The sequence below is a fragment of the Quercus suber genome, unplaced genomic scaffold (genome assembly GCF_002906115.3).
Source record: "Quercus suber isolate HL8 unplaced genomic scaffold, Cork oak 2.0 scaffold_554, whole genome shotgun sequence".
Classification (NCBI taxonomy): domain Eukaryota; kingdom Viridiplantae; phylum Streptophyta; class Magnoliopsida; order Fagales; family Fagaceae; genus Quercus; species Quercus suber.
The window spans coordinates 237,712-309,169 of record NW_027070002.1 but is presented as its reverse complement, the minus strand read 5'-3'; the positions used below and the strand labels follow the sequence as shown (position 1 = coordinate 309,169).

Here is a 71,458-nt window from a genome sequence, read left to right as displayed (position 1 = left end):
TCATGTCAATTCATGACACAATTGAGTTGAAGCATGAAAAGATAGTTATTTGTTGAGAAAAATGGCTGATTACATGAAGAATAAATTTGAAAAATATTGGGGAACTTTGATAATATGAATCACTTGTTGTATGTAGGGTTAGTTCTTGATCCTCGATACAAGTNTTATTACATAAATATTTAAGTAGAGAAGAAGAAGAAGAAGAAGAAAAAAAAAAAAAGGGCTTTGGATCTCCAGATTTTGGGTAATTAGAAATAATATGTTGATTTTATCACATTGACCAACAGATAATACCATACTTTTGGATGCAACTTGGATCACACTAACAAAGTCTTTCAAAACTTTGTTTGAGGATTTTCAAAAATTAGGATATTAATATTAAGAGTTGGCAATGCTATATTATCAATATTGACTACTAAAATAAATTGTATTTTATCTTTTGAAAAAAAGTCAAATATTGTAATTGACTTTCCCATAAATTTATAAATCTATTTAAAAAGGCATATAAATTGTTTAATCATATGTGCATTATTTATTCACAAACTAAAAAATTAGAATAATTCTATATTCACAACATTTTAATTTTTCACAACAATTTCAAAACAAATCCTAGATAGTAACTTGCCACTGATTCTAATATAAATCCATAACTAATATTACTTTTCTCTTCACCGATAACAATTTGTCAACTATAATTTTTTATAAAAATGTTGTGCATGTCACATTACTAAAAAATTAAGGGTAAATTGTAAATTACACCCTTAAAATTTAGGGATATTTGAATTTTACACTTTAAAATTTTAGAATTTTGATTTTACCTCTTGAAGTTTGAAGTGTTTAGGTTTTACACCTTGACGCTTTATAATTTGGATTTTACCTCCTAAATTTTAAGGGTGTTTAGATTTTATTTCCTAAAATTTGGAAGTGTTTGGATTTTACAGCCTAAAATTTCAGAATTTTGAGTGTAAAATCCAAACACTTTCAAACTTTACGGGGTAAAATCCAAATTCTGAAACGTCAGAATAAAAAATCCAAATACCCAAAACTTCAGGGGGTAAAACCCAAAGGATTTAGCTTACTTCCAGTACTTTTTTAATTGGACATCTCTTGCTATTTTAAATATACAATGACAAGTGGTAGTAGATTTTAATCTTCACATTTTATTTTGTTAATGGGTGATGTAGTAATTTCTCATTAAAACAAAAAGGAAATTCTAGTTTAAAAAATACTGAAAGTAAGCCAAACTTAAAATTTAAATTCTGAAATTTCAGAGTGTAAAATTTAAACACTCCCAAACTTTAGGGATGAAATTTGTAATTGACCTAAAATTAATTATCATGGAGTCTATTGACAGTTTGACACCCAAAGTTCAAACGAACTGGTTACATACGGTAAGATAGTTCTTCAATTTGTCACTTCAAAAAAAAAGAAAAAAAAAAGAAAAGGGAAGATAGTTCTTCAATTTGTCTTTCTCAATAATAGCTGCTCAATAAAATGTTGGGCAGTGGCTGTAAATGCCGCAAGTCTGTAACCCCTTTAAGGGAATTTCCTGGTTATGATAATAGTGATTTGGGGAGTTTTTGTTGCGTTGTATTTGGATTGTAGAGGGGGCCCAAGAAAAATAGTTAGCTGATTAGTTTTTTTGGGCTATTTGGACTAATCAAAAAATGTGAGGGGCCCAACTATTTAACGGATCCTTTCCAGATTTTTTTGTCTTTGTCTTTTGTTTTTGGTCATGTCAGTTAAAATAGGAGACTTCGCTTTGAAAAGGTTTTTGTAGGGTTTTCGAGAGCGCGTGTCTGGTGAATTAAAAAGCTGAGCTAAAGAAAGCGACCATAGACTGCACAGTACATTGAAAAAGCATGCATGTATGATATATGCTACTCTTTAATTGAGAAATAAAGATAATTCCAGTCCTTGTCTCCTTTCCCCCCACTGGGTTCTTCTTACAGTTATATAACTGAAATTGCATCTTAATTTCCAACCAAAAAAAAAAAAAATCTAAGGATTAGCGAAAGAAATGCAACCCCGCATCACAGTAAGCAAAGATAAGAGCAAACTATGAATATGGTCCGTTTGGATACCGGTTATTTTGTTAAAAACTAAAAATATTGTAATAAAATAATTTTTAAATATGTTAATAGTACCGTGAAACCCATTTTTAATAAAAGTTTTATTGAAACAAAAAAGTTTGTGAATTCTATGAACAGTACACGAGACTCATTAACAGACAACATTCCATATGGTGGAGCGCTTCTCAATTTTAAAAAAAAAAAGAAAAAAAAAAAAAAAGGAAGAAGAGAAAAACGTATATGCACAACCGCCAGCCTCATTCCAAACACATATTACATATCTTTTGTATTATTTTTTTTAATGTTTCATTAATGATGATTCATAACTTGTCACGTATTTAATTTTTTTTCATTTTTAAACATAAAAAGTGGTACAGTGAGGGAATTTTTATTCGTGAAGTATACTATAGTCTGTAGTCTATTATTGGGAGAAACTTTAAATTTATTAAAATCCAAAATATTACAAGAAATAATAAAGGGACTCACTTTTTGTAAAGAAAGGGGCTGACCTAAAAAAAAAAAAAAAAAAAAAAAAAAAGGAAGAAGAGAAAAACGTATATGCACAACCGCCAGCCTCATTCCAAACACATATTACATATCTTTTGTATTATTTTTTTTAATGTTTCATTAATGATGATTCATAACTTGTCACGTATTTAATTTTTTTTCATTTTTAAACATAAAAAGTGGTACAGTGAGGGAATTTTTATTCGTGAAGTATACTATAGTCTGTAGTCTATTATTGGGAGAAACTTTAAATTTATTAAAATCCAAAATATTACAAGAAATAATAAAGGGACTCACTTTTTGTAAAGAAAGGGGCTGACCCGACTCTAGACCCCAGAGGTCGAGGTGACAGATTGATTGAAGGCAGCCGGGGGCTCGTGGCTAAAGAAAATAGAATACGAGGACCTGCGAGGTAGGTGGGGGAACTAGAAGCATTCATTCCACCATGGACTGTAGGAAGAATATATGCTGAAGAATTATAATTTTTTGAGGGTTGGTGAGGAAAATAAATATATTTATTTTTTTTATTAAAATGATTGGATTTATCTTTATAACATCTGTTTTATGATAATTATTATTTTTTATTAAATTTAAATTCAAAACAATAATTAGATTTGATTTCTTTTTAGTGTAGGCAGTATTGTATTTGAACATATATTTCTTATTTTACAATAAAATTTTTGATCAATTATGCTAAATAAAACCTACGAAAAAATGAAATTAAATTAGGGTGGAATGTAGTTTTCTAAAGCAACATCATTAATTTTAGGTAAGAGTAATAATATAAATTTATACGTAAGCAAATTAGATGAGATTCCAACCATTTCAAAACATAAATTATTTTATGAGACCACCTTCTCACAACATGTAAGACTCACACATATTTTGAGAGAAATCTCATAAAATCGTTTCATAAAATAATTTTCTCCTCAGAAATAGAAATCTAAGCACTTCCTCCACTAAGCCACAAGCACAAGCATTACTGTGCATATGTTTTGCACTTAAATAAAATAAATCCAAGAATTTATTTGTAATTACATTTTCATAATGCGCGCCTTGTACAAATATATGAACTAAACATGGCAATATTTCACATTTTCGTAATAATATAACGGGTAATAATTTTAAAATAATAATTTCAACCAAAAAAAATAAACTTATTGCAAATAATATTATTTTAGAAAAAAAAATTCCTCCTATATGATTCCAACATCTCTATAGTTTTAATAATTCTTACAATTTATTACTTCTAATTAGTTTATAAAAGTTTGTCAAACAGTTTTTTTTATAAAAGAGAATCGTGATAAATAAAAATGAGAATTATGATTTAAATTCTCTTATTTAGAATTATTTAAAAATAATAATTACAAAAGTTTGGATTAAGATAAACTAAATTATTCATTATTGATGAAAATTTTAGCACCTTGAAGAAGATTGACATGACATCAACGTGATAAAATAACACGCCGCCGATTCCTGGATCAGAAAGGACTAAGGAGTGTAAACACTAAATTAAAGTTGTACTATTAACAGGTTAAGCATGTGTTAGCAAAGTCATATTATTAAAATAATAAAATGTAACGAGACCGTTCTAACTTCTAAGTCTATCCATCCAGCTTATAGTCTATAGAGACCGTTCTTACGCGGTCACATAACGAGTAACAAAATGAGTAAAGTAGCTTTCGTGTGTTTAAATCAAAAAGTAAATATATATTCCTATTCTTTTCCTACTTCCAAATTTCCAACTAGGCAACTCTCCAATCGCCATCTTATATTATTTGACCCCACTAATATTCAAATATGACTCGTCTTTTACAATCTTTTTGATTTTTGTTTTTGTCGGTCTTTACAATCTACTTTATAATATTAAATTGATATAAGTTTATTATAGATAATTCTGTGACAATGTATTTATCTTAAAAAGCAATAAAACATCCTATCAATCAAAAAAAAAAAAAACAATAAAACATGCTCAATTGGGTAATCTCTCTCGTTTTCAAGTTTTCCTTCTTCTATCAAAAAATTCCAAACACAAAAAGAATAATTATAGCATTGTTATTACACACTTTCACACACATTGCCGCAACTACCTTAAATAACTTGACTGTTAATAATGAAAAATAAATAAGTCCATGTGAAAGTACTAAACAATCCATTCCAGTCTATTATATAAAACAACGGTAACAAAATATGTATAAAAAATGTGTGACCCTACAATTATTCAACACATAAAAAAAAAACGTTGTCAAGTTGTCACAATTTCAATCTACTTTATAATATTAAATTGATAAATTTATTATAGACAATTATAAATAATTCAGTTTCATTGTATTTATTCTAAAAAGCAATAAAACATGCTCAATTGGGTAATTTCTCTTACTTTCAAGTTTCTTTATGTTTTTTTTTTTGAGAAATAATTACAACATCCTGCTAATCTCGCAGCTCGAACTCCTTTCCCCCTAGACCCCCAAACACTTTGTGCATAGGGAAGTGTAACTTCAGCTGCAAGGTCTTTGACAAGTTTCCTTATGTTTAAACATATAATAATAATTGGTTTGATTAATGTATGCTTTGTTTCTTAACGTATTCATTAATCATTAATTTAAAGCAATTATGAAAATTTTAAAATTATATCAAAAAAGCTAGCACAACACACTTTTACACAAGTATTGTTATAACTGTCCTAACTAACTAACAATTAATTACAATTTGTTAAATAACTATAGTAAAGTGTGGGTAAGAATATGTGTTTCTAACTTGCTATAAATTTTTAGTTTCCCAAAAAAAAAAAATTGCTATAATTTTTCAACACAAAATTAAAAATAATAATAAAAAACTTTGTCAAAGTAACTCAAGTAGTGACCATTTCTTTCTATTATTTTTTTTCTCCCAAATCCGCACGTAATATTTATAAGGCACATGCTAAACATGTTAGTAAAGAAAAACCCACATGTTGGATTAGACATGTCTAATATTAGACATGGCAAAGACTCAAAATATATTTGGTAAACGTGACGTGGGACACTCTGGTGGCCAACACACGGTCCTACCCTTTTGACTGGGACCCTGATTTTTCCAGAAGCGCCTAGTGTTTCTTTTTCATCAGGTGAGACGTGAGAGAGCGAGAGAGTGAAAGTGAGATACATCATTGGATAATAGATATCGTTTCGTTTACTAAACGAGTGTTCTTTTGGTAGTTGTAATACGTTAGACTGTGGCCGTGTGCCCGTGTGGGTCCCATCTCACTCTTATTCTTACTCGCCCCTCACCTTCTTCCTAGGTTCCTTTACGTCAAACATAATCTTGTTCGTTTTGAACAACGTCGAACATAGTTTTTTGATTTCATTCCACCAAAACAAGAACAACAAAACAAATTTTAAGAAACTCTACTAAATTTAACACAAACTTTTTTTTTTGGAGATAATATTCCCAAAAAAAAGACACATAATGTAACATAATTGTTGTTTGGCCAAAATTAATCGAAATGTAAAAAAAAAAAAAAAAAAAAAAAAAAAAAAGCTCACAACTTGTACACTTGGCTATTAGACTTGCTATAGACTTAATAACTAAGAGCGTTGCTAGTATTACCAGCTGAATCTGACGAATCACCACCATTCATGAGCGTCATCATCCATTCATCCCATTGCCCATCGACGAAATTATTGTCCTGATTGCCATTCCCAATTAAATTTGTGACTTCAATTTCGGCAGAATTCTCAGCAGTTGTCATGAAATCGGAGGAATTTGATGGAATTGCTGCAGTGTAATCGGAGAAGGGGAAATTGAGTTTGGCTCGTGGTCCGCGGAACTCGATGGCGGCTCTGTCGTAGGCTCGGGCTGCTTCCTCTGCAGTAGTGAACGTGCCGAGCCAGACTCGGGTCGCTTTTCTCGGGTCTCGGATCTCAGCGGCCCATTTGCCCCATGGCCTTTGTCTCACTCCCCTGAAGTTCTTCTTCACCCTTTGCTGCTTTTGCTGTGTTTTCTTTGAAGACCCAGACGCAGACCCAGATGATACTTCAATTTTCTTTTCTTGCTGATGCTGACCATGATGATCGGTATTAGTATTTTGTTGGGTCGGTGGTGGCGGGAAAAAATTGCAGCCAAGACAGCCGTTGATGTTGCACACGTGGCAGGTGTCCAATTCAGACGATGGAGGCAAAAACGTATCCGTACAGTCAGTCCCGGTGCTTGTTGTGGAAGAGGCGCTGGCCGCGGCAGCTCCGTCGAATGTGGGGTGTGGTGGTGGTGGCGGCGGCGAAGGCTGCCATGGGTAGTCGTAGAATTGTTGATTGTCGGTGACAGTGGCGGTGGCGGAGGAAGAGCCGGATACGACGTTGGTGAGGGCGGCGACCATGACGGAGAGTTCATCCTCGGTCGAAAGACGGTGCTGTTGATGCGGAGGCATAGGTGGCGGTGTGAAAGAGTGTTGAGTTATGGGAGTTTGAGTGACCTTTGCTCTCTTGAAAGAAGGGTTGTACATGTTTCAGTTAGCAGCGAGCTTCTTGTACTTCTTGTTCTTCTTGCACTTGCCAAATATGTTTTTGTTGGTCAAATTGATTTTTGGTGTTGGGTGTGAAAGAAAGAGTGAGGGGGGTATATATATGTTGGTGAGTTGACGTGGCAAGCCCAGCAAGCACACAGATCACACACGGGTTTGAAAGGGTTTGAGGGTGTCACGTGGAAAATTGATGAGTGGGATCTGGATTGGCCTTTGGATCAGTTTAGGGGTGGTCCCTTGGAAATTGGGATGGTTTAAACATTGATTTTTTTTTTGGGTACAATTTCTGTGGTGGGGCCCATAAATACAGAGAAGTGACGTTACGAGAATATAGACAACAAGGGTGACGTAAGATAGTGAGTAGCATTGGTGTTGACATGGCGGTTATATAATTGTGAGGGTGTGTAATTTGTGGGGTACACGCGGACTTTTTGAAATTGCGTTTTTGGCTTTTGATGAGATTGGAGAGTTAGGACTTAGGACTTTTACTGTTGACTGTGGAAGTTTCCTTCCTCATCGCAAAAGCAGCAGCTTCTACAGACTTGAGACTACTACACGACAGAAATAGTAACGGTATTGGGGAGCAAAAGTACATAAAAGCTTTTGACGGCAATACGATTTTCTATAATTCTCTGTCTTTAGCTTTAAGTAGCAGTCAAAAGGAGACAAAAACAGAAAAACTCCTAGTGGAGTATAATCATGCGATGTATACAGGAAATAAAATAACATAAATAATAAAATAAAAGGAAATTTTAAATAAAAAATTATTTGTTTCGTAATAAAATATAATTTAAATATATACATGAGATTTTTATTTTCTTTTTCCCCAGGCCTAGTGTCAATTAAAAGATTCATCATGACATGTATCCATTAATTAACAAAACAAATGCCAAAATCTAAAAAACAGAAAAAAAAATTGTACTAGTTCCATTTCCGGCGATCTAGGTGGCAGACATATATATATATATATATTGTGGGGAAAAAAAGCCCAACCTTACGTAGTGGGCCTAGAGCCCAATGTGAAAGTTACTGTATGTCTGAAGAGGCTAAAATTGTTGAGGAGTACTTCGCATGAAAGAAAGATACTTGGGAATGAAGAAGATCTGTCCGAAGAGAGCACCAGCGTTCCAAAGAGATAATTCTCCTCGGATGTAAAGATTATTGGTCATATAAATATCTAGGGGGTTCGAATAAGCTTACCAATGATTTCAGCAATCTGGATAAGTTTTGGACACGCCTGGAGATAAGAAGAATGGAGGAATATCTAAAAGGAAAAGCTGCTACCACCCTATTAAATGCATTGCAGCAACTTTTCTGACCGCATTTATGTGGAGAAGACTCCTGAACAGTATAACCTCAGCTACCACCACTCACAAAAAGCTAAAGAAGATACATGACATGACATACACTCAAGTAGGTACCCAGATGAAGAACAAGTGGACGATGGGGATGATGGGGAAGGATGTTATATAAAGAAGAAGGACTCCTGATAAAAGAGGGGGAAGAGAAAAAGGAGGAGAAAGAAAGAAAGAGAGACTTCATTGGAACCCTAAGAACTGTAATCACTACTGAATTTATCATAAACCTCTTCGGACTTCAATTCATTTCGTCTTTGCGTGTATTTTTCTGCTGGTTTATACTTAGAAGTTGTAACCAATCGTTGTTAATTCCATAATCAACCTAGCTCTATCACCCACGCTCTACAAATTTATTGTTTTGGGCTTAGACCACAAATCCGAACCCTACATATATATTGTAAAATTTATATTTATTTGATACATACACATCATAATAATAAAAAGTGGAAAAAGAAAATTTGAACTTGTATTTTTTGCATATCCTCGGCCCAAAACATAACAAATTTTATTAAACAAAAAATTAAAAAATTAACAAAATAAAAACCAATGGCATTTTGTGTCTTTTGTCTTTGTTGGTAGATAAATGCATCTTAATATATTTAAAAATAATAATTTTTTGTGTTGATCTTGGTTGAAAGTTTGTTAATACTATAAATGTCTATTTAGAGTTTTTTGTTTTACTCTGTCCCTGACTAAACCAACCACAAAATACTTGGTTTAGATAATTATATTCTAGTATAAAATATAACATAACAAATAAAATGATTGTAAAGATTGTTAATGTCATATATTCTATATTCAAGTACGTCATGTGGGGTTTTTTTTTTTTTTTTTTTTAAATATAAAAAAAAATGCAAGTATACATCATGAATTCATGATTCATGTGATTGAATCGATTAAATTTTAATAAAAGAGTATTGCCAAATATTTAATTTGTCAAAAACTTTACATGTAGAATGTTAAATTGATAATAAAAAAGGGCAAGACGTCCTACTGCTTCCAATACTCTAGTTAAAGCAAAAAAACCTTTTAATAAAATATAGTATATTCATTTTGCACTTTAATAGATTTGTCAGTAATAAACAATCTTCGTATTCACACATAATATACGACTCCAATAAAACCTTGGAATTATTTATACACTTAGTTTTTATGAATGAATTATTATACACTTATGTGGTTTTGGAAACAATGGTGGGAAATTAATATAATAAAATCTTTGAATTCTTTTTTGGAATCAATTTGGACAATTCCAGAAACAATAAAATTTAATAATAAAAATCAATATAAAAACAAATAAACAAAGCTGCAATACGATCATATTATACACGTTGTGTGCAGTGTCGCATTCGTAGTAATTAATGAGTCCAAATCTTCTGTCTTATCAATTGTACTCAACTTCATGCTCTACTAATAAAACTTGGACAACTAGCCTATCTCATTAAATGAGATAACTTTGACTTTAATAAGAGAGGCTAGTTGTCTCATTTAATAAGATATCTCATTTAATAAAAAAAATTAGTTGTCTAAATTTTATTGGTGGAGTATGAAGTAAAGTACAATTGATAAAACAGAGAATTTGGACACGTAATTAATTAGCTGTAGTTGTGTAAACTACACTACACAATACATCGGACCCGGAGAGTCAGCCAGCAAAGCACACAAAGACAAAGCATTAATAAGAAAATATAAGAGTTGACCAATGTATTAGAATTAACACACCTTACCAAACAAAAAAAAAATTAATTTATAGAAAGCAGTGTGAACATATAAGACTCAGAGAGTTGATCTAGAAAGAAAAAAAAAAAATACACCGAGAGAGTTGAGAAATGGTCAAAGGTCAGAAAAATGGACGGTAGCTTTGAATGGGTTGGGCCGGATGGACTCAGGTCCGCCTGACCCATGGCCCAACTCAGTAAAGAACTTCTTTGCTTGCTTGTAAAATTAGAATTAAATTTAGAGAAAGGCTGGTAAACAATATTTTCATAACACTTTCATAATAAATCTTAGGTAGAATGTTGTTACAGTTTGTTATTGGATGAGCAAGAAAGTAAAATAAATAACAACTTGTTACCTAAGATTTGTTATGAAAGTGTTATGAAAATATTGTTTTCACTATAAATCTTAGGTAGTATGTTGTTATAGTTTGTTATTGGGTGAGCAAGAAAGTAAAATAAGTAACAACTTGTCACTTAAAATTTGTTGTGAAAATGTTGTGAACGTAACATTTTTCTTAAATTTAAGTATAATACACTAAGTTCTTCAATTAAATTAAAAACCATGATTGCATTAATCAATATAGCATAAATATTATATAGTGTTTTTTTTTTTTTAAAGATTCAAGAACAGTTAAGATGTTCATCTAAAAAAAGAAAGAGTAGTTAAGTTTATGTACTTATGTGTTTAAATTTAAATAGGAAACTATCTAAGAAATTATACCCAAGTTTTACTAATGAAATTAATAGAAATTATTGTATGTTAAAGATTTAACTTTTATCTATTCTAAAAGTCTTGTAGTTCAACTAGTTGACATTTCTTGATGTTTCTAATGGAGATATCTAGAGTTCAAATCACCATACTTCCAACTATCAATTGAATTATCAAAAACAAATATATAAATCTTAAAATAAATTATTATTTTTATTAAGTATAATAATATTTTATTATATAACATGAAATAATAAACATTTTTATATTTATCAAAATGATATCTTAATCGTGGAATGATTTTTGTCCAATTCAAAATAAAATGAAGAGGACCCTAATTTTATATTTAAGCAAAAAAATAAAAATTAAAAGGGTAAAAATCATTTTATGTTAAAGGTTTGGTTAATGTATGCTCTTAGGACATATTTTGAAAACATTTTATGAAAAATTGAGAATATTGTAAAAAAAATTAATCATTTTTTCATAAATTTTTTTAAAAAATGCTTTACTATTTTGTGCACTTAGAGGACCGTTAGTAAAATGCTTATGTTAAAGTACACTAAACTTTCTTATAAATTACACATTACTTTATTTTATTATTATATATATATATATATATTTATATATAATGCTGCTTTTTTAAAAAAATATATATAATCAAGCAGTGAAACTAATTCAGACATATCGCTTGACTAGCTTGGAGAACGTCCCATCATGGATGAATTGTGACGTTAAAAAAGAAGATTAAACATGTTCATGTCCAAGTTGCCCCTCAACTAGTGCTTCAAGAAGTTGAGGAATTGGTCGACATGACGACAATATGTTTTACAAGGCTTGCTTGGATGTGATTTTATTTAGCGGTAACAAATATATATATATATATATAATGCTGCCAGGTTGGGTTGGGTTAAGTATTCCACTTCACAGGAAATATATAATGGTGGCCTAGTTGGTCAGTCGCTGTCCACTTTGCCACTGGGGGTCACTCGTAATTCCATACAAAAGCAAGCAAGTGCGGAACAGAGTTTGTACATAGATTCTCCGACATTTAAGCCGCGAGTGACCATTGTTTTTGTATCATACACGTTTTCCACAGAAACTTCGTTTCTGACTGTGATACGTACGCTGACGATGCTAGTCACAAGAAATAATATTTTTTCAAAAACCTACACTTTAATTAGTGATTCAAAATTAATTAACTGTCTCTTTGTAAGTTTTACTAGATCCTAATGGGCAAGAATCGCTGATGCCATTGCCAGAGTAAAGAATAATTTTAGTTTCTAGCTGTAAATTAAATAATGATTCCAGAATCGGATTGACACCTTTTGTATTAAAATGACCTCTAAAAGAATTTTTATTTTTATTTTTTTGATAACCGGTCAGAAAGACCTCCAAAAGATTATAGCTTGTAAAAGAAGTACTTTTTGTACGAATACAATGATGTAGTGGAAACTAGAAAGATGATCAAAGTCCATGCAGAGCAGTATCATGATTCATGAGCTGCCAAAGAAATACGTGTTTAAAGTTTGGTAAGAGATTTTCAATAATGATATTTTAAGTTTTGTGAAAATATGTATAGATGAAAAAATGTGTAGAAATATGTGCTGTGGTGTTTAAATAATAATTTTTGTTGTTTAAACGCTGTTACCAAACATGGCCTTAACCTTTAAAAACTTTATACATGGTTAGATTTAAGAAATAAAATCTTAACCATAAACCATTTCATGGTTAAAGATAGTTTTAAACTTGAGCAATGTGACATCTGGTTGGGCTACTGAAGCTAGATTTCCTTGTATAGAGGTTACACATATGCAAGCCTGTCAGTATGACTCAGTAACAAAATGGGCATGGCATATCAAACCTTAATTTTCTCAAATTTATCATATACTTCATTGTTGTTACAACCATGGTTTGCAGGACCCAATTCTAATTTATAGAAAAATCTTTATCACAAAGATTTTATAAGAAACATATCCAGTGTGTGGTATATGGATCAAATTGAATCTTAGAAACTTTCAAGTGGGGACTGAGCCGATGTCCTCGAGTCCCTAACCGGCCTACGCAAACCTTATACTTTAGAAGCAAACTGGATAGAATGAAGGTTCTCTTTATGCTTAACTTTCATCAGTAATGACATAGCATATATAATTACAAAGGTTCCTAATTGAATTAAACAAAGCAGAGGATAATTCATCATAATGACCTTTGGTCATTCCTTTTCATTTTTATTAATGATCATTATTCTCCTAAGCTTTTTTCTGCCAAACAGCATAGTCATTTCCGGAAGTAGCAAGTTGAAAGCTTGGAGGGAGATTCCCAACCTCATATCTTGGACCAATCTTGGCGATGATCTTCTCATCTATAGTAGCTACATAGAGTGTTGGGGAGATAAACACCTTGGAAGGGAGCTTCCTTCAATAATTAATATAACATATAGAGATACTTTAACTCAAAAAGCCTAAGCCCAATGAGTATGTGCTTAATTATTTTATGTTAACTACTCATTCTTCTTATTTTTATTCAATATGGGACTTCAATCACACGTGTAACCCAACAATCTCCCCCTTACGTGTGAGTTTCTGCCTCTTTGTAGGCTTCAAGACTTCTCCGTAGGCCATGAAAAAGTCCTACGAACTTCCCCTTGCCTAATGGGCCATTCCCTTCACTAGTGCATCATCCATGGGCCTCCACGTATCAACCTTGCACTTCTTTTATCCTCTATGAGAACCTTGCACCTCATCGTTGTTTAGCACCACTAGCAATAATTCTCATTTGTTGAGCTTTTTCCAAGATCGTTTGTGTGGGGTTATGAGCTTGTTTGGGACAATATACCAACCTTGCTCCAACTGCAAAAGGGACCCACCCTGCTCCATTTGCGAAAGGGCTTCAAGTACACACATCTCATTCCCGCTCCAACTGTGAAAGGAACCTTGATAACCTTGCCACCTTTGCCCCACACCACTATTGGCTTTGATACCATTTATTGGGTCCTGAATAATATTACCACAAATATTAGTAATCCAAAATAACAATTACACAAAAGAACACAAATATTTATGTGGAAAACTCTTTCTCCTTGAAAGGAAAATTACGGGACAAACTCCGAATAATTTCACTATTATCAAATCAATTACAATAATTCGTGTATGTCTCACAGTTAAAGAAAAATCTCTCTTATTTTTTCTTTGCTTTCACACACACAAATTATCTCTCTCAAAGGCTGCAACACTTTGCACTCTTCTTTTTATTTTCTTCTCCACACATAACTCTGTCTTGACTGTCCTTTTTTTCTAAACAGCTCCATCTTGGCTGCTCTCTCTTTTCTCTTTTTGCGGCTTCCTCTTTCTTTTATTTCTCTTCAATATGTGGTACACCCACATGCTTTTTACACAAAAAAAGCTTCAGTCGCCTTAGACTTCTTTTCCTAGCATAATACGAATTCCTAACATGACTTGAGTTGGGATTCTAAAGAGTATTAATTATAAAACACAACTCCTACTTACATTTGGAGTAGGATTCTAGGACTTGTCAACCACGATCACGTATTTCTAATTGAAATAGAATTCCATCAATGCTTGCATGGCAAGCTCATTATCTTGGGCACAAATCCTACATGGGTTGGACTTCTATTAGGTGCCATGCTCCTCCCAAAAATCTCCCCTTCCAGGCCATTAAGGAAAGAGATCTTCAATTCCAACTCTTTAGTTAGAATTCATGTTGGTCAAGCCAACTCCAAGCTTGACCTTCTTCATTATCTTCACCAGCACTGAGAACACCTCATCAACGTCAATACTTTTCATTCTCAAAGAATTAATCTCATCTTGGATTTCCTTAATCCAATCCTTTGGCTCCCCCTCATCAAAAACCCAATTATTCTTGAAGCTAACAATTCAATGTTCTCCTGTAGTCCTTTTCTCATGAGGTTCATCAATTTTTAGTGGAAGATATCACTTCCCTTGCTTAAGACCTCCAATGTCTTTCAGTTCATCATCATCCCATGTAGCCTAAACATCTTCATATTTTTCATCACCTACCACTTCCTCTTTTGCAGCACTATTAGGCAATGAGAATTTCATCCTTTTGGTATCAACACCATTAATCCAAATTCTCATCTGTGGAGTCTTCTCAAAATCTTAATCTTATTGAATTTCTTCTTACAGGTCTTCACATAAGTCTTGTACATACCGCATCATGCATATCCTCTTGCAACAACCAATGAACCCATTACCAAGGTAGTTATAATAACTTGCTTGATCCATAGCCAATGTCGAAAACACATTCATCCTTAAATTTGGAACATGTCGCACATTCTTCAACATCATATTGCTACCAACATTGGTTTCAATGCACACATCACCAATTCCGACAATTTTTGAGTAACTGGAATTACTAATCTTCATTGTACCAAAGTCTCCTACTTTGTACATGGTAAACAACCCTTTCTTAGGGATAACATGGTGAGAGGCTATTGAATCAATAGCCCACTCAACGTCATTATTAACAACATGCTCACACTTTTACTTTTCACAACAGCTGTAGCATTTTTCTCACTATCATTTTTTTTTTAAAATCTTTGCCTTCAGTTTGTTCTTTATTCCAATGCCAACAATCTCTTCTTATGTGAACATTTTTCTCACAATAGAAGCATTCTCTAGTTTCCTTAAACTGAGATATATTTCTTGATTGTGATCTACCCTTGAATTTTCGATTATTAGGTCATTTACTTCCACCTTTGCTTCTACCTCTGCTTTTGTTCTTCGTGACAAAAGCTTGATCTTGTGCATTGTCTATATTCGCATCTCTCTTGCAAATCTCTTCACTTAAAATCAAATCTCGAATATCATCATATTTGAGTTTATTTTTCCCTGTAGAATTACTCATTGCCATTTTGATGGCTTTCTAACTATTTAGTAAATAAGCTAAAAGGATCAATGCACGATTGCTCGAACCTCATCATCAAATTCAATTTCCACTGAGGATAATTGATTTGTGATTGTATTGAACTCATTTAGATGCTGCACTACACGAGTGCCTTCTACCTTCTTCAAATGAAACAACTTCTTCATCAAAAGCACCTTGTTGTTAGCTGATGACTTTTCATATATACCAAACAAAGCCTTCATTAGATCCACTATCTATCAAGAAGGTTTCAGTCTTCATCCTTCATAGTTTCAGGTTTCTTCCTCAAAAGAGGGGGATGTAATTTCTTCCCATAGAGATAATTTTCAATCTATATCCTCCAATATTCGAAGTCTATTCTATCAAACTTCTCAATTCCTGAAGCCTTGTCTTCTTCTCTGGCCATCGCTTCGACTCTAACTTTAACTTTGATACCACTTGCTAGGGAGATAAACACCTTGACTAGTTGAATAATTGATATAACATATAGAGACACACTTTAATCCAAGAAGCTTAAACCCAATGGGTATGTGCTTAATTATGTTATATTAACTATTTATTCTTCTCATCTTTAGTCAATGTGGGACTTCACTCACACATATAATCCAACAAAGAGATCTATATCAGAGGCTAGAATTTGCACAAAACTTGTGGGCTTGATCCCATTTCTAGGTCGAATTGCAATGAGTATAAAGTTCCCCTCTTTGAGACCCTAGTCAAAGAAGTGATGATAAAATTGTCACGAAATACAAGATCACATTAATTCAAACAAAGAGAGAAGAACATTTATTTGTTAATAATCAGTAGTATCAATAGCATTTTGTCAATTTGGATTAAATTATCTTGATGTCAATAATTAGGCATCAATGGAAATTGGATCTGCTAATGGTAATTACCAATTTAGCATGCTCCAAAATCCATCAGAACCTTTTTAGTAGTAAAGAGCAGTTTCTGCAAATATCTTTTGTTTGCAGAAATAGTTTTCAAAACAATGTGCAGCTATGTAACAAGATCCTATACTACAACTGATAATTTTTTTCATTTGCATCCTTTAATGAATTAACACATAGGAGTTTAGTGTATGTCAATATAACAACTGAATTTCAGCAAATAAGTAAATACAGTATGCTTTTTCAAGTGATGTTTTAATCAAATTTTGGAAACTTGAAGATATTGTTATCAATTAAGTACTGACAGATTTCTGCACTAAAGGCTATTTTTTGAATTCCAGACAATTTCGTGGATCTACTTTTTGTTCATCTAGGAGCAGTAGCACCATATAAAAATAACATGAAAAAAACAAAACATCTGATGAGAGAAAAAGTAAAAAGAGTAAAAAAGAACTTACAATTGATGGGATCTCTGGATAAGTAAGAATGTAGACATCCCTGGATGACTTTATCTGGTGGGAATGGCCAAAGGTTCTGTGTGAAACCTGCATCATGACTATCTATGAACGGTACAGCATTTCCTAGCCTCAAGCCAATCATTCCTGGAATTGCAGTTTGAAGTCTCCCTTTAGTTGTAAAATCAAAAGCTGTAACACATCACATCCAGCAGCTTGTATCCATTTCACAAGATGACCATCCTGGTTGTACACTGGTTTTCCATCACTTCCATAAGCAAGAGTGTTCCCTATTTCACCTTCTGCAAAATTTTGCTTAGCATTAGCCATACACTACTTAGTATTAAACCCGATTTCAGTCTTTAGCCAATTCATCCAATCTAATAGCTCTCTTTGGACCCGTAGGTTTGTGTGGTCAATATCTGGAGCACCACCCACCACTATCAGGATTCCATTAAACTTTTTTATTTATTTTTTATATTTTTTTATAATAGGAATATTACTGATTATTTTATAATATTTTTATAAATTATTGATGTGATAAATTTTTACTGATTTTAATTTTGGCTCACCACCAGGGGTAGCCAGAAATTTTTATTTGAAGGGGCTAACTTATGATACTAATTTATTAACTTATACAAACTTCCATAAACATGCACAAACACAAATATTTATACACACATATCTTAGTATTCTCCATAATGAATCCTTAAATTTTTATTTTTAATATAAGTTACCAAATTATCAACCAAAGTGAGTAAAAAATGTTCAATTGAACTAATGAAGTATTTAAAGATATGAATGATTTAAAATTTTAATAGATATAAGAACATATTTTACAATAAAAAATGAATGTGAAAAAGAAAAAAAAATTCTTTATTACACTACACCAATTGGACAATTTTTTTAAGAGAATCATTGGATTAGCTCAAATATTTGGGGTGGGGGGGGGGGAGTCTCATTTTTGTAGGCTAATAATTAAAACATTAAATATGTATATGTAGTATTAAAATAATTTTAAAATGGGGGGGTGGGGGGGAGGCATGGCCCTTACTCATACATGTAGCCCTATCTTTGCTCACCACTAACATCATATTTTTTTTTATCAATAATTATTTGAAAAATAATAAAACAATATTGATGCCTAATGGTTAGGAAAAATATTATAAAATAGATTGTGAATGTAACATTACTTTTTTTTTTGTACATTTTCTATGGTGGGACTGATTAAGTATAGACAAGTTAGCTTAACCGGTAATTTATAAAAAGTTTGATAGTTGAATAAGAGATTTGAAATTCAATTTTTACTAATATAAAAAATTAATAAGTATTTTAATCTGATGATAAAAATCTATTTTTTTAAGTGAATATCATATAATGCAGCTCTCTTTAAAAAAAAAAATAAAAAATTGACCGACAAAAAGGGTGACGTAACAATTAAAAGAGTAGTATTGTGGTTGACATGGCGGTTATATAATTTAGGGATGTGTATTTGTGGGGTACACGCGGACTAGTAGATATTGCCATATTGGGTTTTTGGCTTTTGATGAGATTTGAGAGTTGGGACTGTGGACTTCGTCAGTCTCTGGACCGTGTGGAAGTTTCTTTCCTCTTCGCGAAAAGGCAGCAGCTTCTTACAGACTTGAGGCTACTAGACAGATATAGTAACAATTTTGGGAAGCAAAAGTACACGCAGCTTTAACGGCTATACTGTTTCCATAACTCTCTTGTCTTTACTCTTTATAGTCGTACTATTATGTAATAAAATGGAGACAAAGTCTCCTACACATTTTATTGGAGTATAATTATTTTGAAATATTTTAATGACATAAATAATAAAATAAAGGAAAATGTAAATAAAAATTATTTTTTATATGATAAAATATAATTTTAATATACACATGTGAATTTTTTTTTTCTGACTTTTAGTGTTAATTAAAGGATATATGTGTTCATTGATTAACAAATTTACGAGTGTGTCTAGGAAGTGATGAAAGTTGAAACTTATTAGAGTTTTTAGCTTATTTTTACTATTATTTATGGGTTACATTATACTTTTTAGTACTATTTATAGGTTCTATTATACTATTCAGTTAGCTTTTAACTTTTTCTATATTACTTTCAACAAAAAGAATTTCAATTTTAGCTAAATAAGTTGACGAGTATGACGAGCTCGTGTACTCTTGGACGATCCCACCTATACTGACGAAATAAAAGCTCTGGCTAGAAGAGTCAATTATCTGCTTTACTGACGAAGATATCCGAGCCACTCAATGCAAGCAATCAAGCCCGAGACGGTTACTGGGACAACTGTACACACCGTTGAGAGGCAGTGATGGCACAGTAAAGGGCCCAGACGTTACCAAAAGGAGCATTAAGACCTCCATAACTACACCAACGACTAGAAGCCAGGAGAGCCTATAAAAGTCTCCCACATTGCCAAGAACCAGGTACTGACAAAAAAAATATACTACTAAGATCTTTTTTCTTTCCAACTACATTCACCCATTTTTAGAAAACTTCTTGCACTGACTTTGGCATCGGAGGCTCTGTGGCAGGCACCACACCGGTGATCATTCAAAAAGGGTTATTCCATCATTTCAATATTATCAAGGACGAGGGTTTGCTTCTGGACACATTTACTTCGACTTCGACTGACGAGTTTGCACTCTATCAGTTTGGCGCCGTCTGTGGGAATCACTTGTGTTAAGACTCGAAACAGTAGTTTCGTATTCTTGATCATTTCAGGATGGAGTCCAACCAAGATTCTGTAGCCCTCGCTCAACAAGTCCAGGCCCTTGCAGCCACAGTTGAAGAACTGACTAAGCAAAACCAGGAAATGAGGCAACGACTTCAGCAGGAGGAAAATCGGTCGAGAGGATGGGGGGGGGAGGCATGGCCCTTACTCATACATGTAGCCCTATCCTTGCTCACCACTAACATCATATTTTTTTTATCAATAATTATTTGAAAAATAATAAAACAATATTGATGCCTAATGGTTAGGAAAAATATTATAAAATAGATTGTGAATATAACATTACTTTTTTTTTTTGTACATTTTCTATGGTAGGACTGATTAAGTATAGACAAGTTAACTTAACCAGTAATTTATAAAAAGTTTGATAATTGAATAAGAGATTTAAAATTTAATTTTTACTAATATCAAAAATTAATAAGTATTTTAATCTGATGATATCTTTCTAAGTGAATATCATATAAAGCAGCTCTCTTTAAAAAAATAAAAAATTGAACACGTTACATTAATATAGACAAAAAGGGTGACGTAACAATTAAAAGAGTAGTATTGTGGTTGACATGGCGGTTATATAATTTGGGGATGTGTATTTGTGGGGTACACGCGGACTAGTAGATATTGCCATATTGGGTTTTTGGCTTTTGATGAGATTTGAGAGTTGGGACTGTGGACTTCGTCAGTCTCTGGACCGTGTGGAAGTTTTAGTTTCTTTCCTCTTCGCGAAAAGGCAGCAGCTTCTTACAGACTTGAGGCTACTAGACAGAAATAGTAACAATTTTGGGAAGCAAAAGTACATCGCAGCTTTAACCGCTATACTGTTTCCATAACTCTCTTGTCTTTACTATTTATAGTCGTATTATTAGAGCATCTTCAGCAGCTTCTCTAAATTTTGTACTGTTTGAAAAATGAACAGTAACATTTAAATTTTACTTACCTATTTTTTCAAATACACTTTCCAACAGATTCTCTATCCCATTCTCTATTTCATTTAAATATTATTTTTTCATTCATTCTTTATTTTTTTTTTATCATCATTTATTTTTCTTATATTCATCCCAACAATTATATTTTTCAATGAAAAGTGTTACGTTTACAACATTTTTCACAATATTTTTACAACAAAATTTATGTAAAAAATTGTTACTAGTTTTAATTTGAATTCACCACTGAAATTATTTTTTTACTCACTAATATTAACTAATAATAGTCTATTACTTAAAATTTATTGTAAAAATATTGTAATAGCATTTGTCAATTAAGATTTTTTATTTTTATATTATTTTTTCTTTCTTTCAATTCATTCTCATCCATACGTCTATTTCTTTTCTTTTTTTTCTTTTTCTTGTTTTTATCTTCCACACACGTGTCCACCTATATCTATCCCCCCACCCCCTCCTTTTATTTTCTTTTTCTCCCTCACATTCAAGAACACTCCGGACTCTCTCTTTCATTCTCTAGTTCTCTCTTTTTTTTTTTTTTTTTTTTCTTTTCTTGTTCTGATGCACTTTGTTCTTACAATGGAGCTTAGATAGGCTTTCATGCTCATGATTTGTTGTTTTTGTTTTGATTTTAGATTTGTTGTTCTAATTAAATTTGTATTTTTTCTTGTTCTTGATCTGTTGTTTCTATTCTGATTTTAGATTGTGTGTGTTTTGATTGTGTTTTACCGTTGGAGAGAGAGACACAGATGAACAAAGAACACAGGAGAAAAGAGAAAGAATTTTTTTTTTTATTCAGCCGGGTATTTTTTTAAGATAAAATAAGGGAGTAGAGTTGCTACAGTGTTCTCTAAATTAAGAGAATTACTGTAGCAACTTGAAAAATAAATTTAGAGTAGTTGTGCGTTTGGAGAAGCTGCTGGAGTGTGTACAGTAATATTTGGTGGTCCAAATTTAGCTTTACAATAGCTGTTGGAGATGCTCTTATGTAATAAAATGGAGACAAAGTCTCCTACACTTTTTATTGGAGTATAATTGTTTTGAAATATTTTAATAACATAAATAATAAAATAAAGGAAAATGTAAATAAAAATTATTTTTTATGATAAAATATAATTTTAATATACACATGTAATTTTTTTTTTTTTTGACTTTTAGTGTTAATTAAAGGATACATGTGTTCATTGATTAACAAATTTACAAGTGTGTTTGGGAAGTGATGAAAGTTGAAACTTATTAGAGTTTTTAGCTTACTTTTACTATTATTTATGAGTTACATTATACTTTTTGGTATTATTTATAGTTTCTATTGTACTATTCAGCTAGCTTTTAACTTTTTTTTTTTTTTAATATTACTTTCAACAAAAAAAAAATCAATTTCAGTTAAATAAGTTATTTCCAAATAGACCCTTGTAAATAAGAAAATAAATCCACAACTAATACCATTTTTTTGATTAATTATTAACAACTTATCACTTAGACTTTGTTATTTGTTATAAAAATATTACTTTTTAAGGAGCTTTATGAACTAAAAATAGTACTATCTTTTCAAAAACAATCATATTCAATGTGCTTGAATTTAGAATAAATTATGAAAAACCTCCCTTGAGGTTTTGGAGGAGTGACATTCCACTCCAAAATTAAGGAAACTAACACTCTCATTCCTTGATGTTTGAAGAAAATTATCACATTAATCATTCCTTTAAATAACAATAACATAATATTGTCGTGTATCACTTTATCTTTTTTTTTTTGTTTTTTTTTTATTTTATTTTTTTTCATCTTTTGATTAGTTTATCTTTTTAAAGTAAACAAACGCCCTACTACAAATGATTATAACATAATTTGTAAACATATGTAGAAGTGTAAATGAGTAATGTTATAGATATAATATTTTTTATAATAGTTTAATTGACAGTGAAAATTCTTTTCGTTAAGTTGTTGATGGTTTTTTTTTTTTTAAAAAAATTGGCTTCAATTTCTAGTTATATAAACTGATAAAGAAAAATTTGAGTAAAACAACTATATCATTTGTTAAGCTAGGTTGAAGGAGACAATCAATTTCTAAAACAATGTATTGGTAGGAAGGAAGTTAGGGATAAGGTTGTAAATAAGCTGAGCCGAGCCGAGCCAATTATTAAAAGTTCAAACTTGTTCATTTAACGAAGGAGGAACAGCAGTATGGTGAGTGGCTTCGAGTAGAACCATTGAGAGTTTCTCGCAAAACTGTGGTGGTGGTCTCGGGTAGTTCACGCAACCAATCGCCATGGTGGAGGAAAAGGGAGAACAATAAGGGCCCATCAAGCAACTATCCAAGTAATAGTAGCAGTAAAGAAAATGCAGACAACTCTAAGGAAGTACACTCATCTGCTCACTCGGCGGCTAATATGGTAATGGACTATGTTGAGGTCTCCAAGCCATTTGATGGCAATGATGGTAAAATGAATCCTGTGATGGATGGTGGGATACAATGTCACGAGTTAACCCACGGTTTGCATGTAAAGAAGCAAGCCAAGGTTTTGGAAGAGGTAGTGGTGGGCTTAACTCTAAATGATAAGTTGGATAGTGTGTGAGTGAGACAAATAGTGAATGCATGAAGATGTCTGTGGGTCTAGGTGTTAATGCAAGAAAGTTTGAAGTGATGCCCATGCAAGATTGTACCAACCAGATCACACAATCTGCTTCAGTAGGGTCCACGAGAAAATGGAAGAAACTTGCTAGGGAGGTGGGTCAAGGTGTGGTGTCACCTTCACCAATGATTGTGGACAGGAGACCTGTGATGGATGATATTGATAGGAGTGTTGGTAAAAAACAATGTTTGAGTGGCGGTAGCTATTCGAATAATGAAAATTATGAGGTGGCGGCTGGGTCCCAGCGCCACCGGGCATCATGAGTTGTCTTAGCTGGAACTGTCGTAGGCTTGGGAACCCACAGACAGAAGATGAGCTGGTTGCGTTGGTACACAACAAAGATCCCAAGTTGGTGTTTTTGATGGAAACAAAGGTGGAAAAAGTGGTTTTAGATCGTATTGGCCGTAAGATTCAGTTTTGTATTTGTTTGTGGTCCTTCGTCACAATACAGGGGGAGGGTTGGCTTTATATTGGCCAGCTGATATGAATGTGGATGTTCAGACCTTCTCAGCCAACCATATTGATGCTATTATTGACCTTGGAGCGAATGACGCTTGGCGGTTCACAGGTTTCTACGGAGACCCTGTAACTGCCAACCGGGAAAGCTCCTGGTCACTAATGAGACAACTTAGTCAACGGTTCAACTTGCCTTGGGTCTGCATGGGGGATTTTAATGAGATTTTGTTTGCTGAGGAGAAACAGGGATGGCTTCTTAGACCGGAAAGACAGATGCATGGGTTTAGGGATGCTCTTGACCACTGTAGACTGAGGGATTTGGGATTCAATGGGTTCCCATTTACTTGGTGTAATAGAAGGCCAGGTGGACAGAATGTATGGGTTCGGCTAGACAGAGGGTAGCTTCAGTTGAGTGGATTTTGAGATTTCCTTCATCTCGAATACATCACTTGGATGCTTTTCACTCTGATCATAAACCCTTGCTACTTTGCTCAGATTCTGAGTTTAAAAGGTTCTATAGAAAAGGTAGGCCTTTCCACTTTGAAGCTATGTGGTTGAAGGATAATTCTTGTGAGGGTGTGATTCGGGATTCTTGGGACTCTAGGCAGCTACCGGGTTCAGTATGGGGGTTCACAAGAAAGATAACGGCTTGCCAAGAAAATCTTAAAGTTTGGAATCGAACTACATTTGGCCATGTTCGGTTTGCTCTGAAGAGGAAGATGGCTGAATTGAAGGAAGCCGAAGAAGGGGATTGTTACAGAACTGACCCAGGCCGTATTCAGTTGCTTAGAAAGGATATTGGTAGGCTTCAATCCAGGGAAGAATGTATGTGGAAGCAAAGGGCCCGTAATACTTGGCTTAAAGAAGGTGATCGTAATACTGCTTACTTTCATTGTAGAGCTAATCAACGGAACAAGAGGAATTTGATTCTGGGATTGGAAGATGACAATGGGGTGTGGGTTGAGGATGAAATAGATATGGGTGGAGTGGTAGAGAAGTATTTTCAAAATATCTTTTCGACCTCAAACCCATCTGGATTTGATAGTATTTTAAATGGAATTCCGTTCCCTGTGGAAGTTGATGTTGATCCGTGTTTGAAAGGTGAGTTTCAAGCTTTTGAGGTGAAGCAAGCACTCAACCAAATGGCTCCTAATACGGCTCCTGGTCCCGATGGTATGTCGCCTATTTTCTACAAATCCTTCTGGCATATTGTTAGTGAGGATGTAACTGCTGTTGTTCTCCAAGCCTTGAATTCAGGTATTGTCCCAGAATCCCTTAATACCACATTTATCTCCCTGATTCCCAAAGTTAAAAACCCTAAGAAAGTTTCGAAATTTAGACCCATAAGTTTATGCAATGTTGTTTATAAATTAATTGCAAAAGTGGTGGCTAATCGGCTGAAAAAGTTGCTGGCTAAATTGATTCCAGATTCTCAAAGTGCATTCTTATCAGGGCGGTTGATCTCTGACAATATTCTTGTGGCATTTGAAACAATTCACTTCCTGAAAAGGAAGACTCAATGGAAAATGGGGTATATGGCCCTCAAACTGGATATGAGTAAAGCTTATGACAGGGTGGAATGAGTTTTTTTTTGGAAAAGATAATGCGCCATTTGGGCATTGAGGAAAGGTTGATCAAAATTATTATGTCTTGTGTGCAATCTGTTTCTTATGCAGTTCTCCTCAATGGGCAGCCGGTGGGTAATATCAAACCCACAAGGGGGCTTCGACAAGGGGACCCCTTGTCTCCATATCTGTTCCTTTTGTGTGCCATGGGATTGCAGAGCCTGATTCATCAAGCTGAAGTGGAGGGACTTATTGGAGGGGTGGCTATCTGTAGAAATGGTCCTAAAGTTTCCCATTTATTCTTTGCAGATGACAGTGTGCTGTTCTGCAGAGCTACTGAGGCTGAATGTAATAAGATTTTGGAAATATTGGAGGTGTATGAGAGAGGGTCTGGGAAAAAGATAAACAGAGAAAAAACAAATATTTTTTTCAGTTCGAACACTCCTTTGCCATTGCAGAATCGGATTCAGCATCTCCTAGGTGTCCCGGCAATCTGTCAGTATGAAAAGTATCTAGGGTTACCAGCTTTAGTTGGCCAAGCAAAAAAACAAAGCTTTATATACCTAAAAGATAGGGTGTGGAAGAAATTGCAGGGGTGGAAAGAGAAATTATTGTCTCAAGTGGGAAGGGAAATCCTCATCAAGGAAGTGATTCAAGCTATCCCAATCTACACCATGAGTTGTTTTAAACTTCCCAAGGGGTTGGTTAGGGAGATAGAGAGTCTTATTCGGAAATTTTGGTGGGGTTATAGCGGTGATTCCAGAAAGGTGCACTGGGTATGTTGGGAAAAGATCTGTGAAGCGAAGGAGGTGGGTGGCATGGGCTTCAAAGAAATTGAAAAGTTCAATGACGCTCTCTTAGCAAAACAGGTTTGGAGGATGATAAATAACCCCAGGTCGCTTTGTTTTCGCGTGTTTAAAGCTAGATTTTTTCCAAATTGTTCCATTTTGGAAGCGAAAGATTCTATAGCTGGATCTTATGCTTGGAAAAGTATTCTTAGTGCGAGAGATGTTATCCAGAAAGGTATGGTGTGGAGAATTGGGAATGGTCAATCAGTGCGTGTTAAGGAAGATAAATGGCTGCCTAAAAGGGAGTGTAGTTCCATCATTTCCCCCCTACCTACAGTGCTACCTGAGACAAGGGTCAGTTCCTTCATTGAAGCTGATCGGAGAGAGTGGAAAACAGAGGTGATTCAAGAGTTATTTCTGCCTAGTGAGGCATCGGTAATTCTGGGAATTCCGTTGAGTTTGAGGGACACAGAGGACCGGGTCATCTGGACATACACTCCTTCAGGGGTTTATTCCACAAGTAGCGCCTATAAGCTACTATCTGGTAGAGACTTGCCAGGCAGCTCAAACAGTGAGCCACAGAGACGTTTTTGGAGGGCAATATGGGAGCTGCGTATACCTCACAAAATAAAACACTTTGTGTGGAGGGCTTGCCACAATGCTCTCCCCACAAAGTGTAACCTGTTTCGGCGAAATATCATAAATTCGGAGGTGTGTGATTTATGTAATGAAGGTTGTGAGGATGTGCTACACACTTTGTGGAAGTGTCGGGTGGTGGAAGTTGTATGGAACTGTCACAGTTGGTCTCAACAAGCTGTGAACCCCCCTCCTCTAACTTTTTGCGATTTATTTGATCGTTTCTTGCAGGTGATGGATGACTTCAGGAAAGAAATATTTGCAGTAGCGGCTTGGTGTCTTTGGAATCGAAGGAATGCTCTTCATTTTGGGCGTCAAGTGCAACCTATCGCTAATATTAGCTCGCTGGCTAGTAATCTGCTACAAGAGTTCCTGGCGGCCCAGGAAAATGAAGCTCAACCGGTGCATTTGCCTGTTGCCCAACACCAGTGGAGACCTCCAGAGCACGACCACTTCAAAGTAAACTTCAACGCCGCTGTTTTCAAGCATCTCAACATGGCTGGTATCGGGGTTGTCATCTGAGATTGGCGTGGAGAAGTAACGGCAGCTCTGTCTATGCCGATTGCTCTAGCCCCGACAGTTGCGGATTTGGAAGCTCTTGCATGTCGTCATGCTGTGATGTTTGCTGCTGAAAAGGACCTGCAGACAGTTATCTTTGAAGGAGACTCAGCTTCAGTAATAAGTGCTATCTCCCCAGAAAGCCCAGTGCTAAATTCGTATGGTGATATTGTGGACGACATCCGTTCCTTAGTTTCTACTTTTCAGTTATTTAAATTTGTTTTTGTTCATCGGTCTTGTAATGTGGTCGCCGATGCTTTAGCTAAGAAGGCCAAATGTCTAGTGGGGTCTAAGGAATGGTTGGATGACCTTCCTACAGATATATCCCAGCTAGTTGGCTTTGATGTCCCTTGAACCATTTTAGTTTTCCCAATAAAGTCCCAGTCTGCTTGGCTGGTTTCTCAAAAAAAGAAAAAAAATTTTTTTTTTTTCGAACACGAGCCGAACTTAAGCTCATCACCAAACTAGATTTTCTATTTAAGCTTGACTCATTTTCTTGTTGAGCTAGCTTGGGATTATTCACGAGCTACTTGATTAGTTTATTGTTTTCCTATATATTGTGAAACCATGACTAAAATATTTTATTTCTTTATAATTCTATGAATTTTTACTACAAATAAACTACTTATATCATCAATAAGTTGCAAATAATAATTTAAGATCATATGAACCTATTGACAAAATCATATAATTCAATTTTAAGTATATATAATTATATTTTTTTTGCAAATATACATATTCAAATATAATATTATATATAGATAAATCAAGCCTTCATGCTTACAACCTTGTTCACAAACATATTATTATGTTTGAACTTTGCTCGTTTAATAATTGAGCCTAAACTTATAATTTGTTTTCTAAACAAACACACATAAGCATGCTTTTTCCCAAGCTGAACTCGAGTTGTTCATAAACAATTTGGTTCATTTACAGCCCTAGTTAGGGGTGAAAGTGTTTGAATATAGGTGCTTGATGTTATCCCTTTATTATTGTATGTTCAAGTTTTCAATTGAATTTAAACATAGGCTACATTGAACAATACATCATAAAAAATATTAACTCTATCAATAACAATTAAACCCTAAGTTGCAATACTGAAGGATCTGTAACTAAGTCTTACATTCTTATTATTATTTAGTTGAAGAGGAGTCAATTCTATGATTAATAAATAAAAAGCTAAATTAGATGATATATATATATATATATGTATGTATGTATGTATATATATAATATTAAAAAAAAAAAAAAAAAAAAAAAAAAAAAAAAAAAAAAAAAAAAAAAAAAAAAAAAAACTCTTTACATTCCATAACCGTCATTTAAGTGACGGTCACAGAATCAGGGGGCAACTGACGAGTATGACGAGCTCGTGTACTCTTGGACGATCCCACCTATACTGACGAAATAAAAGCTCTGGCTAGAAGAGTCAATTATCTGCTTTACTGACGAAGATATCCGAGCCACTGAATGCAAGCAATCAAGCCCGAGACGGTTACTGGGACAACTGTACACACCGTTGAGAGGCAGTGATGGCACAGTAAAGGGCCCAGACGTTACCAAAAGGAGCATTAAGACCTCCATAACTACACCAACGGCTAGAAGCCAGGAGAGCCTATAAAAGTCTCCCACATTGCCAAGAACCAGGTACTGACAAAAAAAAATATACTACTAAGATCTTTTTTCTTTCCAACTACATTCACCCATTTTTAGAAAACTTCTTACACTGACTTTGGCATTGGAGGCTCTGTGGCAGGCACCACACCGGTGATCATTCAAAAAGGGTTATTCCATCATTTCAATATTATCAGGGACGAGGGTTTGCTTCTGGACACATTTACTTCGACTTCGACTGACGAGTTTGCACTCTATCATAAGTTATTTTCAAACAGACCCTTGTAAATAAGAAAATAAATCCACAACTAATACCATTTTTTTGATCAATTATTAACAACTTGTCACTTAGACTTTGTTATTTGTTATGAAAATATTACTTTTTAAGGAGCTTTATGAACTAAAAATAGTACTATCTTTTCAAAAACAATCATATTCAATGTGCTTGAATTTGGAATAAATTACCAAAAACCTCCCTTGAGGTTTTGGAGGAGTGACATTCCACTCCAAAATTAAGGGAACTGACACTCTCATTCCTTGATGTTTGAAGAAAATTATCACATTAATCATTCCTTTAAATAACAATAACATAATATTGTCGTGTATCACTTTATCTTTTTTTTTTGTTTTGTTTTTTTTCATCTTTTGATTAGTTTATCTTTTTAAAGTAAACAAACCCTACTACAAATGATTATAGGCAGAAATACCATTTTTGTCCTTACATTTTCACACGATTCTCACTTTGGTCCCTAACTTTTTTTTTCACCGATTTTAGTCCTTATTCTGAAAAACGCGTCTCATTTTTGTCCCTACTGTCAATGCCCTAACGGCAAAGTCTTAGGTGACAGACGGAAGCTGACGTGGCACTAATGTGACAATTAAAATATTATTAAAAAATATTATTTAACTTTTTTTTAATGCCACATCAGCATTTTATTTTTTTTCTAAAAGCCAAGTCAAAAAATTTTAAAAAATAAATTAAATTAAAAAAAAACCTTAAATTTAATTTAATTAAAAATTTTAATTAAAAAAATTTTCTTAATGCTCTTAGTGTTCTTCACCATGTTCTTCATTTTACAACTTGTTTTTCGTATTCTTCCCAAATCAAACTCAGCATCTAAGAACTCAAACCCATTACAAGATCAGAAACCTAGCAGCCCAAGAACTCAAACCCAAATCACTAGGACATAAATGAAAACAAGAAGAAAAAATTAAATTAAATGCTAACAGGAAGGATGAAGAAACCAAGAACTTAAATCTCCAGCAAATCAAGAACTCCCAAATCAATCCCAGCAACCCAAGAACTCAAACCCAAATCTTCAGCAAATCAAACCCACAAACCCAGTAAACAAACCAATCTCCAACAAACCCATAAACCTATAATCAAACCCAGATTCCAAAACCACCACCACCACCACTACCACAATCAAACCCAGATCACAAAACCACCACCACCACCACCGACCAAGAGATCTTCCTTGTCAACCAAACACAAACCCAGCAAGTGATTTTTCTTGTTAACCAAACACAAAAACAGCAAACACAAACCCAAACATCAGAAAGAATACAAACACAAACCCAGCAATCCATCTTTAGAAAACCCAAAAAACCCAAATCCAAACACAAACCCAAATCCAAATCTCAACCCTTCTTATCTCTCTTTGACTCTGCCAACACTCTCAAAAAACAACAACAAAAGCAACAAGAACAGTCAAAACCAGCCTTCAGTCTCGAAACCTACATGACCCAGAAAATCAAATCCATCAACGAAGCTCTGGACGTTGCCATTTCACTCAAAGACAAAGAACCCCGCGAGCTCCACGAGGCCATGCGCTATTCCCTCCTTCGCGGTGGCAAGCGAGTCTGCCCATTCTTCTGCATCGCTTCCTGTGAGCTCGTCGGCGGCACTGAATCCATGGCCATGCCCGCCGCTTGCGCCATCGAGATGATCCATGATGCGGCTCTCATCCAAGACGATCTCCCTTGCATGGACAACGCTCATCTCCGCCGTGGGAAGCCCATCAACCACAAGGCAATCGGCGAAGCCGTCGCCATTCTCGCCAGCGATGGCCTCTTAGCCTTAGCTTGGATTTGGGGTTGTGTTTGGATTTGGGTTTTCTGAAGATGGAAAAATAGTCAATTGCTGGGTTTGTGTTTGGTTGAAGGAAGATCTGTTTTTATTTTTGGTTTTTGAATTTTCTTAGTTTTTATTTTTATTTCAGTTTTTTCCTTTTTTTTTTTTTTTCATTTAGTTAAAATTTACAAATTAATTTTTTGTTTTTAAAAAATGATGTGGCATTTGTGGGTATTATTTTAATATTTTTAATTTATTCCGTTTGCCAGCTGTGCAATTTTCGTTTCTGATGTAACGATAAGGACAAAAACGAGACCCGTTTTCCAAAATAGGGACTAAAATCGGTGGAAAAAAAAGTTAGGGACCAAAGTGGGAATCGTGTGAAAATATAGGGACGAAAATGGTATTTCTGCCATAATTATAACATAATTTGTAAAAATATGTAGAAGTGTAAATGAGTAATATTATAGATATAATATTTTTTATAATAGTTTAATTGACAGTGAAAATTCTTTTCGTTAAGTTGTTGATGGTTTAAAAAAAAAAAATTGGCTTCAATTTCTAGGTATATAAACTAATTAAGAAAAATTTGAGTAAAACAACTATATCATTTGTTAAGCTAGGTTGAAGGAGACAATCAATTTCTAAAACAATGTATTGGTAGGAAGGAAGTTAGGGATAAGGTTGTAAATAAGCTGAGCCGAGTCGAGCCAATTATTAAAAGTTTAAACTTGTTCATTTAATTTTTTTTTTTTCCAAACACGAGCCGAACTTAAGCTTATCACCAAACTAGATTTTCTATTTAAACTTGACTCATTTTCTTGTTGAGCTAGCTCGGGATTATTCACGAGCTACTTGATTAGTTTATTATTTTCCTATATATTGTGAAACCATGACTAAAATATTTTATTTCTTTATAATTCTATGAATTTTTACTACAAATAAACTACTTATATCATCAATAAGTTGCAAATAATAATTTAAGATCATATGAACCTATTGACAAAATCATATAATTCAATTTTAAGTATATATAATTTTTTTTTTCTGCAAATATACATATTCAAATATAATATTATATATAGATAAATCAAGCCTTCATGCTTACAAGCTTGTTCACAAACATATTATTATGTTTGAACTTTGCTCGTTTAATAATTGAGCCTAAACTTATAATTTGTTTTCTAAACAAACACACATAAGCATGCTTTTTCCCAAGTTGAACTTGAGTTGTTCATAAACAGCTTGATTCATTTACAACCATAGTTAGGGGTGAAAGTGTTTCAATATAGGTGCTTGATGTTATCCCTTTATTATTGTATGTTCAGGTTTTCAATTAAATTTAAACATAGGCTACATTGAACAATACATCATAAAAAATATTAACTCTATCAATAACAATTAAACCCTAAGTTGCAATACTGAAGGATCTGTAACTAAGTCTTACCTTCTTATTATTATTTAGTTGAAAAGGAGTCAATTCTATGACTAATAAATAAAATGCTAAATTAGATGATATATATATATATATATATGTATGTATGTATGTATGTATGTATAATATAACATAACTAAATTTAATTTAATTAGAAATTATTTAAAAAGTAACAAACATATTTAATCAATTTTTTCAATGTTAGGTTGCTTTGGTCCAATAGAATTCATGATATATATAAATTTTAATATATTTTTAGTAACATTTTAGCATTTATAGCTTAGAAAATTAAAATGCTCACATGAAAAGGTGAGTTTAAAGCTCAGATGACCTCTATCACACACACACACACACAAAAGAAAAAGAAAAAAAGAAGAAGCTTTTATGACAATATAGTGATAAATAAGGAACAAGTGCTGAAAAATTACACTTTCGTTTTACTATAGTACTAAAATTTTTAACATATATAAATATGATAAAATTCATATTTATTTGATACACAATAATAATAATTGGAGAAAGAAAATTAGAAGTTGTATCTTCTTCATGGAAAGGCTGAATAGTGCCACTAAACCACAAGGTACTTTTTTTTGAGAAAGAAACCACAAGGTACTTGATTTAGAGAATAATGTTCTAGTATAGAATATAACATAACAAATAAAAAATGAATGTCAAGATTGTTAATGTAATATGTTATATCCTATATTAGTACATCATGATGGGAAATTAATATAATAGAATCTTCGAATTCTTTTTTGGAATCAATTTGGACAATTCCAGAAACAATAAAGTATAATAAAAAAAATCATTATAGAAACAAATAAACAAAGCTGCAATAGGATCACATTATACACGTTGCGTGTAGTGTTGGTATTGCATTCGTAGTAGCTTAGCTGTAGTTGTGTAAACTACACTACGCAGTACATCGGATTCCAGAGTAAGCCAGCGAAGCACACAAAGACAAAGCGAAAGCATTAAGAGTTGACCAATTCTTTTGTGTTTTAACATACCAAACAAAATTCTTTTAAACAGCAGTGTGAACATATAAAGACTTTGAGATGGTTGTTCTCAGAAGCAAAAAACACCGTGTGAGTTGAAATTTCAAGAGCGTCAAAAGGTCAATCGCCAGCTCAGTAATGGACGGTAGTTTTGAATGGGTTGGGCCGGATGGACTAGGCCCAAGTCTATCTTGCATTTTTGTCTTGCATTTGAAGGGAAGAGAGATTTCTTTCAATTTTTTTTTTAAACGCCGGATGGACTTGGCCCAAGTCTATCTTGCATTTATAGTCTTGCATTTGAAGGGAAGAGAGATTTGTTTCAATTTTTTTTAAACTAAAAATAAAATAAAATAAAATAAAATCTCCGCTTGCTTGTAAAATTAGGATTAAATTTATGTATAATACATTAAGTTCTCCAATTAAATTAAAAAACATATTGCATAAATAGTGTTATATTTTCAAGAACAATTAAGTTTATGTTCTTGTGTTTAAATTTAAATGGGAAATTGAAGAAGAGAAAAATTAGATTTGTCCATGAGACAATAAAACAAGAGATAAACTTGCCTCGTCTATCATATGGATGAGAATAGCTAACATTAAAAGAGCTCTTCATAAATGACACCAGTAATGGCTCACATTACAAACAAGTAAAAGCATAACAGACGGACCAATCGACAAAAGATCATTGAATTCTATAATGCCCCAACATTTATTACCAACGGATCCATAATCATAAAGAGAGGCATTTACTCCCATCCTAAGGGGCAAAGACCTATAAAAAGACGCAAGGAATCGTAGCAAAGGTACGCAAGATATGCATAACAACTCTTTAGCCAAATAGCAATTTCTATGATCAATTGAGCTCTGATCTTATTGACTAGCTTGTCGAAGGCTCTTTGGCACGCACCATACTGGTGTACTCAAAGTATATTTATCCCTTTTGCAGGATTTCACAGCTACTGACTTGACGTCATCCATCTATATTGATGAGGAGTCCAACTGACAATTTTTTTCATTATCAAAAACCTATCTAAGAAACTATACATTATTCTTACTTGTGAAATTAATAGAGATCGTTGCATGTTAAAGATTTAGTTTTTATCTATGTTAAGACTTAAGAGCTTTGTAGTTTAACTAGTTGACATTTCTTGATGTTTTCAATAGAGACATCTAGGATTCAAATCACCCCACTCTCAATTATCAAACTACAAAAAACAAATCCATAAATATACATGATAGTATGTTACTTAAGATCAATTATCATTTTTATTCAGTATAATAATATTTTATTATATGATGTGAAATAATAATAAACATTTTTTTTGAAACCAAATAATAATAAACATTTTTATATTTATCAAATGATATCTTAATCGTGAAATGGCAAGATATACAATCATATTAAATGTTTAATATTAGAATATACAGTTTTATATACGAAGTTTTTTTTTTTTTTTTTTTTTTAGAATGAGTTTTATATACAAAGTTAACTATTATAAATGTCTATTAGTAATTGTAATTATCAATTTTACAAAAAAAAAAATAGTAATTATCAAATTTCATATTTAGACAAAAAAAAAAATATAAAAATAAAAAGGATAAAATTATCTTATGTATTAAACCTTCTCATACATTATATGAGTTAATAATATATATATGATGCTGCCAGGTTGGATCGGGTTCAGAATTCCACTTCACATGATATATATTATGGTGGCCTAGTTGATCAGCCACTGTCCACTTTGCTTGGTGGCCACTGGTAATTCCATACAAAGCAAGCAAGTGCGGGACAGAGTTTGTAGTTTGTACATAGATTCTCCGACATCTAAGCCGCAAGTGACCTTTGTCTTTGTGTCATCGGAGTTTTCATAGAAACTTAGTTTCTGATTGTGGCACGCTGATGCTGCTACTTGTCACAAAGAATATTTTTCCAAGAACCAAAACTTTAATTGGTGATTCAAATTAACCACGTGTCCCTTTTGTGAGTTTTACTGGATCCTAATGGACAAGAATCTCTGATGCCATCACCAGAAGAGTAGAGAATAATTTTAGTTTCTAGCTGTAAAATAAATGATTCCAGAATCGGATTGACACCTTTTGTAGTAAACTGACCTCTAAAAAATTAAAGCTTGTAAAAGAAGTACTTTTTTTGTACGAATACAATGATGTAATACAGTAATAGAAAGATGATCAAAGTCCATGCAGAGCAGCTTCATGATTCATGAGCTGCCAACGAAATTAGAATTGGAAACAAAAACAGTTGTTTTTAGAAAGACTATCAACCTTTAAAAACTTTGAACATTATTGGATTCAGGAAAGAAAATCTTAACCGTGAGATTTCCTTGTAGAGGGTTACCTATATGAAAGTCTGTCAGTAAAAAAATGGGCAAGGCATATCAAACCTTAATTTTCTCAATTTTATCATATACTTCATTGTTGTTACAAGCTTGGTTTCCAGGACTCAATTCTAATTTATAGAAAAAACATTATAACAGAGATTTTTTTTAAGGAACATATCCAGTGTGTGGTATATGGATCAAATTGAATCTTAGAAACTTTCAAGTGGGGTCTGACGCAATGTCCTTGAGTCTGTAACCGACCTACGCAAGCCTTATACTTTAGAAGCAAACTGGATAGCATGAACATGAAAGTTCTCTCTATGCTTAACTTTCATCAATAATAACATAGCATATTAAATTTCAAAGGTTCCAAAGCAAAGGCTAATTTATCATAATGACCTTGTGTCATTCCTTTTCATTTTTATTAATTATCATCATTCCCCTTAGTTTTTTTCTCCCACACAGCATAGTCATTTCCGGAAGTAGCTAGTTGGAAGGTTGGAGGGACCAGGTTCCCAACCTCATATCTTGGACCAATCTTAGCAATGATCTTCTCGTCTATAGCAGCCACATAGAGATCTGCATCAGAGGCTAGAATTCGCACGAAACTTGTGGGCTTGATCCCATTTCTGGATCGAATTGCAATGAGTATAGAGATCCCCTCTTTGAGGCCCCAGTCAAAGAAGTGATCATAAAACTGTCACGAAATAAAATATTCACATTAATTCAAAGAAAGAATGAAGAACATTTATTTGTCGATAATCATTAGTATCAATACCATTAAAGAATAACTTGTCAATTTGGATTAAATTGTCTTGATGTCAATAATTAGACATCAATGGAAATTGTATCTGCTAATAGTAATTTGCATGCTACAAAGTCCATCAGAACCTTTTTAGTAGTAAAAGAACAGTTTTTGCAATTATCTTTTGTTTGCAGAAATAGTTGCCAAAACAATGTGCAGCTATGTAACAAGATCCTATGCTACAACTGATAATTTTTTTTCATTTGCATCCTTGAATAGATTAACACAGCTTGTTAGGGTATGTCAATATAACAAATGCATATTCAAATGAATTTCACACAATCAGGCCAACTGACATTGAGCCTTTATTTGCTTATATATAGCTTTTTAAAGCCTTAATCTTCTCCCCCCCCTCTTTTTTTTAAAAGATACAAGTGTACATTTACCAACTTTCAGAAAATAAGTAAATTCAGTATGCTTTTTCAAGTGAAGTGTAGTCCAATTTTGGAAACTTGAACAGATTGTTATCAATTTACTTACAGATTTCTGCACTAAAGGCTATTTTTTGACTTCCAGACAATTTCCTGGATCTACTTTTTGTTCATCTAGGAACACCATATGAAAATAACATGAAAAAACAAAACATCTGGTGAGAGAAAAAGTAAACGAGCAAAAAGTAACTTACAATTGATGGAATCCCTGGATGAGTAAGAATGTAGACATATCCCTGCATGACTTTGTCTGATGGGAATGGCCAAAGCTTCTGTGTGGAACCTGTATCATGATTATCTATGAACGTTACAGCATTTCCTGGCTTCAAGCCAATCACACCTGGAGGACCTCCATTGGAGTCTTTCAACCGCCACAGCTCTCCTTGAATTGCAGTTTGAAGTATCCCTTTAGTTGTAAAATCAAAAGCTGTAACACTTCCTCCAGCAGCTTGTATCCATCTCACAATCTCGCGACGATGACCATCCTGGTTGTGCACTGGTTTTCCATCACTTCCATAAGCAAGAGTGTTCCATATTTCACCTACTGCAAAATTTGGCTTAGTTTTTGCCATATACTTCTTAGTAAAAGCTGGGGAATATCCTCTGGCAAAATCAAATCTCCACCCATCAAACCCAATTTCAGTCTTTAGCCAGTTCATCCAATCTGATAGCTCTCTTTGGACCCGTAGGTTTGTGTGGTCGATATCTGGAGCACCATCAAAACCACCACCGGTGTCTGGATTTCCATTGCCATCACAATAACGAGTATCATCACTGCAAATGAAAGATGGACCCCAGTCAAGGCGATCATCTGGAGTCCCTCCTTCAAAAACAGACCAAACTCCTCTACTATCTTTCTTCTCTGCACATCTGTGGTTTATGACTATGTCCGCTATGCAATGGATCCCCTTGTCATGGAAGGCTTTTGTCAGTCTCTTCAGTTCATCTTGGTTTCCATATTTTGACGCATTGAGATCATAGAGCCTTCCAGGCAAGTACCCTTGAGGGCCTAGCCTAGAGACAAAGCAAGGAAACAATTTTAGCAAAGTTTCCATATGATTTATTTGCTATACTTGTTACTTCTAAAGAGTAAAGACTATGAGAGCCTGTTTGGTTGCCAAAAACTGTTTTCTGTTTTCAAACCCACAAAAAAAATTGTTTTCAGTTTTCATTCTCAAAACCTGTTTTCTAAACTATTGATCACCTTCCAGTTCAAAATTTCAAACAAGTTTAGTACTGAATTCTAAATTAAAAAACATAAGTAGCTGGGAGAAGCTCAATAGAACCTTTGAGCAACTTGGCAAGCATGTTTCCTAGAAGTACATGTGACCATATAGTGAGTTGAAACAATTTTCCTCTGAACCGGTTTGAAGATAAATTTGAATTAATGAAACAAGTTTTTTAAAATTCAGCAGCTTTTTCTATTTCAATAAAAGTGATAATGTTTTAGGTCTCCATTTAACTTCAGTATCTTCTAAATATAACCTTAATCTTTAAAACTAATTAACCAATATTTCAGATTCTAAAAGGGAAAAGGGGAAGGGGGGCGGTGGGGGGGGGGGGGGGGGGGGGGGGGGGGGGGGGTGTTCCATATGTTCTTTTCTTCTTATGGTGAAATGTCTTTAAATTTTACATTGACCCCACTTATTCTTATCTTAATCGGTGCAATTCCAAATAATAGCAAAAAAATTCTACAATTTTAATCCAACACAATTTTTTTTTCCTTCTTCAAATTACAGTGGTTGCAATTGCCACCACTGGACACTAGGCAGCTCTGCCTCTAGCTATTTGATTGAAGTCCTTACATAGTATGAGATGAATGAGCCTCAGAAGAATTCCATTAAGAGCCAATTTCCTTCATTTTGGAGGACAATTGTAACATAAATGTTCTAGTTTGCAAATCTTACAAATGAGACACCCCTAGAGGCCATAATCATTTGATCAAATAGATACACTGCAAAAGATATGATTTTGCATTATATCTATTTACACGCAAAAAGACAGGAAAAAGAACTTAAATAACTAACACAATGCATTTTAGCTCCAGCTAGAATGAGGGGACACCATAAACAAGTTGGAAGTTTAAATTTTGAAACACCAAATTCAAATAAATTTACCATGAAAAGGAAGGAAAAAAAAAAAAACCAACAAAACTTAGTGGAGATTAAGATTATAAACTTGTATATGTAATGATTTTTGGTAAAGGTGTACCGTCAGAAAGAGAGTGAGAAGGTTGAGGGAGCCAAACATGAGTAATCCCAGAAGTAGCCAGTTCAGGAACTGAGTTTCTTAGGAAGTTGTACCATCCTCCTTCCTTCTTCCATGACTCCCAGTTGAACCCCTGTCCACCAAAAGCCCAACAAATTCATATAATTATGATTAATATAGCTGATTAGCATAAAAAAGAAGAAGAAGAAGAGGTCAATTATACATAATTCAATTATAGTGTTTCGTGCATACCTGAAATAGAATTTGAGAAGCTGTGAAGTTTGGAATGAGAGCAATAAAGAGCAAGAGATAGTAGAGAGAGATTTTGTTTCCCATCTTCCCTTTTGCTAGTCAAATTTGCTTGTTTTTTTTGAGTTTAATCACTCTTTAAAGGAACTAGAAGGCAATAAAGCTAAGCTAAGTTAATCATTTGGATCTTGACTTGTACGCATTGACCTATATGATTGGCTAAAAATGTCCAACATGTGATGGCCTTTGTGAGTGGAATCCTCAAAATTGCAAATTGCCTAACATTTTAGAACTTTCTCTTCCCACGGTGATTGGGGAACATCAAGAACAAGTTGGAAACAATTTCGTGGCTTCTGCCTCTGCAAGCAATTGAGATCTTTTACTTGTAAAATAATCTCAACCATTCCTTATTATGCAAAGCACAATAGAAGAATATCGTATATGGAAAGTGGAAACTAATAATACATGTAATCTTCTATAGGTTGTACCTCTGCGTCCTTGATCACTAAGGAGACAAGGATTCCAAGTCTGGTGGATGAATCAATACCGTGTGATCAGACCGTGATTAGCAGCCTTATGATCTGTGGATTAATGCGGCGGTAGATGATCGTTCTCAGTCAGTGAACACTGGTTGGGATGGTCATGCGGTTGTCTGACAGACCTAAAATATCTTTTTTATTTTATTATTTTTATTGAACTTTTTTTTTTCAACGAGATTGTCTTGTTATCATTTTTGAAACTCCAAATTCAAATAAATTTACCATGAAAAGGGAAAAAAAAAAAAAAAAAAAACCAATAAAACTTAGTGGAGATTAAGATTATAAACTTGTATATGTAATGATTTTTGGTAAAGGTGTACCGTCAGAAAGAGAGTGAGCAGGTTGAGGGAGCCAAACATGAGTAATCCCAGAAGTAGCCAGTTCAGGAACTGAGTTTCTTAGGAAGTTGTACCATCCTCCTTCCTTCTTCCATGACTCCCAGTTGAACCCCTGTCCACCAAAAGCCCAACAAATTCATATAATTATGATTAGTATAGCTGATTAGCATCAAAAAAAAGAAGAAGAAGAGGGTCAATTATACATAATTCAATTATAGTGTTTCGTGCATACCTGAAATAGAATTTGAGAAGCTGTGAAGTTTGGAATGAGAGCAATAAAGAGCAAGAGATAGTAGAGAGAGATTTTGTTTCCCATCTTCCCTTTTGCTAGTCAAATTTGCTTGTTTTTTTTTGAGTTTAATGACTCTTTAAAGGAACTAGAAGGCAATAAAGCTAAGCTAAGTTAATCATTTGGATCTTGACTTGTACTGCATTGACCTATATGATTGGCTAAAAATGTCCAACATGTGATGGCCTTTGTGAGTGGAATCCTCAAAATTGCAAATTGCCTAACATTTTAGAACTTTCTCTTCCCACGGTGATTGGGGAACATCAAGAACAAGTTGGAAACAATTTCATGGATTCTGCCTCTGCAAGCAATTGAGATCTTTAACTTGTAAAATAATCTCAACCATTCCTTGTTACGCAAAGCACAATAGAAGAATATCGTATATGGAAAGTGGAAACTAATAATACATGTAATCTTCTATAGGTTGTACCTCTGCGTCCTTGATCACTAAGGAGACAAGGATTCCAAGTCTGGTGGATGAATCAATACCGTGTGATCAGACCGTGATTAGCAGCCTTATGATCTGTGGATTAATGCGGCGGTAGATGATCGTTCTCAGTCAGTGAACACTGGTTGGGATGGTCATGCGGTTGTCTGACAGACCTAAAATATCTTTTTTATTTTATTATTTTTATTGAACTTTTTTTTTTCAACGAGATTGTCTTGTTATCAGTTTTTCCTTTATTACCTAATTATAAGTCTTCGGGCTTCCCCCAGTGAGATTAGGATTATCCAACCCTATTGACCAAGTTGTTTTGGTATGCTTACTATTTTTTAGTAAAAGTATTGGAGCATTGTGGGATGTAGCATTACTAATATAGTTTTAAATGTTCTCAATAGTAATATTTTTATGGCAAGCCTTGATAAAACTGACATTGCCCTCATTCCTAAAGTAAATAATCCCAAAAAAATGACTGATTTTCGACTCGTAAGCCTGTGTAACGTAGTATATAAGCTCATATCTAAAACTATTACCAATAGATTTAAGGCTCTTCTCCTCACATCATCTCTGAGAATCAAAGTGCTTTCACTCCTGACAGACTAATCACTGACAATGTACTTGTGGCTTTTGAGTTAATGCATTTTCTGAATCACAAAAATGCAGGGAAGGATGACTATATGGTTGCCAAACTCGATATGAGTAAGGCGTTTGATAGAGTCGAGTGGTGCTTTATACAGGGGGTCATGGAGAAACTGGGGTTCAGCTCAAAGTGGGTAAATATTGTAATGAGGTGCATTACTTCGGTCTCATTTTCAGTTATTATAAATGGGGCTGCTTGTGGGAACATCATGCCTACACGAGGGCTTAGGCAAAGGGATCCCCTCTCCCTGACTCTCTTCCTTATTTGCACTGAGGGGCTTTCTGCACTCATCCATGAGGCAGCCCGAAACAAGCTTTTGACAGGTATTTCTATTTGTAATGGCTGCCCAAGAGTCACCCACCTTCTCTTTACAGATGACAGCATTCTTTTCTGTGAAGCTAGTGCAGGGGAAAGTCGGGAGCTAAAGCATATCCTTAAAAAATACGAGGAAGCCTCGGGCCAGAAAATTAACACTGACAAGTCCTCAGTTTTCTTTAGTCCCAATACTGCACAAGAAGCCAAGGATGAGATCTTTGCTATCCTAGGCCCTATGCAAGATACTAGACACACAAGATACCTAGGCCTTCCATCCTTATCATTGGAAGATCGAAGAAGTAGGTGTTTTCTATCCTAAAAGAGAGGATTGGGCAGAAGCTAGTTGGCTAGAAGGGAAAACTTCTCTCTATGGGAGGGAAAGAAATCCTCATAAAAGCAGTGGCACAAGCAATTCTTGCATACACTATGGGTTGCTTCCTTCTTCCCCAAAGTTTATGTGATGAAATAGAAAGCATGATGAGGAACTTCTGGTGGGGCCAAAAGCAGCAAGAATCTAAAATATGTTGGCTTAGTTGGAAAACAATGTGTCCGCAGAAAGCTTATGGAGGCATGGGTTTCAGAAATTTGCAAGCTTTCAACAAAGCAATGCTAGCAAAGCAATTATGGCGAATCCTCCAAAACCCAAACTCTCTAGTGACAAGGGTTCTCAAATCTAGATACTTCTCTACTGATGATATTTTGAATGCTAAACTGGGTAATTCCCCATCATACTCTTGGAAAAGCATCCACAGCAGCCTTGATGTAATAAGAAAGGGAACTCGGTGGAGAGTGGGCAATGGAAAATTAATCCATATCTAGGATGACAAATGGCTGCCAACCCCATCGACCTACAAGGTCATCTCGCCCCCAAATGCTAACCCCCAATTCCCAATGGTCTCTTCTCTCATTGACCCAATGACAAAATGGTGGAGAGTAGACACGATAAGAGTAACTTTCCTTTCCTTTGAAGTTGATACAATCCTGAAGATACCTTCAAGTCACAACCTTCCAAAAGACAAAATAATCTGGATAGGGAATAGCCGCAGAGACTTCATAGTCAAAAGTACTTACCATATAGCTTATAATCTGCTGGAGACAAATGAGAAAGAAGAATGCTCAAATGGAGATCCCTGTAAACCGGTTTGGAGAAAGCTATGGCACCTTAATCTCCCAGCAAAAATCAAAATTTTTGCTTGGAGAGCATGTGTCAATGGTCTCCCTACAATGGAAACCATAAACTGCAGAGGAATATCTCAAAATAAGGACTGCCCTGTTTGTGGTAGTGAAACTAAAAACTTAGACCATGCCCTTCTCAACTGTGTCTTTTCATCCTCGGTTTGGTGTCTTTGGCCAGAAAACCCACTACACACTCATGGCATCAAAAAGTCCTTCCTAGATTATGCAATCTTTATTCTTTCTCATGCAACACTTCAAGACTTAGAGCTTTTCTTTGCCATTGCTTGGGCCATATGGTCCAACAGATACAAGATTGTGCATAAGGACTGTGGTCTTCCTCCTCTTCAGGTGTGGCAATTGGCTAAAAATGTTGCTAATGACTTTGTTAGCTCTGTCACTTGGGACCTTAGCCAAATTAGAACCTCCCCATCCAGTTGGGTTCCTCCTCCCCTAGGAATCCATAAAATAAATATTGATGGGGCATCATCAAAGCTTGACAGTTTCTCAAGTGTTGGAGTTGTCATTAGAGATTGTAAAGGTCATGTCATGGCTGCTTTATGTAAACCTCTTCAAGCTTTCTTTCCTGTTGAGCTAATGGAGGTCATTGCTCTGGAGCATGGTGTTCTTTTAGCTTAGGAGCTTCAGCTGTCTCGGGTCATTATTGAATAGACTCTCTAAATGCCATACAAGCAATCAATGATAGGGCGGCCACGGGGAACAGCTTTGGGCATCTCATCCAAGGAATCCTTCAGGCGAGTGATTCATTTGAGACTTGCCTCTTCAAGCATTTAAACAGAAGCTTCAACTCAGTGGCCCACGAGCTTGCTTAATATGCTCAAAGATCTGGAAACCATCACCTCTGGAAAAGAGTTATGCCTCCCATTGTATCTTCTTTTTTGCAATCTAATATGATGTAATTTGCTGTTTCTGGCTTGCTTATGCAAGAACCTCTGTATGTCTCGTTTTCTTGGTTTTAATTCCATATCATTTCCCTTTCAAAAAAAAAAAAAAGTTGTAATGGTTTGACATTTCACATTATTTTAAAACAATTGAAACTTTTGCAAAATTTTTGTAACTTGAATTTTGTTATTTATTAGTTGACTTCCCATTACTATTAAAAAAAGAAAAAAACTCAAGATTGACATGTATTGACGTGTGAAGAACAAATCTCTTTTTTTTTTTTTTTTTGGGTTAGTATGGGTGTTTAGAAGAGAACTCTTCGAACATTGACAATTTCCATTTAGCACCATCATCGTTTTTAGATCCAACTTTATATATAATATCTTTGGAAAGTGGTTAATAGAGAGAGAGAGAGAGAGAGAGAGAGAGAGAGTGTAAAGTTTTGTGGACTGTGGGCTTTATAGAAGTATCAAATAATGAAGTAGAAATTGTGGGACACGCTCTTTGTTTAGTGTTAGGGAAGCTGACACTGACTCGCAAAATTTTTCGATTTAAGAATTAGCACATACAAGATATGGAGTATTGTGGAATAAGGGTGTGGTCGTAAGTTGATTGTGAACTTGGGTTTAACAGCAAGCTACCAACCAACTCGATCAAATCATTTTTGAAGGAATTCCAACCGTTGCTGATTGTGAACCTGCTAGTTGTTGATCAATTCGATAAAAGGGTAAATTGATGGTTGGCCCAGTCGTCCTTAAGGGTTGTCTCATCGATGTTGGCAATCTAGGTGGCATTTATGTTGACAAGCATGTGAGGTGAGGTGATGGTAATCTCAGGATTCCATGGGATCTAGTGGAGATGTACAAATCTTTGTTGAATCTCGAGTTGGAGAGGAAAGTGCCATAGCCATGACTGGGGAATCAAGTAATTGAACAAAGGGCAAGGCCTGTGTCCAGTGAAAATTTTTATTGGACATGGCAGGATTTGGACACGTGTCCAAGATCCAACGTGTCCAGTGAAAACTTTCACTGGACACAAGCCGGTCCCTTGAAGAAAACACTTCAAATGGATTCAGTTTACTTGCAGTTGCACCAATCCATATGGGAAATATTGCATGTAGCTAGTACACAAGATACTTATTTCTCCTTCATCATCTCCTCATTTTTTTCTTATTGAATTGAGATGAAAATAGGGAAAGAATTATTTTTAACTGATGTCTTCCCTTATGTGAGTATTTTTGAGCGGCTCTTCACAATGCACCATTACCCTCCATTTTTTGTATTGTTGTGAGTAATAGATTTGACTCTTATATATATATATATATATATGATTCTCCTATTTTTCTGGCTTGCACAATGGCCAAAAATGCTACAATAGTAAAAAAATGTTACGATGGTTACCCAGGCTCTACTATGAAGTCCCATGCTCTATTGTGAAGTCTCATGCTCTTCTGACAAGTCCTTTGGAATATAGAGATTCCTTTGGCTTATAATGATGTTCTTGGAAAAAAGAAAAAAGGAGTTTACTCTTAGACTTTTGGTCTTCTCAAACTCTCTTTCAGCAAAGACTTCGCATTTTAGATTGATGAAAATGACAAGAATTTGCTACTGATTTTTGAGTCAAAAAGTGAAAAAACACTGTTTACTTTTATTGTTCACAGATTACTATTCATGATATTGTTCACTTTTTATTGTTCATGACACTGTTCACTCCGAATTTTTGCCTATTTAAGGAGGGTTGTCCCTGAAGTTTAAGACAGAATTCTCTTTTGGAAAAACTTTCTTTCTTTTAGAAGCCTTCCTTTGAGTGAGAGAATTCCCTACTATCACTATTTCCCTACAATCCTTGTAACTAGGACTAGTTCAAGCATTGTAACTGTTAACTTGTTGAGATCTTGTAACTACTACTATTTGCTGTAAGTGTTTATTTTACTTTTCAATAATAAGTATTTTCGGCTTTCTGTTTAATATACTACTTGTTGTTACCGCCATCTTTGATGGTTCTAAATTTCTGCTTTGATATATATACTGTTTGGCTGGTTCTACTGCCTTACTATTGTTATAAATTATTTTGATTATATTTGCAATACTGCCTTCTTGGTTGGTTCTACTTTGCTTACTTTACTTTCAATATATATATATATATATATAACCGGGTTGATATGCCCAAAATTCCCTTAATTTGCTATCTCAAATCGACCAGACCAAAAAAAAAAAAAACCCTTAGGGCTGTAGTTACCTCGGCATACTGTGTAAGTCTCCTTATTTAGCAAACGCCAGAAGCAGCTTTGGTCCTTGCTTACCTTCCAGCATTGCCAGTTTATGCAGGCAAATTACTCCGTATAGATCCCTTCTAGGAAATCGAAGGGTGGATAGTTTGAATCAACAATGCCACAATCGACTGGGCAGTAGTTGGCACTGCAGCAGCATCAAAATCATTTATCTTTTTTCCTTATGGACAACAAAGATCATTGGTAGTTGTGCGGTCCACCCAATATGAAGTCTTTCGGGGTAAACTAACCATCATGATCATGCTAGTTCTTTGGCCACAGCAGGATCAGGTTGCATATAATAAAAAAGCAAATCCATATTACTGATAATAGTTCAACAGTCAGATTAGTGATCAGCTTGCATATAGTAAAAATCCGGTTAAACCAACAAAATAGAAAGGTGTATTGACACTCGGAAGCGTAATATTAATTTTCTGTTCACATGGGAATGAGGGAATCAGGCCACATTCAAAAAGGTTGTAGAATTATCATAGTTCGTAGTACATAATCCAAGCCTGGATATTCTTGTATCAGTTAAATGCTCATATAAAATATAGGAAGGATGGCAAGACCAAAGACTGAGAAAAAGGAAAGTCCTTTTTTTCTTTTTCTTTTTCAACTTCTTCATTTATCTGTTTTAGGGCTAATCCAAACAAAATATTATCCAGAGAAACAATTATACAGGAATCACCTATCATTTATACACCAAAAAGATATCAAAAAGGAGATTAATGGTCTTCCACCTCCTTATCTCTACCCCAAGAATAAGAAGAAAAATTTAGAAATCAAAAAGTTCCCAACCCCCTCCAATTTTGGTACAATAGATGGCAAACAACTGAGATCAGAGTGAAGCCTACAAACTTGTCAAAAGTAATTCCCAGGGGGCTAAATCATCAGTGAGAACGTATGACTTGTACAAAATCTTCCAACTATTCATCATCCTCTGAATCTGTATTAAATAAATATAATAAATCTTCAGCTCTAAATTAAAAAATAAAAATAAAACAGCTACTTTAGACTACAAAAGAAAATAATACAAAATGGATATAATGTCACTCTTCCCTAAACTGCATATGCTTTTCCACATATTTTAGAACTCAACATGGTTGGTGTATATATTTGTAATGCGTAAATGGAAGAGATATCAGTATATCAACACCTAAAGGTAACGAGAATGGTAAAGAAAGCTGCTTTGCAGGATGCAGGCAAGCCATTGCTCCCATTCCAATTCATTTTAAAATGTCAAATTGATATTGTTGTACAAACATGAGAACATTATGCAATGAGTCTCCTCGATGTAACAAATAAGACTTGTAGAAAGGAAGCTTCATTTTTTATGGGTTCTACATATATCGAATCCATCCATTTCAGATCACACACACACAGATTTATAGTAGATTCCAGATGTAATGGAACAATTTTTTGAATGATAATATGAAAGCAGTGAAAAGCTTACCAGATCTTATATCTTCTCCCACTTTTCCTCTATTTTTCAACTGTCTCCAGACCATTGCACAAATAAGTACCCACCAGTATATGTGAAACACAAGTAGCATCAGCAACATTGTATTGAAAGCATAGTACAGCAACGTATGATAGGCCTTTGATAGATTCAAGAACTTAATGAGATCATAGCTGGGAAATGGCAACAGTAAGAACAGATAAGTCAAAGGAGTATCAAAGCCAAATGTGGCGCAATAAAATCATTTACCATGAGGGCAAACCTTGTTGCATTTATAACCCAAAAAGGAAAGAATATTAGCCGCAGAATGAGCCAAGAAATGGCAAAGAATCCAAAGAACACACTTGCTCCAAGCTCCTTCTCAGAATATTTAAAAACTTTAGCAGCTTCCATGAATACATCACTTGCATCATGCAGGGCAAGGATGATTGAGCCAATCCGGAAAAACCTATAAATGGAAAATTAGTACCTGTTCTCTTGCTGGATATTTCTACATTAACTTTACTAAACATTGTTTACTAGAAACTCTTGCACAAAAATCAATAAAGCAAAAAGTGGTACATAACTTACAAGGGCTGAGATACTTGCTTTTTAAGAGTTCTCTTAAACTATAGTTTGTTAGGGTAGACCTATGCACTTAAAAGATCCAACTGGAGAATCCTCAATAACATATGGTTTTAGTTTAGCTCAGGCACAAGAGTGCCTTCCTTAACGTGACTTTTTTTTTTTTGATAAATTCCTTAATGTGATATTGTATTGTATTAACATAACATTAGCAGTGAATATGGTGCCAAGAAGAAACAGTAAACAAATAGTAAATATAAATATTACCACGAACAGTTTTAGATAACAATCAATATATCCCAAAAATTTTAAGAAGATAAGCATGAATGTTCTTTATAATGCATAGCACTGCCAAGCTGCTATATTGCCTAAAACAGCAAACAAAAACTAACTAACAACGTCACAACAAAAACTCTAATAAATGATGAAATTCCAAGAACATGGATAAACAGATATGTAAGAATTGGCATACTTGGCTGGTCTGTCACAATAGAGAACAGAATGACAGACAATTGCAAAAAATTGATGGGCTAACTGCCTCAGCAAGAGTGTTAGTGAATCTAACCATGGCCTTAAGGTTCTGCCTGCCAAATATCGCAAAATTAAAGTTTTTTTATGAGATTATGACAAGAAAGTCATTTTACTTGCCACATGTTGCAACATTAAAAAGGATTTTTTTTTTCATAAAATAATCAAAATGGCATCATTTCACTTACATTACATTATTTGAAACCATTTTAAAACACTAAATTTAAATATTTGATTTTTTTAATATAAAAATTGATTATTACAGGTACAATTGATTAGCTGAAAATTTTCAAAAAACTAATATTTCAACATCACATGGGCTACAAGCCGAAGTTTTTTGGGGGTTTGAAAGTAGAAATTGAAATGCACTCTCTCTGTGTAAACATGAGCATGCTAGAAGTGATAGGATAATGTGCTTGAAGCTTGTACATTGAGTGTTAAGTTTCTTGGGAGACTCTAGCAGTCAACCCATGCCATGCACAGAATTTGATAAGACCCTAACTAATTGATAGATAAACCTGAGGTAAGTAGCTAACTGAACAAAGTCTTCAATCTGACCTCTAGTAGGACTGCCTCCTGACTTGCTAAGGTCAGGAATATAGTAATAGATTCAGGTCTTTCTCTTCCCTGAGGGCGCTACTTTTTCCAAGTGAATAAGCGGTCAAAACTGACAAAATAAATCCCCACACCAGTTATGAAAATGTATCCAAGTTAAATCAGAAGGCTGCAACTCTTATCAAGATCATATATCTAATCATGGCAGCCAATTTTTAGTTTTATCTTTGTAATGGGCAGGAAAATGTTTTTGATTGCTGAACGATCAAAGTTCTCTTCATTTTTACATGCCAAATGTCCACAACTGATGAATGAAGAAATTTAAAGGTTAACTAACATATGCAAACTACAAATATTATTTATATGTTTGGTGTTGAGAACAATAAAGCTGATCTGCATAAAACCTCTGACTTTAAAACATCTCAATAATTGTATGCCATTGCTATCATTGCTTAATTCAAGCAATCATATCATATACTTAAAAAAAAAATTGGGTCCTAGGATCTATGGTTACGCCAAGTGATTGTCTTCACTTCTTTCTACCCCAAGTGGCTACACTCTTCTAGCACGAAGTGGTTACACTTTATTAAAAAACTTTGGTAAATTACATAATTCTCCTAATGTTTGAGTGGTTTCATATTAAACTCTAATTTTTTATATATAAAAAAATTATAATTAAACTCCCATCTCAAAATGAACCAAAACTTAATTGTTTAAAATATCAATTCTTAAGGGCTTTCCTCCTTTGAACCTTTTGAGAAGTAATTTGTCATGAAATAATTAAAAACTAAATGTGTAAGAAAAATAATCCAGAACTTCTTTGGAAAGTGGTTAATAGAGAGAGAGAGAGAGAGAGAGAGAGAGAGAGAGAGAGAGAGAGAGAGTCTAAAGTTTTGTGGACTGTGGGCTTTAGAAGTATCAAATAATGAAGTAGAAATTGTGGGACACGCTCTTTGTTTAGTGTTAGGGAGGCTGACACTGACTCGCAAAATTTTTCGATTTAAGAATTAGCACATACTAGATATGGAGTATTGTGGAATAAGGGTGTGGTCGTAAGTTGATTGTGAACTTGGGTTTAACAGCAAGCTACCAACCAACTCGATCAAATCATTTTTGAAGGAATTCCAACCGTTGCTGATTGTGAACCTGCTAGTTATTGATCAATTCGATAAAAGGGTAAATTGATGGTTGGCCCAGTCGTCCTTAAGGGTTGTCTCATCGATGTTGGCAATCTAGGTGGCATTTAGGTTGATAAGCATGTGAGGTGAGGTGATGGTAATCTTAGGATTCCATAGGATCTAGTGGAGATGTACAGATCTTTGTTGAATCTCGAGTTGGAGAGGAAAGTGCCATAGCCATTACTGGGGAATCAAGGTATTGAACAAAACACTTCAAATGGATTCAGTTTACTTGCAGTTGCACCAATCCATATGGGAAATATTGCATGTAGCTAGTACACAAGATACTTATTTCTCCTTCATCATGTCCTCATTTTTTCTTATTGATTTGAGATGAAAATAGGGAAAGGATTATTTTTAACTGATGTCTTCCCTTTTGTGAGTATTTTTGAGCGGCTCTTCACAATGCACCATTATCCTCCATTTTTTGTATTGCTGTGAGTAATACATTTGAGTCACTTTTATGAGATGGGTTCAAGTTACATCTGGTGTAACTTCATAAGAGTTACACATTTTTTAAGCCGTAGATTTATGAGAGATCCAACGGATAAAAATAAGACACCATTATCCATTACAACATTAAATACTTACCTAATTAATAGTCTCCCCATTATCTCTCTCCTTATTAAATATTTTTTATGTCTCTTTTTCTCTCTCCTTATTAAGTCTTTCTTTCCATTTTCTTTGCAATTTCTCATATGTTTCTACTTTCTTAGTTTTTCCCTCTAACTGAACTCCAAGGCACTGATAAACCTTGTTAAAGTCATTTAAACTGATTTCACAAATCTGTATCCATGCCTTAAGATATTTCTGATCCCCACCCTATAGAAAGTTAATTAAGCCACGAAAAATTAGTAAAAGAGAAACTCAACAGACATACTGTGAAGCCTAGATATTCAAAATTTTAATAGTGACCTAAGATTTTGCATTATCTGAGAGATTAACCTCAGTCCATAAGTTACAGAAGTAAAAATTAAAAAAAAATAAAAACAAAAACAAAAAAAAAAAAACAAAATCACCTGGAGGCGAACCACGGCCTTTTGTGCCCTTTTGTTAAATCAGTAAAAAGTTGTACATTTACCAATTCTATATTTTTAAATAGTTGAAATCCCTTAATTCATGTCATAGGCTCTCAACAAAAAAAGAAAAAAAAAAAAAAAAGATAATAAAAATTAGAAAGACTATAGCGAATCCTTAATTCATGTCATAGGCTCTCAACAAAAAAAGAAAAAAAAAAAAAAAAGATAATAAAAATTAGAAAGACTATAGCGAATTAAGCTACTAGACGATTCCATTACTTCTTATTAAAAAAAAAGAAAAAAGATTCAATTTCTTTGAAAATATAGGAAATAAAAAAGGATTATTTTGGCCAAAAAAAATAAAAGAAAAAAAATAATTGGTTATCCAAAATTTTATTAAGATGTTTCCCATATTTTGTTTGCTAAACATCCTGATATGATTATTAGCTTTCTAAGTTGTTTGGCTATATAAAAGTTTTCAAAACCTCACTTCTTCTAAATTGAACTATTAATAATTCTATTAATTTTCAACAATTAAACAAATAAGTTTTAACAAAAAGATAAATCAATCGCACAATATATAAATAAATAACCTAAACTAAAAAAACAAAAGAAAAAGAGTTATTCAAAATTCATCTTTATATACGTAGTTATTGTCGGCAAGGAAAACATAGTCATCTCTTTCAATGACACTGGTGCTATGAAAAACATAGTCACCTCTTAAGGCATGGACACAGAAATGTGAGTTTAACTAAGAAAGTAGAAACGTAGTAGAAACTAAGAAAGTAAGAAAGTAGAAACGTAGTAGAAATTGCAAAAAAAGTAAGAGGAAAAAACTAAGAAAGTAGAAACGTAGTAGAAATTGCAAAGAAAATGGAATTAAAGACTTAATAAGGAGAGAGAAAAAGAGACATAAGAAATATTTAATGAGGAAAGAGATAATAAGGAGACTATTAATTAGGTAAGTATTTAATGTTGTAATGGATAATAGTGTTTTGTTTTTATCCGTTGGATCTCTTATAAATCTACGGCTTAAAAAATGTGTAACTCTTGTGAAGTTACACCAGGTGTAACTTGAACCTATCTCCTCTTTTATATATATATATATATATATATGATTCTCTTACTTGTCTGGCTTGTACAATGGTAAAAAATGCTACAATATTCAAAAAATGTTACAGTGATTACCCATGCTTTACTATGAAGTCCCATGCTCTATTGTGAAGTCTCATGCTCTTTTGACAAGTTCTTTGGAATATAGAGATTCCTTAGGCTCATAATGATGTTCTTGAAAAAAAGAAAAAGGAGTTTACTCTTAGACCTTTGGTCTTCTCAAACTCTCTTTCGGCAAAGACTTTGCACCTTTAGATTGAAGAAAATGACAAGAATTTGCTACTGATTTTTGAGTCAAAAAGTGAAAAAACACTGTTTACTTTTATTGTTCACAGATTATTGTTCATGATATTGTTTATTTTTTTATTGTTCATGACACTGTTCACTCCGAATGTTTGCCTATTTAAGGAGGGTTGTCCCTTAAGTTTAAGACAGAATTCTCTTCTGGAAAAACTTTCTTTTAGAAGCCTTCCTTTGAGTGAGAGAGTTCCCTACTATCACTATTTCCCTACAATTCTTGTAACTAGGACTAGTTCAAGTATTGTAACTGTTAACTTGTTGAGATCTTGTAACTACTACTATTTGCTGTAAGTGTTTTATTTTACTTTTCAATAATAAGTATTTTCGGCTTTCTGTTTAATATACTACTTGTTGCTACCGCCATCTTGGACGGTTCTAAATTTTTGCTTTGATATATATATACTGTTTGGCTGGTTCTACTGTCTTACTATTATTATAAATTATTTTGATTATATTTGCAATACTGCCTTCTTGGTTGGTTCTACTTTGCTTACCTTACTTTCAATATATATATATATATATATAACCGGGTTGATAGGCCCAAAATTCCCTTAATTTGCTATCTCGAATCGACCAGACCAAAAAAAAAAAAACAAAACCTTAGGGCTGTAGTTACCTCAGCATACTGTGTAAGTCTCCTTACTTAGCAAACGCCAGAAGCAGCTTTGGTCCTTGCTTACCTTCCAGCACTGCCAGTTTATGCAGGCAAATTACTCCGTATAGATCCCTTCTAGGAAATCGAAGGGTGGATAGTTTGAATCAACAATGCCACAATCGACTGGGCAGTAGCTGGCACTGCAGCAGCAGCAAAATCATTTATCTTTTTTCCTCATGGACAACAAAGATCATTGGTAGTTGTGCGGTCCACCCAATATGAAGTCTTTCGGGGGAAACTAACCATCATGATCATGCTAGTTCTTTGGCCACAGCAGGATCAGGTTGCATATAATAAAAAAACAAATCTCCAAAAAAAAAAAAACAAAACCTTAGGGCTGTAGTTACCTCAGCATACTGTGTAAGTCTCCTTACTTAGCAAACGCCAGAAGCAGCTTTGGTCCTTGCTTACCTTCCAGCACTGCCAGTTTATGCAGGCAAATTACTCCGTATAGATCCCTTCTAGGAAATCGAAGGGTGGATAGTTTGAATCAACAATGCCACAATCGACTGGGCAGTAGCTGGCACTGCAGCAGCAGCAAAATCATTTATCTTTTTTCCTCATGGACAACAAAGATCATTGGTAGTTGTGCGGTCCACCCAATATGAAGTCTTTCGGGGGAAACTAACCATCATGATCATGCTAGTTCTTTGGCCACAGCAGGATCAGGTTGCATATAATAAAAAAACAAATCCATATTACTGATAATAGTTCAACAGTCAGATTAGTGATCAGCTTGCATATAGTAAAAATCCGGTTAAACCAACAAAATAGAAAGGTGTATTGACACTCGGAAGCGTAATATTAATTTGCTGTTCACATGGGAATGAGGGAATCAGGCCACATTCAAAAAGGTTGTAGAATTATCATAGTTCGTAGTACATAATCCAAGCCTGGATATTCTTGTATCAGTTAAATGCTCATATAAAATATAGGAAGGATGGCAAGACCAAAGACTGAGAAAAAGGAAAGTCCTTTTTTTCTTTTTCTTTTTCAACTTCTTCATTTATCTGTTTTAGGGCTAATCCAAACAAAATATTATCCAGAGAAACAATTATACAGGAATCACCTATCATTTATACACCAAAAAGATATCAAAAAGGAGATTAATGGTCTTCCACCTCCTTATCTCTACCCCAAGAATAAGAGGAAAAATTTAGAAATCAAAAAGTTCCCAACCCCCTCCAATTTTGGTACAATAGATGGCAAACAACTGAGATCAGAGTGAAGCCTACAAACTTGTCAAAAGTAATTCCCAGGGGGCTAAATCATCAGTGAGAACGTATGACTTGTACAAAATCTTCCAACTATTCATCATCCTCTGAATCTGTATTAAATAAATATAATAAATCTTCAGCTCTAAATTAAAAAATAAAAATAAAACAGCTACTTTAGACTACAAAAGAAAATAATACAAAATGGATATAATGTCACTCTTCCCTAAACTGCATATGCTTTTCCACATATTTTAGAACTCAACATGGTTGGTGTATATATTTGTAATGCGTAAATGGAAGAGATATCAGTATATCAACACCTAAAGGTAACGAGAATGGTAAAGAAAGCTGCTTTGCAGGATGCAGGCAAGCCATTGCTCCCATTCCAATTCATTTTAAAATGTCAAATTGATATTGTTGTACAAACATGAGAACATTATGCAATGAGTCTCCTCGATGTAACAAATAAGACTTGTAGAAAGGAAGCTTCATTTTTTATGGGTTCTACATATATACGAATCCATCCATTTCAGATCACACACACACAGATTTATAGTAGATTCCAGATGTAATGGAACAATTTTTTGAATGATAATATGAAAGCAGTGAAAAGCTTACCAGATCTTATATCTTCTCCCACTTTTCCTCTATTTTTCAACTGTCTCCAGACCATTGCACAAATAAGTACCCACCAGTATATGTGAAACACAAGTAGCATCAGCAACATTGTATTGAAAGCATAGTACAGCAACGTATGATAGGCCTTTGATAGATTCAAGAACTTAATGAGATCATAGCTGGGAAATGGCAATAGTAAGAACAGATAAGTCAAAGGAGTATCAAAGCCAAATGTGGCGCAATAAAATCATTTACCATGAGGGCAAACCTTGTTGCATTTATAACCCAAAAAGGAAAGAATATTAGCCGCAGAATGAGCCAAGAAATGGCAAAGAATCCAAAGAACACACTTGCTCCAAGCTCCTTCTCAGAATATTTAAAAACTTTAGCAGCTTCCATGAATACATCACTTGCATCATGCAGGGCAAGGATGATTGAGCCAATCCGGAAAAACCTATAAATGGAAAATTAGTACCTGTTCTCTTGCTGGATATTTCTACATTAACTTTACTAAACATTGTTTACTAGAAACTCTTGCACAAAAATCAATAAAGCAAAAAGTGGTACATAACTTACAAGGGCTGAGATACTTGCTTTTTAAGAGTTCTCTTAAACTATAGTTTGTTAGGGTAGACCTATGCACTTAAAAGATCCAACTGGAGAATCCTCAATAACATATGGTTTTAGTTTAGCTCAGGCACAAGAGTGCCTTCCTTAACGTGACTTTTTTTTTTTTGATAAATTCCTTAATGTGATATTGTATTGTATTAACATAACATTAGCAGTGAATATGGTGCCAAGAAGAAACAGTAAACAAATAGTAAATATAAATATTACCACGAACAGTTTTAGATAACAATCAATATATCCCAAAAATTTTAAGAAGATAAGCATGAATGTTCTTTATAATGCATAGCACTGCCAAGCTGCTATATTGCCTAAAACAGCAAACAAAAACTAACTAACAACGTCACAACAAAAACTCTAATAAATGATGAAATTCCAAGAACATGGATAAACAGATATGTAAGAATTGGCATACTTGGCTGGTCTGTCACAATAGAGAACAGAATGACAGACAATTGCAAAAAATTGATGGGCTAACTGCCTCAGCAAGAGTGTTAGTGAATCTAACCATGGCCTTAAGGTTCTGCCTGCCAAATATCGCAAAATTAAAGTTTTTTTATGAGATTATGACAAGAAAGTCATTTTACTTGCCACATGTTGCAACATTAAAAAGGATTTTTTTTTTCATAAAATAATCAAAATGGCATCATTTCACTTACATTACATTATTTGAAACCATTTTAAAACACTAAATTTAAATATTTGATTTTTTTAATATAAAAATTGATTATTACAGGTACAATTGATTAGCTGAAAATTTTCAAAAAACTAATATTTCAACATCACATGGGCTACAAGCCAAAGTTTTTTGGGGGTTTGAAAGTAGAAATTGAAATGCGCTCTCTCTGTGTAAACATGAGCATGCTAGAAGTGATAGGATAATGTGCTTGAAGCTTGTACATTGAGTGTTAAGTTTCTTGGGAGACTCTAGCAGTCAACCCATGCCATGCACAGAATTTGATAAGACCCTAACTAATTGATAGATAAACCTGAGGTAAGTAGCTAACTGAACAAAGTCTTCAATCTGACCTCTAGTAGGACTGCCTCCTGACTTGCTAAGGTCAGGAATATAGTAATAGATTCAGGTCTTTCTCTTCCCTGAGGGCGCTACTTTTTCCAAGTGAATAAGCGGTCAAAACTGACAAAATAAATCCCCACACCAGTTATGAAAATGTATCCAAGTTAAATCAGAAGGCTGCAACTCTTATCAAGATCATATATCTAATCATGGCAGCCAATTTTTAGTTTTATCTTTGTAATGGGCAGGAAAATGTTTTTGATTGCTGAACGATCAAAGTTCTCTTCATTTTTACATGCCAAATGTCCACAACTGATGAATGAAGAAATTTAAAGGTTAACTAACATATGCAAACTACAAATATTATTTATATGTTTGGTGTTGAGAACAATAAAGCTGATCTGCATAAAACCTCTGACTTTAAAACATCTCAATAATTGTATGCCATTGCTATCATTGCTTAATTCAAGCAATCATATCATATACTTAAAAAAAAAATTGGGTCCTAGGATCTATGGTTACGCCAAGTGATTGTCTTCACTTCTTTCTACCCCAAGTGGCTACACTCTTCTAGCACGAAGTGGTTACACTTTATTAAAAAACTTTGGTAAATTACATAATTCTCCTAATGTTTGAGTGGTTTCATATTAAACTCTAATTTTTTATATATAAAAAAATTATAATTAAACTCCCATCTCAAAATGAACCAAAACTTAATTGTTTAAAATATCAATTCTTAAGGGCTTTCCTCCTTTGAACCTTTTGAGAAGTAATTTGTCATGAAATAATTAAAAACTAAATGTGTAAGAAAAATAATCCAGAACACATTTACAGGCACAGCTGGCTAGACTTGTGCCACAGAAAAATTACTAGAAGTCAAGACAGCTCTATGCCAACAAAGGGGCAGAACACTACAAGAGATCCACACACGAGTATTCATCCTGTGTACATCAGCTATCCTCATTTCCAAAAAAAAAAAAGTATTACTTAAAAAAAAACACAAAAAAACTATTTAATGTGACTTGCTGAATGATTGTACTTAGAGACAAAAAAGAAATAATACCTTGTAATATATGAGTACCCAATCAGGGCAACAGTAATTACATGATGGGACATCATCACAGAGAAATCCTTCCTTCGAGTCTCCCATGTAAGGAGCGCAGCAATGCTGTAGGTGTAGAATCCACATTGGCACATATAGTAAAGCTTTAGGGGAAGCCTGAAATGATAAATAAAATGATCATTTTAGAATTTATACCAATTCATTTTGATGGTATAACTCAAATAAGTTTAGAACTATCCTATCCCAGAGATAAAAAAAAAAAAAATATTAAATATTCAAGTTGTTGAAAGCCCATATCCATTGCAAACCAACCAAATAACCAGAGCCAACCCAAATCCCCTACCTCCCCAGCCCCCAGCTACCCCCACACTCCTCCCCCCCCCCCAAAAAAAAAAAGAGGAAAAAGAAAAGAGAGAGAGAGAAAGACATCTCTCCATAGTTATGTATGTCAAAAAGTAAAACTGGCATGCTGTCTAAAGCGAGCAATATCATTACCTATCATATGCATTCAGAAGAGAAACGAAAGCTAACAAAAACCATGCAGTAATTAATAAGTAGATGGCTATGCCCAAAAAATAAAAAATAAAAAATAAGAGGGAGGGAGCAAACTCATTTGCACATTAAAAAAAAAAGGGGGGGGTGTGGGGCGCTCTTTAATAACAAGCTTATTGCCAATCCTCCTTTATATTTTACCCTATCAAAAGAGATTAGACATTCTGCTCAGCAAGAAAAGAATGGAAAAATCTTCCATCTTGTCCAGTGTGTGTATGGTACCATAGAAAAATATTTCAGAGCAAAAAGACACACAAAAAAAAAATAGTGGTTTCTTATATCATATCCACAGCTTGGTCATCATCCATTCAATGCTATGACATATATGCCTCTAGCCATTCTAAAAAAGTAGCAAGAAAATTTAGGTTTTTTAAATTATTTACGTCTCTTTGGAGGACCTGCTTGGCTCTATTTTCTTGTGATTATACAATAAAAGGCGAAAGAGAAGCCTCTTGTGCAATGCCATAGTATAGTTTTGGAGATAAGGGTATATACCAGCATGCTAGCAGCCAATGTTTTTCTTTCATTTTACACATTTAAACAAATTATGAAGAAACTTACAAGAAACCTAGTAAGAAAATGAAGCCAAGCATGTGAATTACTCACGGAAACTCTTGATTTGGCCAGCCTCTAAAGTATTCTTTAGTATCCCTGAACCATGGTTCGCTGTGTGTTATTTTGAGAACACATGCTTCAACAGTAGCATAGTATGCTAGCTTCCACATTGACTCTGAGCATTTTACAATCTTTGACTGTGTTGCATCATCAATCTTTAGTGGAACAGCTCCATTATATCTCAACAACCAGATGGACAATTTCTGGAAGAAAATATATAAAGAATTATTCATATAATATTAATGAAACATAGTGTTTAAAATGTCTTGTCCTATTCATTTTCTTTTTCTTGTAACAACAAAGCATGCAAGATTGATACTTAGAAAGAGCATCAGATATTTCCAATAACCATTAACTATCTCAGCATGAATTTTGCTTTTAGGTATAGTAATAAGCACAGAAGTTTACTGTGAGCTTCATTGAGGAACATCATTTCTCACAAGAGTGGAAAGCTTAAATGAATACTGTGTTTTAATCCAAATACAACCCAAATTGTTGACAGCAGAGCTATTTTTTTTATCAGAAAGATAAAAAAGAAAGTTTTGATGAAATTCGTCACTGCCATTTAAGAAAAGTGAAATGAAGAAACATGACACAAAATAATTTGTATCACATCAACAGATACATGCATGCACAAGAACAAAGATATCTTTTAACATGGTATATGCAGAAAACATGGGAAAACAGCCAGAGAGAGAAAGTACGTGGTTTGTATTTTGTGAAAATTCAAAAACACATTGATTTGAGGACACATATTAACACTTTACAGAAGGTGACTTGGCAAGGTATTCAAACATAAAAGAACTTGAAACGTTCGAATAATACATTACAGGGAATATAATGGAAAATTTCAGCAACAGAACACTCGTGTTGCAAGCTGAACTCTCTGAAGATTTCCAATGCAACAACTGAAGCACTGAATTACATCATAATGCAAAAATTTTGCCAATAAAGGGAGCATGTAATCCTGGTAGCTCTACTACTCTATTGTTACAGCGCATATAACCCCCAAATTTCATGGGGAAGGAAAGTCAACTCTTTCTTTGATGTGTATAATCGCCATAGCAACAAAATTTCTCCTTTAGTTAATGTGATAATATTTCTTTCCAGAGCCGGGCAATATTTCCTTCTTGACATGCTCGCTCAATCCGAAGTATCCATTTTTTATTGACATTGAATTCCTTTTGTACTTCAATCATAGTCAATTCTTTTTTTTTTTTTTTTTTTTGCACGTCGGTTTTCCATTCTTTAAATTGAGCACAGTAGACCATTCTCTCCACAAGTTACTACGCTCCTTTCATTCTATTTATTTACTATTGTTCTATTTCTTTGACAATCATTCATACACATGCGAATCAAGCAAACACATAGCAGAGAAAATTCTGTTTCTTTTTTCCATTCTTGATTAGCTGAAATAACAATTTCAAGTCTTCAATACCTCCCAGTTTAATCAACAACAGCAATGTTGTTATCAAAAAAAAAAAAAAAAAAAAACAGCAATGTTAAAAGTTTACCTAAGCGCACTTAAAGCTCAAAACTCAAAACCCCCAAGTCTAAGCATTTTGCTTGGCCGAAGCAAAACTCATTTTATGAAGATATTATTTTTTATACTTTTTTGAAGAAGCAAAAAGCATGCCTAGGAGATTTTTTTTTTTTTTTTCTAGAAAATATATCGTTAATATTAACCACTGGATCTTGAAGGAAATGGTATGGACCATTGATTTATTATACATATAACATTCTTCCTACACAAACAATGTTTTATTTGACATATTAAAGACATAAACAAGGCTAATATACCATTCTTGTGCTTTTTGGTCTTTGTCTTTTGGATATATTTTGATTGAACCATATAAGCATACACTTCATTTTGACCATAGGTATTACAGTTATGTATAAGAAAATTCTATAAAATACTATGATTTTTTTTTATAGGTAAAAAAAAATCATAACATACATCTGTAGATTTCATCATTTTAAATATAAAAACTTTCTTTTTGCAAAAGTAACTATAACATACATCTGTAGATTTTTTTTATAGCAATACATGCATTTAGAAAAGAATCTAGTCATTTTACATAATTCAATACATCAATTAGAGTATTTAGTTCTATTTATATAACTACTTTTTAAACTAATAGTTCTACCGTTATAAAAATAAATCTACACCATAAATATGAAAACAAATATCAAGTTTGAGAAAACATTTGAGACAGGCAATATTTTTATAAACTATCATCGTTTAATGATTTAAATTTCTTGAAATTAAACGCCAAGAGCCTTATAGCTCAACTAGTTGGCACTTCCTAGTATTTCCAATAATAACATCTAGGGTTTAAATCCCCATCCCTTAACTATTGAGTTATCAATGAAAAAATCTTGAAATTAATCATATATTTGAAACCTACTGGTTCTGCTCTGAAATGAAGAAATAGCTTAATCTATTATATATAAGAAAAAAAATAAAAATAAATTTTTTTTTTTTGCAGATTGAATTGTCTCGTAATCAACATTATTATCAAATTGCTTCTTTCTATGAATAATATGTATTTTACTACAAATTATACTTTTTTACGAAATAGAAAAAGATGGAAAGACATTTTTATTGGTAAATGATATATATAGTCTTCTTTAAAATGACAAGAGACTGAGAACAAAAAAAAAGCTATATTGATTTCTTCATTTTTAGCTAAATATGAGATCTACTTTACTTTAGGGTTATATATAAATATATACACAGTATGATTTGAAAACTATGATATCCGATCCATGATGATTGCTCATGATTCAAACCCAAGTCTTATTTGACGACAATAGACTCTATTAGTAGAGCTAACTAGAACCCATTTAGGTTGTAATAAGTATAAAAATGCACTAAAAAGGTCATACCAATGCACAAAACTCCTACTTTTAGTAAGTAACTAGCAGCCTTACCCCCCATGTTTTTACTTTGGAGAGGTTGATTCCCTGTTCTAAACCCACGACTTGTTGCTTTGGGTGGCACCAAGGCCTGACATCTAAGTATAGAACCAAAATCATAGGGCCTATTAAATTTACTTAGTGGCCTAGCGTAAGAGCTGGCCTGCCTAATGACTAAATTAAAGAGCCATTCCTTTAAATGAATGGCAGCTAAAATTTGCACAGTTAGGCCAAGAGCCTTGTAGCTCAATGGCTGAATCCCCTTCCCCCCCAGTTGTTCAGGAAAAAATAACCTTCCACAGCGAGACTCTTGTCCAGCACATCATCAATCAAGCTAAATAAACCATTCACCACAGAATTTGAACCTACAAATATAATGAAAAATAAACAAAATTAAGCAATGATTGGAACTCCTAAGTGCAAACTTGTCTCCTAATTGAATGACAAAGGCTGTGTCAAGCTCAATCCTAATCGATGATAATAGAGAAAATTAAGCTGTAACTGACAACACAGTATTTTCATCATTAGAATAAATATACAAAATACCACCCTATCATCATTCATCAATGCCTCTCACTTCAACTATTTTCAGTTATAATTTACGCTATGTTAGTTTCGGAGATAATGTTTTCTAAAAAATGAGTCATTTTCCAAAAAGTATTTTCTATAAAACTATTTCATTTTCCTATGTTTGGTATCAACCTTAATTGAGTTGAAAAAAACTCCTAATTTGCCTTATTTAGCTTGCTGTGAGATAGAGTTAGTTTCCAAAAAAATTAGTGAAAAACAATATCTAAAAATAAGCAATACTTTTTCTATTGACCAAAGAAAAACACCGAACACAAGATTTTCCATTGAAACAAACGGAGCATTAGATTCTTTTTCCCTCTATTCCTTATTCCTTACAATATTCTTTATTCACAAATACTGAAAATCCTTGAGCAGCACTTACATCCTTATAATCATGCATTCAAATAAGATTTAGCAACTAAATGCTCTAATTCTTTGCTGATTGAATCCAAGAAACAATTCTAATATTAAAGATCATACATCTAAAATAGTTGTAAACCTAAAAAGAAATGTACAAAACAATCACACTACAAATAAAGTCCAAACGCTACTTTTCCTCCACAATTTTCTCAGCAAACAAAACTCATTTCTAAAAATAAACCATAACAAACAAGGCTCAAGAATTCGAAAAATTGCAAAGTAAAACGAAAAGCTACAAAGTATGCTTTGCTCTAGAGCCGAAACATAGAACAAGAAGCTTACGCGGAAGATGAATTTGTCGAGGAAGAACCTGGCGGCGAGGAAGCCGATAGCAAAGTAGATAGCGACGAGGAAAGAAGAAACAGGCTCGACGCCATTGCTCCAGATCGAGTCCATGTGAGAGTCCGAAGAAGAATGTCACAGAGAAGCATCAACCGGCGAAATCAATCGCTGCCAACTCCGATTCCGGGCAACCGAAAATCAGCGACCGCAATGCAAGAATCGGATGCGATTGACCGCCATTTCTATATTCTCCGAGATCTAAAGCTTGGCCCTAGTTTTTCACAGAGAAAGATTATGAAGATATTTTTTTGCTCGCTCAGTTAGAGAGAGAAAGAGAGAGAGAGCGTGGCAACGGAATTAGGGAGGGCGAGGATGAGATCTTGCTTTATTTATTATATATGTTCTGATCAATTAGTTAGCGGACAATAAGAGCTCTGCGTAATGTGTACTCTCGTTTTTTCTTTTTTTGGTGAAGTGGGGTAAAGCTTGCGTCTAATATACGACTGTATTGAATTCGTGTTAAAAATTACGTGTAATTCGTAGTATGAATTTAGTAGAATGTGTCACACCATTGTGATGAGTTCAGTGCTTTAGTGAGGGTTAGTCATGAAATGTGGGTTTAGTGTGGTATTATGTATAAGAGCACTAGACACATTGAGATAAGATAAGGAGACGTGTCCGTATCCTAACGCGTCCAGTATACTAGTTATAATCTCGATCCTATGTGTAACAGTTGTATGCAATTTTTTTTTTTTCCATAGGTATGAGGTCCACCTTGCATGCACACATTTCTTTTACGCTTTGTGAGGTCTACCTCACGTGAGAATGATGTTGCATGCAACTGTTACAAATCTATATATCTATATATATAATAATAGGTGAAACAGAGAGAAAATCTAATTAGATTTCAATTGGATTCTCAATTTTGCGCCACTTGTCCTAACCAAGACTAAAAAAAAAAAAAAAACCTAATTAGATTATAAATTTGACTCTAATTTTGTGTCATGTATCTTATCTAAATTTTTTAATTTTTGTGCCCAAATAAATGATGCATTAACATTTAACACGAAAGTCAAGAAAACCATAATGATAATGCGCATTAGCCTAAGCAAGAACATCTTACCTACACACTTTTATAGAGATTATAAATTGGACTCCAATTTTGTGTCATGTATCTTATCTAAATTTTCTAATTTTTGTGCCCAAATAAATGATGTATTAACATTTAACACGGAAGCCAAGAAAACCACAATGATAATACTCATTGGCCTAAGTAAGAACATCTCACCTGTACACTTTTATGGATGATCTTAATAGAGCCTGGAGCTCTTCTAATCCTATAACCAGAACCAAGGAGTCCAACAAGAAAGACTATAAAAGCAAAACATCATCTCCTCCTAATTCCATATCGTCATCCCATGTCTCCTCCTCTCTCAACCTCTACCAACTAGATCCACATACTACCCTATCTTTCTCCTTGCGGATTTCTCAGAGCAAGACCGGGTTCAAACACAATGTTCAATCTCACTCTTCCTTGCTTCACACTCTCATATATTAGCGCTTCATTGGCGCCTCCAAGAAGATTCCAAGCTCAATGATCAGTTTTTATTTTTTAATGTCCCTTTATATATTTTAAATAATAAAATGCAATATTCTCTTTTTTCTTCATTGTAGCATTACTTAAATAATAAAATGTAATATTCTCTTTTTTTTTTAATTCATTGTTTTATCTAATGCTATCCTATGTATGATAAACCAAAAAAAGAAAAGAAAAAAGAAGACCAATAGCATTACTTAAATAATAAAATGCAATATATATTTTTCATTATTTGATTTAATTCTATCATCTGTGTGATAAACCAAAAACAAAAAAAACAAAACAAAACAAAAACGAAAAAAATTAGCCAATAGCATCATTGCAATTAACCAGTCCCATGCGGTAGCACGGGTTACATACTAGTAATAATTAATTATTAATCACATAGTTGACTGGGGTCTCTTAGTTTAATGTCTTTTTGGATAAGGATTATAATTTTAGAAGGTATCTCTTACATTCGAAACATACATAAAATCTCTTTCATAATATATATGTTTTACTCAGTTTTGTGCTCACATTAAGATATGAGTAATTGTTTATGAGAATAATACCCATTCTCTTATATGATAGAAGGTTTCATTAATTAAATTCTTGATAAAATTTACCATTCATGTAAAAGGGAAAGCATCACTCCTAAGGTCTATTAAATTATTTTCGAGAGAGAAATATCACACATATTAAACACATAAAATGTATCACTATCAAAAGGATAATTATTAGACTCAGTAAGTCATAAATTAAGGCCTAGTAAGGTACATGGGAAATCAAATAAAAAGGCCAATGATTTAGACCATGTTTGATGCTTCATATTAGGTCATGGGATTTTAATATTGTCAATTATTGTCCAAAACTTATTAAATTGTTTCAATTTGAAACTCATGTCCATCTCCTTCTTATTTATTTATTAATTTTATTATTATTATGGCACTAGGCATTAGTGAAGCATAGAAAAATGTGAAACTATTGATAAAACTTTGTGTTTCACTTAGATAGCAAGCTTTGATTTTTCGCAATAACTTTCGCATTATATATGAAGCTTTTTATATATTTCTACCATCTATGACCAATTGTTATCAAATTGGTTTATGAACAAGTTCTAGGTGAAATGCAAAATTTAATCAATAGGTTCCTGCTTTTCTCTGCATGCATTGTAAAGAGATAGCTTGTTCATAGAATTTAAGAATTTTATATTTGAGTCTAGATTGAGGTGTGAATTCATTCTCTTTCTTTGGAATCTTTCTCTCTCTAAAAAATGAAAGTAGTAACCTTTTTGCGTAATTAAAATCTAACACGTGCATGTGCTACTAACTAATTTTCTCTCCAATTTTCAAATACTGTAACAAACTTGCCGAATATGGAGTTAGCTATAATAATCATATGACATGTAAATTCTACCCTTAGGCTTGGTTGGCATTGTGTAATGTCTCACTCTCTCGTACATTGTAATCATGCATCAGTCAACTCGTGCTCTTCGGATATGAATGCCATTCAACTTAGCTGCTGGATAAAATGGGCCTGTATATGATGATTTGTGTGTAGTGAATGTGAATGTGACAGCACTGGTAGTGTCCAAAAAGGCATGGCTGGCATTTGCTTCATCGGTAGGACAGTGCGATTTTGTTAATAAGCAATGCTTATTATACACGCTAATAGTCTACCACACGAAAAATTATAAGGGTTTCATGGTGAATAAGTGATGTAGTCCATCATTCCAGTAAAAAACTCTCACTTGTTTAAAATTGTGGAGTTTTAAATAAAATCCAAATACTGACTCGGCAATTTTATATAAGTGAAAGCCTTTTTACTAAAATGGTGGACAAATGACGTGGTTCACTATGAGGACTGTATAATTGCTCCTAACACACACTGTATTCACACTCACTTGTTTTTAACTGAAATCATGAACGTTTAGACCTCCTACTCTAACCTTGCGTTCAATCGAGGATCCCATCTTTAATTATATTCTTCTATGAAAAATCCTTTCGAGGGCACACGACAATCTTTTTAGCATGATCCACATATTGGTGAAAGGGAGAGTTTTGAGGGTTCCACTTGTCTTCCTTTTTTGTTTGGCTTGGGCTGGCTCAAGAATGTTGTCATCTACTCAATTGTCATGGACAAAATGGGCTTCTGCCATTTCCAAGCAAATTATATAGGGAAATGCCAATTTTTTAAAACTCGATTTTTTTATAGTGGCGTTTTAAGGTGCTTATAGTGACGTTTGAAAGATCTATAGTGACATTTTTTAACTCAACTTCAAAGAAATCGAGTTACAGGTAAAAAAAATGCCACTATAGGCGATTTCATTGCCTATAACTCGATTTCATTGAAGTTGAGTTAAAAAACGTCACTATAGGTCCTTAAAACGTCACTTTAGGCTCCTTAAAAACGTTACTATAGGGCCTAATTCGATTTATAAAAAATCGAGTTTTAAAAGAATGACATTTCTCTATTTAGTTTGGGAAGGGGACAATTCCCTATATAATTTGCCCGAAATGGGTAGAAGCCCATTTTGTCCCAATTGTCATATTTCTTTAGCGGTGCATGAAACATGGGATATTTTTCTAGCTCCATCTCTATGTCATTGGCTCTTTTTTGCTTTCTTGTTGGATCACTTTTGGAGACAGTAAGGGCTTGTGGTGTTCTCTTGTTGTTATAGAGGGATTTCTCAACAGCTAGCGGTTTCATTGAATTGGCTTTTGCATATGTGTTATTTATTGAGATTCTTCAAATATGTACGATAGGCCATGTATCATATTATACATACAACTATACAAGTTTTCATAAGCTCATGCCCCTCATATTTGCCATAACATTCCAAGTTGTGTCGTGGAATCATTGGAAATACTCAAATTAATGATGCGAAAAGTACGGATTTTTCAAAATTTTACGTGACAATATATTAGGACATTGAAAGGAAGTTAACAACAAAATCAACTTTTATAATGTTATATATATATATATATATACACGTATATATATAGAATATAGATATTGATATTGATATGTCCGAGGCTTGAATTGAATTTCATCCTTGGTCCAACATGAGCTTAGCACCTTAATTAGTATGGATAAGCTCAATAAGTCCAAAATGGAAAAGAATGGATTGGGCGTAAAAGCCATACCATTTTTCTTATAAGGTGTATTTGTATAAGCCGTTAGAAAACTGTGTTTTGAGTTTAAAACGAGCATTTTTAAAAAAGCTATGACATATATATTTTAAAAACACTCTTTTAAACTCCCAAAACGCCTAACCAAATGGACTCATAATATGTTACTACATGAAAATATATTTCTTCATTTTTCAGAATTGGTGTCCTATACTTATCCCTAAATCTTCATTTATTATCCTTGCTTGGACATTTGTTTGGATAAGTTGAGAGAGGGAAAAAAGGAAAAACTTTGACGGTCACTTTGTTTATTTCAACGATGATGATTTTTAGAAAATGAGTTATTTTCTAAAAAGAATTTTCTATAAAACTATTTTATTTTCTTATGTTTGATAGTAACCTTAAATAAGTTGAAAAATAATTTCTTAATTTTCTTATTTAACTTGCTGTGAGATATAATTGTTTTTCAAACAAAATTAGTAAAAATCAATCTCTAAAAATAAGTCAAACTTTTTATGTTGACTAAAAATAATTTTTTTTTAACTTTTTTCTTTTGATGATACCAAATACTAAAAAATATGAAAAAACTATCATTTGCACGAGATTTTCAACTAAACAAACAGTGAGTATAAAATGATTTTCTTGGTTTGGTTGTTATGAGAGAAAGAGATTAGATGGAAACTATTGTAAAAAAACAAATGAGATTTCGTTTTGTGGTGGTCCCTGAGTGAGTCTCAAATCTCAATAGGGACTAGAGACTAGAGTTACATATGAGTTACGTCATTCAATCTGGCCAATTTCGTGTCTTGTCATATTACTGATTTGGACGCTTGGTATTTGAAAATCTCAAGTCTTACGTATGTGAGCCTAAAAGCAATCTTGAATCAATGAATATTATCTCATTAAGGAATGGAGGCTCTACCACACAAGTGTGAGTCGATGATAAGAGTATTTGTACTGGTACTAAAAGAGGAGCAATTTGAGGGATGGTTTCAATAAAACCTATTTAATACATGTGATATTACTTATCGTTGTCACGTGATATGAGGTTGATAAGCCTACATTAAAGATTTATTTTTTTATTTAGAAAAAAAAAAAAAAAAAATCATGGTGGCTATTGCAAAGCTATGAGCCTATGAGGCTATGAGATTTTGATAATAAAAAATAAATAAAAAATCAGTTTCGTTGAGGATTTCTTTTTAAGAAGCCGCTGTAGTAAAAGCAAAAATGTGGAAATACTGATAAAAAAATGGAAAAAAGTGACGAAGGGAAATTGTTAGATGTGCTACCGCATGAAAACAATAAGAAAACCTTGTTAGATCCAGAGGAAACCAGTATAGTATAGGAGAATTATAACCTGATTCTCCAGAGATCTTGAAGAGGGAATAGAATTCATCAATTACTTTCAACCGAAAACAGTCATGGGAAAATTATAGAATATTTCGGAAGTAATATAAATGTGTACTCTTTTTCACATGAATAATGGTTTTTATAATGAATTTAATTAGTGAAACCTATTATTATGTGACTTGAAAGAAGTATGTATTTATGGTATTTTATAATGAGCCTAAATTTGGTAAAAATAGGGATGTAAAACTCATGTTTTACACTATCCAATAAGAAATTGTGAGATCTGTTTTTTACTTAAAATTCAATATATTATACCATGCCTAATAACATTTTAATAAATTCTCAGTTGGGTTGGATTTTTAAAGGAGTATTAGAATTGATTGAGTGCAGTTGTGCTTATTTTTTAGTATGTGACATGATGATATGACAGATTTGAATTAGAGGGTGTAAAACTTGGGTTTTACATCACATCCTTATAGAATTTAATTATTATTATAATTACCCGATTGAATGTTATACTAGCAACATATTACTACAAATTTGAATATATTTCATTAATTTGTGTACATATCTCAAGGATAACAAAAATCGAAGTCTCACATTCTCCCTTTTATCAATGGACAAAGTTTAGCTCCAAACTTGTTTAAAACTATTTTTTCCAATCGTTTACATGATACATTATAATACTATTAATGTGTCTTATTTAAATAATTCACATGACTCAAAAAAAAAAAAAAATTATTGTGACTAAAACTTCACATAGATAATCTCTTTAATTACCATATAATAAGTCAAAGTAAAATGGCCAAACTTTTTTCTTTAATCAATATTTGTCATAAGTCAATAGATAACAAGTAACTAGTTGTGAACCCGTGCAATACATAGATAAGTTTAGAGTGTTTCTAAAAAGAAAAAGAATAAAGAATACAGGTTTAGAGTGATCATACGTCCAAAATATTTTCACAATAAATCCTCGATGACAAATTGTTACTAGTTTTAATCTTGACTCGCCATTAACATTACATTTTTATTTATTTATTAGTAACAACTTATCTCCTAAAAATAAGATTTGTTGTGAAAATATTGTGGATACAGTATTCCTCATAAGGTTTTTGTTTTTGTTTTTGTTTTTTTTTTCTTTTTAGTATTATATAATTTTTTACCTCTTTAATTTTTTTTGATAGATTTTTTTTACCTCTTTTAATTTTTTGGTTAAATATGAAATTTAATAATAAAATCTATATATATATATATATATATTAATAAAACCGAAACTTTTGAAGATCCCACAGGTTTCCATGTCAGCACAATATTAAAAAAAAAAAAAAAACTAATAAAACTTTTTTAAAACCCGACTCTGCCTTTCCCTTTCATGAAGACTCTGCCTTTCCCTTTCACGATGTTATGCCTTCTCTTCCTAGCCTTCCTCTACCAGCTCCTCCTCCATCAAACCCACGGCAAACCAATAGCAAAGCATCTAAAGACACCTACCCACCATACCCACAGATACCTCAATCAAAACCCACCATACCCACAAACCAACAAACCAACTCCACCAAACCCGTTTCCCATTTTTCAACTTTCAAAGCATTTGATAGAAGAAGAAGAGAAGAAAGGCAGTGGATCTTATTGT

General features: G+C 33.6%; 5 protein-coding genes, 2 non-coding genes and 1 pseudogene across 11 annotated transcripts; 3 read left to right on the top strand and 5 right to left on the bottom strand.

Annotated features, from left to right (window-relative positions):
- Positions 1 to 5,951: 5,951 nt before the first annotated feature.
- On the bottom strand, positions 5,952 to 7,163 carry LOC112008191 (ethylene-responsive transcription factor ERF109). The gene has a single exon (XM_024040529.2). It carries the CDS (start codon positions 7,057 to 7,059, stop codon positions 6,139 to 6,141), a length of 921 nt encoding a protein of 306 aa, XP_023896297.1. The 5' UTR covers positions 7,060 to 7,163; the 3' UTR covers positions 5,952 to 6,138.
- A 5,945-nt stretch (positions 7,164 to 13,108) lies between these two features.
- On the bottom strand, positions 13,109 to 19,493 carry LOC112008183 (alpha-amylase-like; annotated as a pseudogene).
- An 11,294-nt stretch (positions 19,494 to 30,787) lies between these two features.
- LOC112024990 (geranylgeranyl pyrophosphate synthase, chloroplastic) lies at positions 30,788 to 31,168 on the top strand. The gene has a single exon (XM_065764357.1). The coding sequence runs from the start codon at positions 30,788 to 30,790 to the stop codon at positions 31,166 to 31,168; it is 381 nt and encodes a 126-aa protein (XP_065620429.1).
- A 4,781-nt stretch (positions 31,169 to 35,949) lies between these two features.
- LOC112024979 (alpha-amylase) lies at positions 35,950 to 41,390 on the bottom strand. 4 transcript variants are annotated; one of them, XM_065764361.1, is made up of 5 exons: positions 41,182 to 41,390; positions 40,695 to 41,052; positions 40,445 to 40,574; positions 37,323 to 38,137; positions 35,950 to 36,589 (listed from the first exon to the last, which is right to left on the bottom strand). In XM_065764361.1, exons 2-5 carry the CDS (start codon positions 40,776 to 40,778, stop codon positions 36,317 to 36,319), a joined length of 1,302 nt encoding a protein of 433 aa, XP_065620433.1. In that variant the 5' UTR covers positions 40,779 to 41,052; positions 41,182 to 41,390; the 3' UTR covers positions 35,950 to 36,316. The 4 variants fall into 4 exon arrangements, with proteins under 4 accessions (XP_065620433.1, XP_023913396.1, XP_065620432.1 ...); XM_024057628.2 differs by lacking the exons at positions 40,445 to 40,574; positions 40,695 to 41,052; positions 41,182 to 41,390 and adding exons at positions 39,340 to 39,469; positions 39,589 to 39,944; positions 40,074 to 40,276; XM_065764360.1 differs by having other exon boundaries at positions 40,695 to 41,390.
- Positions 40,040 to 40,247, top strand: LOC136063676 (small nucleolar RNA U3). The gene has a single exon (XR_010625296.1). It is a non-coding gene; the product is annotated as a small nucleolar RNA U3 (small nucleolar RNA).
- On the top strand, positions 41,148 to 41,355 carry LOC112025012 (small nucleolar RNA U3). Its single transcript, XR_002884206.1, has one exon. It is a non-coding gene; the product is annotated as a small nucleolar RNA U3 (small nucleolar RNA).
- Positions 41,391 to 47,072: 5,682 nt separating the features above from the next.
- Positions 47,073 to 49,128, bottom strand: LOC136063664 (ceramide synthase LOH2-like; the record flags this gene model as incomplete). Its single annotated transcript, XM_065764355.1, has 4 exons — positions 47,073 to 47,442; positions 47,950 to 48,128; positions 48,218 to 48,403; positions 48,992 to 49,128. Coding segments are annotated over 4 exons (522 nt in total), but the record flags the coding sequence as incomplete, so codon positions are not given.
- A 5,696-nt stretch (positions 49,129 to 54,824) lies between these two features.
- Positions 54,825 to 64,215, bottom strand: LOC112025007 (ceramide synthase LOH2). Of its 2 annotated transcripts, XM_024057665.2 has the most exons (7): positions 63,769 to 63,881; positions 62,790 to 62,861; positions 59,569 to 59,780; positions 58,411 to 58,566; positions 55,971 to 56,156; positions 55,703 to 55,881; positions 54,825 to 55,194 (listed from the first exon to the last, which is right to left on the bottom strand). In XM_024057665.2, exons 2-7 carry the CDS (start codon positions 62,820 to 62,822, stop codon positions 55,175 to 55,177), a joined length of 786 nt encoding a protein of 261 aa, XP_023913433.2. In that variant the 5' UTR covers positions 62,823 to 62,861; positions 63,769 to 63,881; the 3' UTR covers positions 54,825 to 55,174. The 2 variants fall into 2 exon arrangements, with proteins under 2 accessions (XP_023913433.2, XP_023913432.2); XM_024057664.2 differs by lacking the exon at positions 62,790 to 62,861 and having other exon boundaries at positions 63,769 to 64,215.
- Positions 64,216 to 71,458: the final 7,243 nt, after the last annotated feature.

Bases quoted from the DNA above. Each gene is read 5' to 3' on its own strand.
- LOC112008191 (XM_024040529.2), bottom strand. From the start codon at position 7,059: ATGTACAACCCTTCTTTCAAGAGAGCAAAGGTCACTCAAACTCCCATA.
- LOC112024990 (XM_065764357.1), top strand. From the start codon at position 30,788: ATGACCCAGAAAATCAAATCCATCAACGAAGCTCTGGACGTTGCCATT.
- LOC112024979 (XM_065764360.1), bottom strand. From the start codon at position 40,778: ATGGGAAACAAAATCTCTCTCTACTATCTCTTGCTCTTTATTGCTCTC. The intron at 40,575-40,694 runs GTATGCACGAAA...TTTGGTGGACAG, and splicing joins CTTCTCAAATTCTATTTCAG to GGGTTCAACTGGGAGTCATG. The intron at 38,138-40,444 runs GTACACCTTTAC...TCTCTAGGCTAG, and splicing joins TGCTCACTCTCTTTCTGACG to GCCCTCAAGGGTACTTGCCT.
- LOC112025007 (XM_024057664.2), bottom strand. From the start codon at position 63,882: ATGGACTCGATCTGGAGCAATGGCGTCGAGCCTGTTTCTTCTTTCCTC. The intron at 56,157-58,410 runs GTATTATTTCTT...TTCCATTTATAG, and splicing joins GGGTACTCATATATTACAAG to GTTTTTCCGGATTGGCTCAA. The intron at 55,882-55,970 runs GTTTGCCCTCAT...GCCATTTCCCAG, and splicing joins TGGGTTATAAATGCAACAAG to CTATGATCTCATTAAGTTCT.